The 70,620-nt window shown below is 47.7% G+C and overlaps 4 protein-coding genes across 6 annotated transcripts; 3 read left to right on the forward strand and 1 right to left on the reverse strand.

Moving 5' to 3' along the window:
* The first annotated feature begins 2,885 nt into the window (after positions 1–2,885).
* On the forward strand, positions 2,886–17,731 carry LOC144129251 (serine hydrolase-like protein). Of its 2 annotated transcripts, XM_077663264.1 has the most exons (4): positions 2,886–3,008; positions 8,574–8,628; positions 9,998–10,162; positions 13,613–17,731. In XM_077663264.1, exons 3-4 carry the CDS (start codon positions 10,000–10,002, stop codon positions 14,353–14,355), a joined length of 906 nt encoding a protein of 301 aa, XP_077519390.1. In that variant the 5' UTR covers positions 2,886–3,008; positions 8,574–8,628; positions 9,998–9,999; the 3' UTR covers positions 14,356–17,731. The 2 variants fall into 2 exon arrangements, with proteins under 2 accessions (XP_077519390.1, XP_077519389.1); XM_077663263.1 differs by lacking the exon at positions 8,574–8,628.
* Positions 2,916–8,029, forward strand: LOC144129252 (serine hydrolase-like protein). 2 transcript variants are annotated; one of them, XM_077663266.1, is made up of 2 exons: positions 2,916–3,026; positions 5,141–8,029. In XM_077663266.1, the coding sequence occupies exon 2, from the start codon at positions 5,243–5,245 to the stop codon at positions 6,143–6,145; it is 903 nt and encodes a 300-aa protein (XP_077519392.1). In that variant the 5' UTR covers positions 2,916–3,026; positions 5,141–5,242; the 3' UTR covers positions 6,146–8,029. The 2 variants fall into 2 exon arrangements, with proteins under 2 accessions (XP_077519392.1, XP_077519391.1); XM_077663265.1 differs by having other exon boundaries at positions 2,930–3,026; positions 5,137–8,029.
* Positions 17,732–19,871: 2,140 nt separating the features above from the next.
* Positions 19,872–29,569, reverse strand: LOC144127555 (uncharacterized). The gene is made up of 6 exons (XM_077660548.1): positions 29,393–29,569; positions 25,351–25,451; positions 23,354–23,413; positions 23,213–23,287; positions 21,987–22,040; positions 19,872–19,998 (listed from the first exon to the last, which is right to left on the reverse strand). The coding sequence occupies exons 1-6, from the start codon at positions 29,493–29,495 to the stop codon at positions 19,915–19,917; spliced, it is 477 nt and encodes a 158-aa protein (XP_077516674.1). The 5' UTR covers positions 29,496–29,569; the 3' UTR covers positions 19,872–19,914.
* Positions 29,570–49,931: 20,362 nt separating this feature from the next.
* Positions 49,932–51,081, forward strand: LOC144127556 (histone H3.1). Its single transcript, XM_077660549.1, has 2 exons — positions 49,932–50,095; positions 50,680–51,081. The coding sequence occupies exons 1-2, from the start codon at positions 49,963–49,965 to the stop codon at positions 50,955–50,957; spliced, it is 411 nt and encodes a 136-aa protein (XP_077516675.1). The 5' UTR covers positions 49,932–49,962; the 3' UTR covers positions 50,958–51,081.
* Positions 51,082–70,620: the final 19,539 nt, after the last annotated feature.

Genomic DNA, 70,620 nt, shown 5'->3' on the forward strand with positions numbered 1-70,620 from the left:
TCTGGCGGGAAAAAAACGACGTTGCACACATCATTGTGCACGTGCCATTGCAGGTAACGTAAATGCTATCGCATTTTCGTCTTTAAGAATGTGCTTAAGAAGAAAGAAAAAAGAAAGAAAGAAAGAAGGAAAGAAAGAAAGAAAGAGAGAAATAAATAAATAAATAAATAAATAAATAAATAAATAAATAAATAAATAAATAAATAAATAAATAAATAAATAAAGCCCCCCCAGTACTACCTCGCAGAGGTGCTACATCTACACCAGGTGCTTATAATAGCTTACTACTTAAAAAAAAATATTGCTTTTGCGATACTGCCGTACAAATATGGCTTATGTATTTAGTTTATTTGGGTCTAACGTACCAACGCGAACCAGGCTATGATGGACGTCATAGTGAAGGGCTCCGGAAATTTCAATCGTACAACACACGGAATAGAAAATGGTGATGGTAGTGTTTTTTTAATTAAAATAATAGTAAAAAGGAAGGGAAAGATTTTTGCTAGCCCCGGCATCTGCCGTCGATACCGAAGCAACTGAGCTGGGGCAGAGGAAATAAAGGATAGCAGGCAGAATGGAGAAATGAAATGAAAGAGGTGAGGGGACCGGAAGAGAGGATAGGGGAGAAGTAATATATACAAATTATTTCCACAATAAGAAATGTGTCCAGGTTGTGCGCGATTAGTTCATGTTGGAGGGATTAGAACACCCGCACCGGAATTGAAAATGAAAATTGGTTTTGGGGGAAAGGAAATGGCGCAGCATCTGTCTTACGTCTCGGTGGACACCTGAACCGCGCCATAAGGGAGGGGTAAAGGAGGGAGTGAGAGAAGAAAGGAAGAAAGAGGCGCCGTAGTGGAGGGTTCCGGGTAAATTTCGACCACCTGGGGATATTTAAGATGCACTGACATCGCACAGCACACGTGCGCCTTCGCACAGCACACGGGCGCCATTTGCGTTCCGCCTGCATCGAAATGCGGATGCCGCGGTCGGGTTCGAACCCGGGAACTCCGGATCAGTAGCCGAGGGTCCCAGCCACCGCTGCGGGTACGCATGGCCAAGCGCGAAATATTTTGCGAAAGCGGGTTTTTGCAGGTGGATACCCCAGCCACGTAGCTCAAGGCACGATTGCGGTGTCCACTGAACCAGGGAGCCAGTCATGCGCCTTTCGTTTCCAGAAAATCAACGATCTAAACCTTCTGCTTGTTTTGAATATAGCAAAGGCGCACAGCTGTCTGAATTTATAGGGGGACGCGAACGCCTACTCCAGCGCGATTGAGGTGTCCACTGACCTAGTGACCCAGTTACACTTGTCCCCGATTCTGGCTTCCTCAGAGGCTTCACGCAGACGAACACCGTTGAAACGCAAAGAGCGCAGCTAGAAGTGCTTGTGCATTAAAATATCTATTGACTTTAACGTTTTGTTGTGCAAAAAATTTTTTCGCTGTGACTAAAAAGTGGGAGCGAGCTGCTGAGAAACGACGTTTTAGCACAAACACGCGCACAGACACCCGCCTAGAGAAAGAGCGAAGAATTCTGCTCGAACCATGTTATGCGTTTCTTTAGTATTAAAATTTTGACTTGAACTGTATGTTAATTTTTTTTCAGAGAAATACAGGAAATGGGCCGAGGACGAAAATCTACCAGGGTGACTGGAGAGCTGCCCGAGGCCCTGTTGAGCAAATTCGAAAAAAATAAATAAATAAAAGGCAGAGCAGCAATGGTTGTTCACGCTCATAGGCAAACGCATACACGAAACACGTCGTGACATTTTAGAGAACAGCGAAATTTCCACTCATCAGACAAAAAAAATAATAAAAAGAAAAGCAGTAAACCACAAATGACCGTCGAACAGTACGCAACACCCCGTGGCTTGTACCTTAAAGGGACACTGAGGAGAACTCTGTCATTTTTTTTTTGTTAGCAAAATCTGATACTTCGGCATTTCATGGCTTTGTTGCCGCTTGTCCGGGCGCGAAAGATGCATTTATTTCAAAGAAATTTGGATTCGAAGTTGAGAAAGTTTTTCCCGCCGCTCTGATTCAAACTCGAGAACTCTTATGACGACACGAAGAACTCTTATGACGTCACAGAACGGAGCGACGTGATACGTGACGTAAACGCAGACTCCGTGATTTCTGACGGCTAGCGGTGCGGTGCGCAACCTTCCTTTGCCAGCCTCAGATATTCGTGGTTTCCATGAGGTAATGAAAATTCCTCCAAGGTGGCGCCTCTTGTCCTAGGAAGTCATCACGCTTGTACTTGCGAGATTGGCCTGTGGCGGCGACCACCTGTATTTTGGTTCTTGCTATTTTCTACATTACAATAGCTTTGTTTTCAGTAAGAGTGGCGTTTTTGTGATCAGGAGCTGCTATTCTATCGATACAAGCCAACTTCAATTTCTCCTCAGTGTCCCTTTAAGAAATTCAGTGCTCAAGCTCCCCTGGGCAAGGAAAAGAACGCCGGAGCTGCATGAAATAAATAAATTAAAGTCCTTCATGGGCACTGTGAAAATTACTAGGTTGATTTAGGTGATATAGCATGTATGGTAAAGTGAACATAATGCTATGGTTGCCATATATACTGTCCTCCTTCGAGGAACGTGCATTCTTTTTTGCTTCTGGCGAAGAAGCGTTTTTCTTCAAGCAAAGCAAGCTTCTTAAAAACATATATGTCAATGCATTACCAATTAAGGGTTGCGCACACATAGCTGTAGTGTTGGAAACTCGTTTGCGTTACTTTGAGAGCAGGTAAAGTACGGAACCAACGCCTTTCTTCACTTGATTTCAAAATGACGCGCGGAAAATACGATGAAGACTTTCGTGCGCTAATTTGTCAGCAGATGCCGCCACCACCGCAGTGAAGCAGAAGCACAATTCAGTCTGCCTACCCTGGGCCGGAAAACCCGAAGGACGGGAGCGTGAGTTGTGAAGGCCGAAGGAAGCTACTAAATTAGTGGTCTTGTTTTCCGACCGTGCGGATTAGCGAAGAAGAGCTGAATAAAAACGGTAAGCTGAATAACCTCGGTAAGCATCAATACAACGTACTGTTGAGCTAGTATTTTGCTGTCGCCTACGCTCTGCATGGAGCTCATCGAGCGTGTGCAATGAATGGAACTGTGACCGTAATGGACCGCTGACTTGTCGCTTCACAACGCGCTACTGTGCGTCCCTATAGGCTGGTGAATTTAGCTTTACAAAAATATTTCAGAGCTAGGCAATGTGTGCGGTTTTTAGCGCAATTCAGGAGCCACTTGACGGCACGTAGTAATCAAATTCTCAAAACTGCGCTACGTAGACTTGCTTTCGGGCAGCTCCTGCCATCTAGTGTCGACATCTTAAAAGCATTATGAAACCTTTTCTGTGTTGCTCGTAGGCGGCGCTGCGGACTTTCATTTTTAGATCCATCTAGAAGGGTTTTGCGCACTTGCGTGTGCTTTTGATCGTTGATTTTAACTGCGAGTTTCAGTGGTAAGCGAAGAACAGCATTGTAATGACGTGGTGAACGGTGATTGAGTGCAGACGGTGTATTCATGCGACGTTCTTTTCGGTGCGGGAGTCGCTGGAAGTAGCGTATTTGTGTGTGTAAATCGTGTCTGACAGCGTCCCAAAACACGTCTGACAAGGGTCTCATATCGTTTAACTGGGGTCCCAAACACGCATCCCTGTAGGCCCAAAGATTTCAGTATTTATACTTGAAGTACAGTGCCAGCAATATCCTTGTTTCATTCCCATCGGTGTCGTGTGTCTATAACGTGTCATGGTTTGACACCGGTCGGTTGCTCACCGCATCTTGCTTGTCGCCCGTGGTTACACATACCTTGTGCGATCATCGATGGGTAGCACTCCCTCCTTTCTCACTGTCGCTGTGTCCGAAGTGGCAAAAGAACGGTAGCTGTCATGAATCTCATGGCTGGCATGAGGGGTGTGCTGCCCCGTGGTTGAGAGGGCTGGTCTTCTAAAAGCCACTTCCTCGCCTCCCCGGACTTTGCGAACTACAATGCCGCTTTGTTTATAGGATGTACTGAGTGCTGGAGACGAGACAGGCAAATAAAGCCGAAAACTGAACTGCTGGCTTTCGAAGTGTCGCCATGTCATTGCGTCGGTAGCGCGGGTTCAGACGTTTTGGCGTTTGAAGACAAAAGTTTGTCAGTGTGGCCCGCGAGGCGAGATAAGATTGTAATCCGTGGCCTTGAAGAAGAAAACTTCATTAACCTCGTCCCAAGTCCGCGGCAGGGGTTGTATATAAAGCGCGTTGCGGACAGAAGGGTTTAATTATAGGCATCCATCGTGCCCAAACGACAGCTTTTCTTCTCTTTTGTTGGAGTTGTGGGGGCACGGGCAAAAGAAGCGATTGCCGTGTACTAGTCCATTTTTTTCTGAAATGGGTCTAGTTGTATATAGTGGTCAGCAACAGCAATTTGTTTTCTTAGCTGTTAGAGTTACAATGATGTGGGTGAAGAAACGATTGGCGTGCGAAAGGCAAATGTCATATCTAGCCGCGTTTCCTTTCAATTAACATTTGTACTCTCGAACCGCGTACTTCACGTCACGCTTACTAAAAGTGTGGCTTTAAAACTGGCTGAACTGAAAGTCAGTGAAGTTTCACCGTGCAGGAATAGGTACATCAATTCGAATAATTTACAAGAAAGTTACTGCATTGTTACGCGCGACCTTATTGGGCGGTTTCAAAACTTTACGGTATGCTTGTGATAGGTGCATGCTTGATTTAAACAGTATTTGCCGCGAATTCCCGCGAAGAATGCAGATTTTACTTCGTGATTACCGATCCCTTTCCTGCCAGCCAAGGCTGTGTTTTGGTAGGCGATTATTAGAAACAGCTCTGAGGGATGCACCGTTTACGGTTTTGCTTCTAGACCCTTGAAGATTTTTGCGATGATTATTGAGCGGATAAGCGGAGGTGGGGGGGGGGGGGGGGATATTTTCTAGTTCATCAACTCGGGGATCTTATGGAAGCAACGCATTCTTAAGTACACGCCATCAAATGTCCGACAACCTCCTGTCTTGCTTCGCTGCCAGAATTACTTCTTAAATTAGGCTTTTAGTACAGCACGCGCACGATAGAAAATTTTGCTACGTATCAATAAGGCCACAGAATGCGTTGCTTGCATTGCAGGTAGACTGCACAAGATCCCCGGCGTTGGAGCTGATGTCTTCGTGAATGCCTGATAAACAGTGAAAAAGAAAGGTAGCGAGGAAAGAAAAGAGTTCAAGCTGTGATCATGGATCCAGTCGAGCTGCGTATAGAAGTACCGTTCGGTTCGTTGGCCGCCAAGGTTTGGGGTCCTGCCGACGGCAAACGTGTCCTGGCTTTGCACGGATGGCTAGACAGTGCTGCCACCTTCGACACACTGTGCCCTCTCCTGGACTCTTCGCTGAGGATCGTTGCTCTGGACTTCGCTGGCCACGGTGATTCGTCGCACAGGCCTCCGGGCTGCCATTATAACTCGCTCGAATACGTCATCGACGTTCGCCGGGCTGTGGACCACCTCTGTTGGGACAAATTCTGCATCGTGGGACACAGCATGGGGGGCACAGTGGCACTGATGTTTGCCGGCCTATTTCCGGATCGCGTCTTGTCCGTGGTCACTCTGGATGTCGTCGTGCCAACGGTGATTGTTGACTCGTACCTCCCCCCGGTACTGACGCACGGTGTGAACAAGTTTCTGAAGCTGGAAGCCCTGACGAAGAACCCTGCACCCGTGTACGGCATGGACGACCTGATGGAACGACTGGAAGGCGCCAATCCGGGACAGTTGAGCGAGAAGTCCAAGAAAGTGCTCCTCAGCCGTGGAACCCGGCCAGTGGAGTGTGGATTTGTGCTCAAGAGGGACATAAGAGCCAAGACGAACAGAACGTTCATCCTCCCGCTGGAAACACAAAAGGAGATTGTGTCGCGGTACAAGGGAGACATGCTCATCTTCCGTGCCACTGACGGCATTTTTATTCAACAGTTGAAGGATTTAGAGGCGGGTTTTATGAAATCGTACAAGAAGCACTGCAAGAGATTTGAATACGTAGAGTTGCAAGGTGGCCACTACGTTCACCTGAACCAACCCGAGCTTCTGGCGCCGGCGATAAATCGCTTCCTTTGCCTTTCTGTTGTCGGCAAGGCTCACCTGTAGACCGCTTGTTGCGTTGCTGTTATTATGGGAACATTTTCATTACGTCTGTGGCCATTGGCCGAAGCTAAAATGGATGTATAAGGTTGTGGTCTTATCTCTTATCTTTCTGACCGGCCGTCATACGCAGCTGTTCGCCGTTACGCAGGTTATCGGATACATTTATAAGTGTAGAGTTTTGTGTTTTTTAGTAGTTTGCTTTTCTGTGTAAAAATTAGCGTATCTGCTACCCGTTCGCTTAGGCTAATGCTTTCAGCCCGGGCCTTGCTCCGCATTTTCATTGTTTCAGCAAAGTCACACAGGTTTCTCTTTGTAACTTATGCGCCTCTCCTCAGCAAATGTCACGCATACCCAACCAGGCTCGTTAAGAAATTTTGTTTGGGTAAAGAGGCCGCAAGCACGACCCGGGCTTAGTTTCATGTACTTAAATGTCTTGCAAGGCCGGCCAGTATGCTGTTTTTGCCACAGTCCGATAACTAGGCACGATCAGACACGTTCTAACGAGGTGAAATGTGGACGCAATGCACAAAGAGCGCAGTTTAGTCACAAGCACCTGCGCATCACTTAGAAAATTAAATGTCCTTAGAAAATTAAGAAAAGGGATTCGCGAAGACTCTACCTTCTTGTTTGTTTGTACCTTAAGCGCGAGAAAGCATCGTTCTCGCCCTGGTTAGCCAGTGATTATCTTTTGTATTACAGTACTTGGAAGTTGCATCTCTGTGTTCGTCTCGCAGTTGAAACAACTTGTGATGGCGTCGCTTGTACCGAATCTCCGGCTTCAGGACCTCGCGTTTACCTTATTGTACTTACTGCGGCATGCTTTTACTTAGTGCACCCTGACAGGATAGTTATTTAATCTACACAAACTTCACAGAATGTGAACATAGCACTTTGCTGTGATCTAAACGCACTGACACGAGATTTTCTGGTGCGAATAAGCGTATTTTTATAGCCTAACTGCTGAAGCGGCCGCATGTGAGCCCACTCAACGTTTTAAATATCAAGGTTCCGAGTCACTGAATACGTGTCGCAGCGGCGTGTCCATTTTTATTATCATTATTCTGCTCCCACACAGATGTTAGCCGCAGGGGAGTGTGTATCACTGTCAAAATACTGTACGAGGAAACTCCTGTGTGTACACCTCTGTTGCTTACAGCGAGCTCATTTCTTTATAAACATGTGAACTTTGAAAACCATACTTAGCTGCTGAAGTGTGTGTATCTCCTGCGCTGGAACGACTTGTGGTTAGCGTTAGATCCAGCCACTCCTGCGTAGAACTGCCCCAAGTTTTTCAGCTGTAATGTTTTATCTACTGGCAGACAGTCTCAACCACTTTTACAGTGCGTGTGACGTGTGGCTGCTGAAGGGGTTTCTGTTAGATTAAGTGCTGCTGAACAGGGTTCGGTTTTTTTTTTCTTTTTTCTGCGCCGGACATCCAGTACATTAGAGAAAGAACAGAGTAGATGCCTGTACCAACTTTTTGTTACTGATACTCAGTCGCAGTCGCGCTCTGTATTACTTAGAACATGTCCGGAGTGAATCTACTTGTTGCGTTTAAGAGCAAATGAAAGCGCTGGGGTGTATGTACAGCGCCAGGCATGTGGATACAGGGGTATGAACCCTATTATTTTTATTGGCAGCTGACTGCATTACTATACAGCCGCGCAGGACTCGCACTGCTTTGCAAAATGAGCGATTGTGATAAGACTTGCATGCCGCACTGGGTGTGCTAGCACCGCCTCATTTTTGTTAAGCTCTTTCATTTATATCCACCGAAGGAGTACAAAAAACGTACCGCAGACATTATTGACTCGAACAAGGTGCCTTTCTGTAAAGCCACTACCTGTAAGGAGGACCAATAAATGAATGCTGTCGATTCACATCGTGCATGTGTTTTCATTACTTGCTTGGTTCCCGCGTGGTTCATCTGTGACTACTCACTAGATGACTAGTCCATGCAGGCTTTTAAACACCTCCGTTTCCGTTGCAAGTATCGACGGTGAACCCACGTGGTATTTAAGGACTTCACCGGGCCAATTCTGGGTCACCGGGCCTATTCTGGGCACGCATAAAGGTTACACAAATGGAACGGAGTTTGTTTCTGAATTTTCAGGGTATTCGCTCTTTTTTTTCTGCTACTTCTGATATTTTGCATAAAAAGCGCTGAAGCTGTGTAATCAAACAGAACCAAGGAAACCTCGATGTTGCGATAGCTAAAACTCATTTTGGACTGCCGATTTCTCTCAGATCGCCTTTTTACGATTGGTGTGCACACATTTGCATATGGGCTAAACTGAATGCTCTGTTCCATTAGAAACGTATTTTGATGTGCAGCAGGTTTTCCGCTTGCAATCGCGAAATGATCAATTGCCTTGTCTCCTTTTACGCGGTCACTCTATATTTCTTATATGCGCACTTTTTGCGGCTGCAGCAACTAGGTCGCGTACAAGCAGCACCAGCGTCAACTGGAAAGACAGAAGAAAAAAGTAAGCTGACGTGAACGCAGACAAGCCACAAGTGGAGCGGCATAACTGCCTGTCCAATTGCTTTTTTATTTTTTGTTCGGGTGGCAGTCTTTCATTGTAGCTGTCGGCATTTGGTATTTACTGTTGCCTTTTGTGTCGGTGCATGCTCTCAATGCACCGGATGCTACCCAACGCGGGTGTCTACTGCACAGGGGACGAATGCTGTCTCAAAGGGATAATTTGCAATACGCATGAGAAACATGGCTTGTTTTCCATTTATTTTTCGAAAAATTTAAACCCTGGTGAGAGAACGAGAGAAACAATTTTATTGCCTAGGATTTATAGATCGTGGGCGACTGTACCTCAGTGCGACCCCCATACAGGGGTGACCTCCAAGGCCCCGCTAACATGTGCTTCATGTGTTGTCTTCTCCTGCTTCAGCAGCTGTGCTGGAAGGTTTATTTTGTGTCAGGTACTAATCGGCGTACACAAGCAGAGCACTGTCTAAAGTTGCTAAGTTAAAGGAATGCCACGTACAGTGAAGACAGCAGAGTAATGCGTATCACGTTTCCCAAATTAACTACTTTTTTTGTGGCGTCTGCTCTTACAAAAATTTCTTTAGACATCCTATAGATTGTCCACAGACTTATGTCTATAAAGTCTATAGACTGTCTATAGACAAACCTTAGAGAACAGTTTATAGGCAATGCAAATCCCATAGACAGTCTATAGACAATCTATAGATTTTTGGTCACACACTTTTACTAGACCTTTTTCTATAGAGAGTCTGTAGACTATGAATCTACAAAAATAAATATCTAGAGGAAGGCAATAGACTCTATAAGAAGTCTTTAGACTGTCTATAGACCATTTTTACCAGGGTGCCGACACAGACGTTGCGGCAATCTCACTGAATTCGTTCTAGCAGGGAGTTCTTTAATCACAGCAGTTGTGGTCAGCTTTACCACTCCAGCAGAGCATGTCCAGAGCTGTTCGAAAGCGGTTGATGAGCCAGAGCTCTTAGGTGGCGCTGCATACGCCTGCCGCAGGTCACATTTGGGAGCGGTCTTAGGCAGCTGCTATGAAAGAAGGGCTTTCTGGTGGGCTAGCTGCCGTGGTTTGACAAAGGAATTGAACCGCGATGATCCGCAGCGGATCCGGCAGACGGATCCGCTGCAGACGGATGCGCTGCAGACGGATCCTAAAACTTCGAGCTGGCGCGGCGGTATAACATAAATACGAGCGTGGCGAGACAAAGGCGCTTACAAAGCCGCATTCGGTTCGGTGAGCTGTGTTATGACAGCGCCGTAGATTGCGGCTTATCTTGCAGCTGGAAACGGGTACCGTGTTCACGCTTGCTTCACGGCCTCATGCATTTGTGCGCGCACAGGCATGCCTACCGAGTGCAAAGAATCCCAGTTCACTGTCCCGTACGGCAGCCTGGCCGCCAAGCTGTGGGGCGACGCGGCACGGGCCACCACCCGCATCCTGGCACTGCACGGGTGGCGAAACAATGCCGGCACCTTCGACACCCTCATCCCACTGCTCGCACCAGGTTTACGGTTTTTTTTCTTTTTGTTATCCCGTGTTATTGGTGTTTCGGCTTTGCTAGTTAGCACGATATGTATACCAGTCCGCATTTAACTTCTCCTGACAACTCCCTCGATTGCTTTCAGCGTGAGGCGGCGGTTTCTATGGGTGGGGTTTCTGGCATTTCATTCCTCTGTGAAAAAAATGGGGAGACAGAGTACAAGCGGCGACTTTCATTGGTATCCATGCTGGTATCTATATATAGGCAGGGAGATACGAGTGCGAAGCGGCGGTGCCTACAAATGTGGTGTTCTTGCTCGCTCGCGAGTTAATCACGCATGTTTAGAAGCCGTCGCCTCAACCTCGTGTCTGCTAAGCCACTTCAAGCAAGCTTTGGGTCGCGGTATAAACATGGTAAAAGGCGGCATTATCCGCCGCTGTTTTTGAGAATCGTTTTAATCTCGGCTGCCGCGGCTGCACTTCGATAGAGGCGAACCGCAAAAACGCCCATATTGTGAAGATTTCTGTGCGATTATCTAAATTAGTAAATGGTCTAAAATAATCCGAAGCGCGTGGTTTGTAATCGGCTGCCCTGATTTGGAACGCAGAAACCAGTTCATCAATCAGGAACCAAGCGTCCTCGTGTACGCATATTGCAGACCGTTGCACCGATTATTTAGGAGCTCTAATACCGCCTTCGTACTGGCACGCTGACTGCGACGAGCTTCCTGACGTGGTATAATTTATGCGCAGTGAACACGAGGCTTTTTCACGTGAATGACGTATGCACACGCCTGCAGGGCTCGAACTGCGTGCTTTTAGGCAGGTGCGCAAACTTTATCCTCGAGTTCTAGCTTAAACGCTGAAATTGAATGAAGTTCCCTATCCTGCCATGATTCCTCGTGATTTTGCTTGGTGGTAATAAGATCCACTAGCCCACGCAATATACGGCTTTGGTGCAGTATACAAAACGGGCCGAATTACTTTCGATCCTCCAGCAGCAAGAAGAATGACATGACGTTAGCGTAAATGACGGGCTCATTGCAATTTTTCTTTACCTTCGACATCGGAAATAGTATGGTTGATCTCAGCATCTCCGGAAAGTCCAATCAAAGCTGCAGTCTCCGTCAGCAAATTAGGAAAGTGAGGAATTCATTGTGGTCCTGGTGTTAAGATTTCGAGTACTGCGCTAAGTGTTGGTTAGCGCTAAGCGTTGCGCTAAGCGTTCCAAAGCTAAAGTTCTGTGTACTCCTTTTACGAATATGTATTGGCTAGAAGGTCTGCTTGCCAGCTGAGAAAAGGAGTGGGCGAATCTACACTCTACATTTTTTCTCAAGCGTTTAGAGATGCTTAATACCGAAAGTGGACACGTGCACTGTTACCAGGAAGAGTAAATGGACTACGGAAGCGGGTCAGATTTTATTTCTTGGAACCTGGCATTGCATTAATAATTCATCTTTTCGGCCGATGTTGAGCATGGTGGGCAACACTTGTTGCTCTCGTCGTTTTCTCAATTTATACATTTTTAGTTGGGGGTTTAATGGGCCGAAGCAACAAAAGGTACATGAGTTATGGCGTAGGAGCGGACTGCGCATTAATATGGACCACCTGGTGTTGTTTCATCGTGTGCTGGCTTCGTACAGCACAAGGACGTTTCGCCACCGTCTAATTATGACCGCCGTGGCCGGGATCGAACCCGCGACCTTGGGTCTGCAGCTAAACGCTTCAAGCCACTGAGCCACCGCGGTGTGTTGCTCGTCATTTTCTGACTGCAGTGTTATGTTTTCCTCTACCAGTACGTTGAAGTGGCTTTCGTAGTTAGCTTATTTTTTCGTGCTGATGGCACAAGGTGAAGTGGGGTATGCTCTATCTTTGTTTGGATGCTAAGACATGCGCTTGCTTTTTAACATTTGCCGTTAATATTCAGGTAAATTAATTCTAGAATAAATGAACAGTCTGAAATAGGCTGCTGCGACGTCGACAGGCTACGGCCAGTTCCTCTATGGCGACCAAGCCTGGTTTGCCGTATAAGGCGCTCTTCGTCGTTTGCTTTGCAGTGCCGAAATATTCGCAAGGAGGTATTTTATTCTTTCTGGAGAGGAACACTTCTTCAGATTGGCCTTAAGGAAAATCAAAACTATCTATTGAGCAGGGAAGCCCAGGTGGAGGCATGCTTTCTGAAAAAAAAAGATGTTATTTGTACTCGTAAAGTATTCATACCGACTTGGCAGCGTTTGAAGCGAGAGGTGCACGGTGACCTTAATGTCGGTTGTTTTGATGAGAACTTCGGAAGCTACAGCCTCAAGGATGCGGTGCAATTTGCGACCATGCCACTAACGTTGATGCAGCCGTTGCGCAATCGGCCAACAAAAGCACATCATTTAGGACACGCCGGTGACATGAATTCCGTTTGTGGTGGCGGCTGTGGATACGCGATGCGGTGCTTCCTACCGAAGGAAAGCCCCCGGTTGTACGGACTTAGTTTCTGCTGTCCCAACCTTACTGATATAAGAGCCGCACATGCTATGCAGGCTACTCATGAGCAAGTAGTTAATTATTCTGGGATTTTACGTGCGAAAGCTGCACCAGGGTCTATGGAGCACACCATCTGTTGGAGTGCTAGCGATTAATTTTTACCGTATTGGGTACTTTAACGCGCTCCTAAATTTCGGTGCGCCGGTGTTTTTATATTTCGCCTAGACCACAATGTGGCCTACGGGGTCGAGTTCGAACTCGCGACCTCGCATGCCTAGCAGCATAATAACATAGCCACCAAACCTCCTCAACTTGGTATTCATGTCAACATTCCAACTTCTTCAGGAGACTTCTCTGTGCTGGAAGCGGTTACGTCGAGTGCGGCCATTCCGCCTTTAAAGACAGCGGGGATTGTCACTGTTTTGGCTATAGCCAAGTACTATTTAGTGCTCTTTAGTGCTGTCGTGCTAGTTGGTGTAACATAATTATTGTAGCAGTGCGAAACAACACGTGGGCCAGGACGAGCACGACACACGAGAGCTCCGTCAATCAGGAGCTTTTTAGAGGTTAAAAATCTTGGTATTGCAGCATTGGGCGTTGCTTGTAATGGTAAACGGAGACACAGAATTAGTTGTCCGCACTCCAAATGTCCTGCAGCTGCACCAAGACTAAACGAGAGCATCGAATTTCATCAGGATATTAGGGTCTGTGCCGAGGTATAGCAAAGGCCTACACTTATACGAAATAAATTCGCTAAACTTTCTTTATGATGAGACTCTGTCGAACATCGCCGTACCTTCGAAAAATCCTATATACAGTCTATAGACAATCTATAGATTTATGGCCATGCACCTTTAGTAGACTTTCGTTTATAGACAGTATATAGACTATGAATAGACGAAAAGAAAAATCTATAGGAAGGCAATAGAGTTTATAAGAGGTCTATAGACTATTTTTGTAGGGGCCCTGACGCCTACTTTTATTCGCCTCTGTTCTCCAGAGATGTACGTCGTCGCGTTGGACCTGAGCGGCCACGGGATGTCGTCGCACAAGCCGGCCGGCTGCAGCTACAGCTACCACGAGTACGTCATGGACGTGTGCCGCGTCGTGCAGCAGCTCAAGTGGGACCGCTTCTGCCTCATGGGCCACAGCTTCGGCTGCACCGTGGGCATGATGTACGCCAGCTTCTTTCCGGACCGCGTCCAGTGCGTCGTGGCGCTCGATCTGTACGCGCCGCTGCACGTGCCTCGCGAGCGCCTGAGCCAGGACACCGGCAAGCTGATGAGCAGCTTCATACACCTGGAAGCGAAGCTGAGCCAGCCGCCGTCCTACACCGAGGAAGAGCTGCTCAAGAGGCTGGACGAGGCCACGCAGCGCACGCTGAACACGGACACCATGCGCATCCTCATGGCTAGGGACATCGTCCCAGATGACGCGGACAGTGGCAAGCTGAGACTGCGCACGGACCAGAGGACCAAGGTGATCAGCACGGTCCTGCTGGATGCGGACTCTCAGTACACGCTCATGGAGAAGCTCCGCTGCGACCTGCTCATGATAACGGCGGCCGAGATTGACGAGCGCATCATGCGCCATAGCATGGACCGCTTCTTCGCCCTGTACAAGCGCTGCTGTCCGCGCTTCAAGCACGTCGAGGTCGAGGGAAACCACTACGTCCACCTGAACCATCCCGAGAGAGTGGCGCCGCTCATTAACGAGTTTTTAGCCGGAATAGCGTCGCACTAAGACGTTGAAGCGATGCAGAAACATTCCTTTTCGGAGTCGAGAGTCGCATTCTGACACTGATGCAAGCAGCTAATGGGGACTCTGTAGGACTGAAACTGTTCACACTGGGTATATTTGCTAAGGGGGAAAACGCCGGGCTTACGTGAGGATGCCTTTGACTAGTCTTGACGACTCGATTTGTTTCCAGAATTGTGCCACAGTGCTTTTGCTCGGCCCTTACGTTGTGCGTGTCACACAATGTGAGAGCCGTTGTTTCTAAGCAGTTGTGCGACTGGAATGGTGCAGGTTGTCAAAATCATCCTCCATCAGCTCCTTCGGTCGCTCTCGTCAGGTTCACACGAGATTCTGAAGATTCAAGGTAATATCCCAGGTGTTCAGCTTACGTAGGTCCACCGGCCTTCACTCACACGCTAGAAATTAGCAGTGCCTGCTTATTCGTTACGAAGGGTATCAAAAATTAAACGAAGATTAAAATTTTTCTTTCCCCAATTTTGCTGCCTATCTGCTTTTGCAAACTTTGAGAAGGCAAGTGCAAACAAAATGGCGCTAAAAGGTATCGCGAGCAAAGTAGTTAAAAACTTGGAAAGGTGCGCCGCTCTGTTAGCGGCTATCTCACTAGATACACTCGAGCTTTTGTCATTTGTCAAGTCATATGCAGATAGCGCCGCGGTGGCTCAGTGGTTATGGCGTTCGGCTGCTGACCCGAAAGACGCGGGTTCGATCCCGGCCGCGGCGGTCGAATTTCGATAAACACGAAATTCTAGAGGCCCCTCTACTGTACTATGTCAGTGCCCATTAAAGAAGCCCAGCTGGTCGAAATTTTCGGAGCCCTTCACTATGGCGTCCTTCATAGCCTGAGTCGCTTTGGGACGTTAAACACCCATAAACCATCAGTTGAAGATAGCGTTTTTTTTGCCACACTTGGGCAGCATTAGGAAACAAGCGTAGCAAGCTTATCTCCAAGGTCTCTAAAAGAGAAGCTATGGTGTATACGGTTTATATAAAAGGTTTACAGATCACCGCACGCTTGACTGGATCTGTCGCTGGGCAGCGGACTAGTTTTTCGGTGCTTAAGTGTTTAAAGGAAAGGACGACCCTTGATGAACAGCGCATAGCAGAGGCGAGCATGCTACAAAAGCAGGGCTACGTGCGCCAGTGATAGCTGCTGTCATGCGTTCGGTAGCTTGAATGGTTCGGACGGAAACGCACATTAAAGTTTTTGTTTTTTAATGAAATGATTTTTTATAAACTGCAAAGAAATTTTACATGCGTATTTCATTGCAAGCTAATGTATCCTCATATATCCACTGATAATCTGTAAAGCTATGAATGTTTTTAGCTCTTGATCCCTATTTTTACGCACGGGATTTTGTGCACTTGTTTTTCGCTGCTGCTAGCGTATGCTGTTTTATTGCTCATTATCCAGCGAGCCTAGTTTATTATGGACTCGCTATACTGCCTCTAATCGGAGGAACAAGCACGGGTGTCAAGTTTATTTTTTGTTTGCACACGCACAGCCCAAACATATCCTCAGGGCGTTATTTAGAATTCCGTGATGTCTTACTTGGGGTCATGCTGTAACAGCTTTTCATGGAGTGCTGTGGCAAGCGACTGTCTTTCAGGGAAGGTTTCTTTTTTCAGCAAAGTAGCTGTTATGCCGTAGTGTACAGTGTCCTAGATCTAACACAAGAGCACTTTAACATCGTGCTGCGGAAAACATAGCTACTGCCTGTCCTTTATAGCAACCATGTATGTTCAAACACACTATGTCTATGCGTGCACTGTTTGTAAATTGCTATTGCTGAATTGTAGCAGCTGCAAGGCGGCACTTTTTAATACGTTTATTTTGTCGACAACCTTCTATCAAGAATGTCCTTTGAACGACTGTGAAATCCCGGCCACAATTTTCAGACTTATGGTTTCATAACATTCCTCAAGTGAGCTGCTAAAATGTGTGTGTGTGTGAGAAAAGGCAGCTGCATGTGTGGTCTGATTACGCACGATGCATTTGTGCATCGGGAAACAGAGACAGCGAAACGATTTGCAGCCGAAAATCTCCCTTTTCTCTTTCTGCCATTGAGATGCGACTGCAAATACTCTTCAAGTTTATTTCTTGCCTGTTGTAAGAGGGCCTCCGATGCTCGATTTTAGCGCCGAAGAGTAGGTAGCTTCTTTGTATAAAATCTATACGTGCAGGGTGAGACACAGGGTAATAAAGGTTTATTCGCGGGGCTTATCGTAAAAGATGCTTCACACTGATAGCTGTTTATGAAAGTTTTTCAAGGGTAATCGCCGTCGTTGTCGTAAGTCGGGTAACGGAAAACTGCCATGTTATTCATCTTCCGATCAGCGAGAACTTGTTCAAGGAGGTTGGGGAATTGCTCGCTATGTGGTCATTTATTCTTATATGATGGATGGCCTAGCTTCTCAAAGGAGGAAGCCAAATCTTAGGAGATTTTTTCTTCATTTTTGAGCACATTCGCATTTATTTCGGACGTTCAGTAGATACATTTTTCTTTATATTTTTTTTTCTGTCACGTTTCCCACCACAGGAACAGGTTTAATTTGTTTGCGCAGAGAAGAAGTGCGGGCGTCAGGAAACCTGACTGTATTCTCTGAGCCTTCTGTAGCCCTGTAACGTCATTATTCGGCCTTCGTGCTAGTGGCGGATTTACGGGTCACTGTTTGTGGGGACGGTTCCATCGCAAGGGCGTATTTCTTGGACTGCTTTCGTCGAAAAAAAAAAAAAGGCGTTCAGCGTGTGTTTCCTATGCAAAATTTGTCTCTTGGAAGGGCGGGGGGAGGATGCATAAATCCGCTCCTGCTTGATGCCCCGGTTCAAGAAATGGAGGAGGTAGGGTTTGTGAAGGGGGAAGGCGCCATGACCATACGCCTCCTTGATTTTTTTTTTTCGAGAACAACGGCACGAAAAACGCGGACGAGAAGAGAGGGAAGTCGTCCTGTGATTCCTCTCCTTTCGTCTACGTCTTTCGCGCTGTTGCCCTTAAAATGTGTCACCGACTCGCCTGCTTAGCTATAGCCTCCCGTGAACATAGGGTCGAACTGCCCACAGTGTGTAGCGAATTGTGTAGTCGAAGAGGAACGAGTTGTGAAAAAGCTAGAAAATTAGAGAATGCTCAGTGTTTTGTATTGAAGGTTTGCAAGTGTTGCGCCAAGGTTTGAAAAGGTGTGATTATTTTCGTACGCACATGATGTGAATGCAATGCAAGCGCAAACTTGTTTGTCACGAGCCGGTTCTTGTGTTGAGAAGTGCGTGAGCTTCTAAGAGTGATATTTTGCGCCCTGTTGCCGCGGAACTTGTTATTTGTATGTTGCGGTTGAAGAGTGTTCGTTTAATAAACTGTTTTGCAACACCGCTTTTGCCTCATGCTGCTTACAAACACACAACTGTCGTCAGCACAGTTGATAAAACAGCTGACACATATAAAATAGATCGGATAATTTACATGTATAACTGTTGTCAAAAGTTAAAGACCGAGTAGTGTGCATTTATGCCATGCTGTGTGACTATATGACTGCTTATTCATCGGCAGCGTCCCAGATCTTTTGTGCATGGAACAGACAGACAATAAACTTCATTGAGTGGGAGGGGCGCCCTTACAAAAATTTCTTTAGACGGTCTATGGACTGCCCATACACTTCTGTCTATAGTCTATAGACTGTCTATGGACAAATGCTTGAGAATAGTCTATAGGCAATACAAATCCTATTGAAAGTATATAGAGTCTATAAGAAGTCTACAGACTGTCTACGCAGCAGGCCAACCCGCCGAATGGCGAAGAGCTATGCCCCTCGGTGACACAGTCAGCCCGTTGGGCAAGCCGAGTCTGAAGGCCCGCTTCCAAAGAATGCTTGTCATCCCCACCTCCGCCTTCCGCCTACATGAGCCCCACTACGGCTTAGAAGCAGCTCCCCCTGGGTTCTAAACTTGTGACAAAGGTTGTACCGCACAGCTGCTCTGTATGCAGCAGCATGTTACGGGGTGAAAAGCGACTATTTTGACGTGACAGTAAAACTGTGTACCTAAATGGGACCACTGTTCCTATAAAGACCTTTAAAATGGTGGTCAGGATTAGCACACGAACGAAAACGGTACATTGGTCAGCATTCCACATTTTGTATTGACTTAAGCCAAGGGATGACTATCACCTTCAGTATGGTCAGCAGCAGAGTTAAGGCCGCTGTCGGACAATGACCACTTTCAATGACCTGGAATCCAACTTTTTGTTCATTAGCCCCGGCGTTTTCCCCTTAATTACGTAACTTCATCACTCTATGTCGTTCCCTGATCTGCCAAAATACGCTTCTCTTTCTTTGGTACCGGCTCTAATAACCCCCTCAGCTTCTCTACGCATCATAAAACTAGACCGGACTCATCTGTTTCTATTATTTCGGGTAGCATGAACTCGTGTTTCTTTAGTAATCTAAACTGTTAATATTCTCTGTCCAACGTAAATGGCATCTCCCTTCTCGTCAACCGCCTCGCTGGCTTCAGCTTCCTTTCAAGATTTTCATGTAAGCCTCCAAAAGTCGTCTTACAGGCGCGTTTACTGTCACAAAGCATTGATTATATACGTACATTTTTACAGCCGCAGTGGTGGGTAAGTAACAATGGCATCCACATACTGAGCACAAGATCGTGGGTTCGATCTTGGCCGCGGCGGCCGGATTGCAGTGAAAGTTGTGTGGCAACAGCTGCCATGCAGCGACATTTCGGTGCACACAGTAGAATCCTAGGCGGTCGAAATTCACGTGGAGCTGTCCACTATACAATAGCCCCTGTCTAATAGCTTTACAGTATGGCACGTAAAGGCTCGGTAACAAATTAACCTTGAAGTATCTGTGCCGCCGGCACATCGAAGCAGGGAATGCAATCAGCCAACCTTTAATTGACGCGGAACCTTCGTTTTTCTCGCAACCTGATTGTTACCTGTTCTGGGCGCTTATTTCATGAAAATGTGTCATATTATACTGTATATCTATACAGACGTGAACATTAAGACAGGGAACAAACGTTTTGCATAAAATTGCGAGTTTTTGTTGTCATTACTGCAATAAATTTCTGAATCACTTTTGAATACTATACGGCAAGAGTAAAACTGGTTAGAAAACAGAGTAAACTGTGCTGGTCACGAGCAATCATGGAGTAATCATTAAATGAATGCCCAAACTCTGTTCCCTCTCATATTGCTCACGACTGTACTTACATCCTCAAAGCGCGGTTCAGCTTCTTTTCCACCAAGAAGTTATCGCGCTTTCCCATTTTCACAGCGTAACACCTTGGATATCTGAACATGGTATTCAACGTGGTGTAGTATCAACATAGTATTCTTATCCTCGGCGCCTTTCCCGAAGGCATGAAAACGCGCATGGGGATATTCTGCCAAGAAGCATTTTATTTTACGCACTAGTGGTGTCTCCTGAATGAGAATAAGCCAGTGCTTGCAAAAATGACTGTGTTGTCGGCCATCGTAACGCTTCGTCCACACAGGTAATTTTATTTTCATTATGGCGTTCTTCTTGAGGTTGGGATGAGCTTTACGATACCACGAAGTCTGAAAACCATGCCAACATTCCAAGGAGGTAAACTTCCTCTTCCGGCATGTTCTTCGGCTGACATTGCTACGAGAGAGCAAGAAAAAGTTAAATTTGCACGAGCACTAGCATAATGATAGTGGCGACTCTAGCTGTAACGAGATCACTTTTATGTCGATGAGCGCGATGCTTGAGCCGCTTGAGATAAACCTGGATTGAGTTTTTTCCTGTATGGATCTGCACTAAACCCTGGCCGATCCCCCACCATGGGTATGTGCCATCGTATTTGAGGCAACAACGACGATGACGACGACGACGACGACGACGACGACGACGACGACGACAACAACAACAACAACAACAACAACAACAACAACAACAACAACAACAACAACAACAACAACAACAACAACAACAACAACAACAACAACAACAACAACAACAACAATCAAGGAGGAGAAATCGCGTATACGTAAAATACGAGTGGTAACATTTGCTGCTGCGTCGCCGGGAATGGATTAGAGTGCAGACGCAGTAAAACTGCCTCAATGCTTCCAGCGTATCTCGCATAATAATGTTGGTAACAATTTTAGTTGTAACCATGGAGGTAGCAACGCATGCGAGTTGCAGATTATGGCAGCACGTACCGCAAGGCTCCTGTTATTTCAATTTTTTTTATAAATTTCGTTTCTGCGTGTCGATTGCATTTGGAAGAAATTTGTGCTGTCCCAGAAATATAACTGAAGCAACGCAAGTTAGAAGGACTGTAAATGAGAATACTAAGGGGAGAGGGATAGAAAGATTACAGCGTTCCAACACTAAGAAAACGTCATTTTTACTGAAAGCAGGCCTTCGATGAGCAAGAAGATTACATAAAACTGAATGACCAAAGCGGCGCCTCTCAATAATCGAATAGCTGTACCAGGTCACTTGAAATCGCCGGCAACGGTTGGCTCATCGCTCTCGCAATCGACACTTGCGACGGGAAGCACCGTGAATGAAAAAGAAAAAGAAAAAGGCGGGGGGGGGGGGGGGGGGTGAGCTTGTTAGATACGAGAATGATAAACGTATGGACACCGTGTTGACAGCTTCCCCGGCCGGACCTTGTCGTTGAACCCGGGTGAGTTCGGGCACCAACACGATCACGCGCACACATGCTTCATGCCGATGGACGAACTGAGGGCCCCACCCACAATCCTCTCCGGTCTCCTTTTACACAATAAACGCTTATTCTCTCCCTCACAACTGCTTAATAATGTCAACTGGTGCTACGCTATGCGTCGCCATATATAGAGGCGGGCAGTCGCTGTCACGTGTCTAATGGCGGAATCTGCAGGCTCTGCTGCTAAACAGAAAGGAATGTTTCCAGGTCGAAAAACTTAAGTTATGCGCAAGAGTAGACAGTCGGGCTATACTTGGTTCGAGTTCACCTTGAGAAACAGCGCAAATGACGGGACACAAGAACGACGACAGGATGAGCGCTGTCCTGCCGTCATTCTTGTGTCCCGTTCTTTACGCTGTTTCTCAAGCTGAAATTAAATTATGTTTTAAAATGTTCCGGCGTTTCTGAGCGCTCCAGCCGGGCATGCGCTTATTTGGGCAAGGAACTTTCGACTCCCGCCAACAAAATGTGGTCGATATAACGCAGTAGCTCTTCAAAGTCAGGAATGATACATGCTGCATCTGAGTAGATTGAACTTGTATATTTAACTTTTAAAGACCTGGCTATTAAACTTGAAAATTATAAATTTGCGCACAACTATGGCCATCGTGTAGTGGGACGCTGGCGCTCTTTTATAAATGAAAAAAAAATACAGCTTTCACAAAGCTCGCGAAAAGCTAGGCTTGCGCCAGTCGATCTACATTAATGACTGTAACGTCATGAAGACCAATCGAGCAGCAGATACTGGTCTCACTGGTTTACGGCCGGTGACAAGGGCTTCAAAAGCCAAATAATTGGTACAAACATTTTCGGCGCCCTCTGCGACATGTTTAGCACTCTGGAGCTGAGAAAACGCACACCTCGTCATTGTCGAGGCATGAACCATCTTCTAACGCATAGACTACATGCTTACCTGCACTCGGTCGATTAACGTGCTGATTTTCACAGGGTAATTTTTTGCCAAAGTCTGTGGGGGAGGAAGCAATAGAAAAACACAGATCACTCCCTCTGAACTCACAAGACATTCATACTGCGTTGCATTTTATGCTATACGTAGTTTAGTTATTAAATTGAGAATACTATTGTGATGGCGACCCCCAATCACACTCTAAAAGAGCACGCCGAATTTAGCAGTTTATTCATTATTTCTATACAGGAGAAAGGAGAAACAAAGCAAGAGCAAAACGCGTAGACAAGCAATGGTTCTTGGCCTTTTCGGGCTATTTCCCTATTGTTAACAGGTAAGGACGTTGCCATAGATAGTACGCGCTAAATATTAGTGTGTTGTATCTGAATAATTCCGGGATCCGGTATTAAGAAGGCTCGATTATTGCTAGCGGGTGTTAAATGAGATGTCATAGTGCTTAGTGATGTAATGGTCAACTGTCTAGCAAGAAACAGCAGTTCACGATTGGTAGCGAGGTGCTGGAAGTGATAAGAGAATACGTCTACTTATTGCAGGTAGTGACAGCATATCCGGATCGTGAGAGGGAAATAACTGGAAGAATGAGGTGGAGCGCATACGGCAGGTTCTCTCAAATCATGAATGGCAGTTTACCAATATTCCTCACGAGAAAAGTATACAACACTTGCATCTTACCGGTATTCACCAATGGGCAGAAACGTGGAGGCTAACGAAAAGGGTTCAGCTTAAGTTAAGGACAACGCAGTGAGCCATGGAAAGAAAAATGATAGGTGTAACGAGGGCGGAGTAGGTGAGGGAACAGACGCGGGTTGTTAATGACATCCTAGTCGAAATCAAGAGGAAGAAATGGGCTTGGGCAGGGCATTCAATGCGAAGGCAAGATAGCCAATGGTACTTAAGAGTAACGGACTGGATTCCAAGAGAAGGCAAACGTAGCAGGGGGCGGCAGAAAGTCAAGTAGGCATATGAGATTAAGACGCTTGCAGGCATAGGGTGGGCGCAGCTGACAAAGGACAGGGTTAATTGGAGAGAGATGGGTGAGGCCTTTGCCCTGCAGTCGGTGTAGTCAGGCTGATGATGATGATTGCTTGAGCAAGCCTTTCTTTAAAAGAAGTAAAAAAAAATCTTTACTCAAGAGCGACGATATTTGCAGTGCTACAATCTTACTACCGTAACGACGTACTTGCAATGAGAAGCAATGTGCCAGCGCTTACCGTTGACGTGGTTTCCATGGCCAGAACGACTTTCTTCAGGCAGCCGGGGAACACCGAATAAAAGGGTTGCGTTTCCTGCATGAGGTTAGAGTTAGATGCGATTTCTTGCAGTCGGCAAGATGCGCGGCCATCCGCTCTTACATTTAGGTCGTCCACGTAAGCGTAGCATATGCGAATGACCGAGCACAGCCGTCTTGACTCCTGCAAAACTGTGTTCTCAGGAACGGTACCATGCTTCGGTAGCCAGTGATGCCACATAGGACTGGTGCCACGGATTGGCACCACTACGTGACAATATAATACTGTGCTATATCTGCTGCACATGACCTGATGAGAAGCACTAGAGACAAAGGCACCTTTAAGGCTCATCCCTTCGCAACAGAGGGAGCATTTCCAAATAGAACGCCCATGTCGTGCTATTTTCTGATGCTGCCATGCAATCGTTTTGACCCGCAGACATATAAACGTATATCAGTCAGGTAGGAGCGTAATAATAGCGATACTAAATTTTAGAATGCGTGATTCCCCTCGGCGTCGCAGCACAATTTATGGCACTTCCGGTCCTTGAAACCGAAACTGCGCCCACAAACGCCAATCGGAGGCGCTCGCGTCACGTGACCTTCTCTTTCCCACCCTGACGGCTGCTTGCTGTTCGAGTCCTCCAGACTGCCCCCCCTTCCTGGAAGTCCTCTAGTTGTACATGCACCGGTGAGCATCGGCCCGCTACCGAATACATTTAATTACCGTGGCCCTCCTCCTCCGGAAACTCGGCTTCGTGCCTGCTCTATATATGTCTAGGAATGAAGCAAACTAGTTTGTTATTGTTTGTGATATCAAGTTTAAAAATCAGGGAGGGGACATTTCAACCACATGAGAAGCGCTATGGAGCCCCTGTGCTTAGTTGTCAAAGGGAAGCTCTGGGAGCTCTATTTCCGGAGTGGCGTATTTACAAAAGAAATGATGTTTAACCTTGCGAACTTTTTGTCACATCTTACTTCTCATTGAACAAACGTTCCGATTAAGGGAAGGAGGCGAAGGGAATAGTACTCCATAAACTTGGTGATAAACTAGGACACCCCGTATTCACCAATCTGTTTCGAGACGTTAAATTACGATTATTACGATTCAGTGGGTCGTAAAACAAAAATTTCTGACCTCCTTTAGTACGCTGTCAGGGAGAAAAATTTTCTGCACTTGCGACAGAGCCAGTTTTTTTTCCGATACCTAAGTAGGGGAGACGGCAGTTCAGACTATGCGACAAAGGCGGAGCAATTCCCAACATATAAGGCTAACCCGGCCTGACCTTAACGCCACCACAGGCACCATGAAATACAACAAAAATGCAGTCGTTGCGTTAAAAAAATTTCGTGCTCAAGGAAGATTTTTATTCTGAATAGTACAAGGATTCATTTCTATTCCTGCCAAATTTTCCTTCTTGTCGTGAGAACAGTTTAATGTCCAGTGTTTCTTTTTTTCTACATCTGTTTAAACACAACACTTTCGTGTTGGAACAGCGCGAAGACAGGACACAGAAAAAACACAAGTGCCGAGAAAACACATGCGCTTGTGCTGTTTTTTTCTGTCGTCTTGTCTTTGCGCTATTACCAACATGATGGTTAACCAACAAGCTCAACTCACGACTCTTATGAACATCACATTCGTCATTGTTGATCATACAGGTATACAATGAGAGCCATATTATAGGGAATCGGCCCCAGAGTGGTTGGACGTAGCTGGACAACCATAAACTGCAGCTGTGGCAACACCACCTTTCGTAGTTGCTAAATAAAATACTCACGTCCTTAGCCTGTACCCTATAGAAGCGCTTATGACAAAAATTATTCATACTGAAATGCATTTCCCAAGCCAGTACGCACGAATTTTTTCTTTGGGCTAAAAACTTCGTACAGGAAGCCTGAAATCCATGTATAGTGATGCACCCTTTCATTTAGGTTGTCAAACAAAGAGAGGAGGGAACACACCTCATAGAAGATGAGATATGCTACGTTGAATTTTCTTAGCACTTTTCCCTGGGTATTGGAGTCGTGTTTCGTCCCGAAAATATTAAAATGTGCTTACGTGGAACATTAAACCGAAAATGTGAAACAATTCGAGCCAAAATGCCAGGATTTGGTCACCTTGACGATAGTTGGGTCAATTCCAAGAAACTTGAGATGTTCCTTGCACGAAGAAAACAGTTCCGCCGCAAATCTTGCTGATCTCCCTAGCTGAATTGGGTCTCGCAAAGGAAGAAAAAAACAATAAATAATACTCTTGCAGTTTTCTGCTATTCTTATATACTTCTCTGGAGATAAAAACAGGTTACCGCTGAAGATCTGAGAGCCCGGACGACACGAGGATTCAAATCTCTTCGCTTCTTCAACCTTGCAGCACGGAACTTTGGATGCCCTGAAGTAATGTCAACTGTTGCTTTGAATGCGATTACTGGATACAAGCGTTGGCTGCGAGTAGCAGAGCTCTGCCGCACCTACAATACGAAAGCTTGTGCAATCGACAGTGCACTTCTCTGCTGATGTGGTACTCACTGACTTTTGAATAGACACGAAAGAACACGCCTTCCATTTTCACCTACATTCTTACCCTGAGCTTACCTCTGCATGAAAACTAGCGTAGTAAATTTGTAGTAAATTTCAACTCAAGCAACTTTTTAAACGAAAGAAACAAGGAGGGAAATGCACATTTGGATTACTTCACTTCGTTTACTGTCATTCAGTGATTTCCATAGTGAAAGCTTCTTCCACGTTATTGGCTAGCCGTGTGATCTTAAACGGACACAGGAGAAATTGAAGTTGGCTTGTATCGATAGAATAGCAGCTCCTGATCACAAAATCGCCACTCTTACTGAAAACAAAGCTCTTGTAATGTAGAAAATAGCAAGAACCAAAATACAGGTGTCGCCGCCATAGGCAATCTCGCAAGTACAAGCGTGATGACTTCCTAGGACAAGAGGCGCCACCTTGGAGGAATTTTCCTTACTTCATGGTAGCCACGAATCTCTGAGGCTGGCAAAGGAAGGTTGCGCACCGCACCGCTAGCCGTCAGAAATCACGGAGTCTGCGTTTACGTCACGTATCACGTCACTCCGTTCTGTGACGTCATAAGAGTTCTCCGTGTCGTCATAAGAGTTCTCGAGTTTGAATCAGAGCGGCGGGAAAAACTTTCTCAACTTCGAATCCAAATTTCTTTGAAATAAATGCATATTTCGCGCCCAGACAAGCGGCAACAAAGCCATGAAATGCCGAAGTATCAGATTTTGCTAAGAAAAAAAAAATGATAGAGTTCTCCTCAGTGTCCCTTTAAATGTTTATCGACAGTCTTGAGCTAACAGTACAGGGCGTCCCAGCTAACTTTAGCCAGGGTTTAAATGTACGCCGAGACATTCTAAGACGGCGCGACCAAATGCGTGCTGCCGGATATTATATGGAGCAACTCGCGCTATTTTTTGTATTGTGCTTAACTGCATAATTAGTCGACATTAATTAACCAAATTCGCAAACAACTAAGATAGGCGAAAAATTTGAATGAGAAAGCTGTAGAACGGTCCTCAAAACGTCTGACAGAAGAGTTTTTAACTTTCCATTTATTACGTATCAGCTTTTTCTCGCTCACTGCAGGTGCCCCAGAAATACAAAAAATACCACGTGACACGCCCGCTTGCGCGCCGCGATTGAAGTGCTCTCAAACCTGCTCTCAAGATGCATTCTACTACTAGTCACCTACTAGCCCGCCTCTCTCTATTGCACTCTCAAACGTTCTGTGTAGGAACGAAGAGATAATTTAGCCCGCTGTGCTGGCTGTGCGATATAGGCCAGCGGTATGCTTCCCTCGTGGCGCTTGATAGCGACAAGCAGACACAGTTCTTATCGCCTGCGCTCGCGTAAACCGCACAGCTAGCGCCTGTGTCACAGCCCTGTCACCTTTCAAACAGCAGCACACCCGGCTAAACGAGCTTTTGGTATGCTGGGCGAAACGTTTGAGAGCATGCAATCGTGGCGCGCAAGCAGACATGTTACGTGGTATTTTCTGGTATTTCGCGGACATCTTCAGTGAGCGAAAAAAAGCTAATACGTAATTGGTGGAAAGTTAGAAACTGTTCAATGGGACGTTTCGCGGACAGTTCTACAACTTTCCCGTTGGACTTTTTCACCTATCTTCGTTCCTTGCGAAGTTGGTTAATTAATCTCGACTAGTTATTCACTCAAGTCCAATACAAAAATAGTGTGAGTTTCTCTATACAATAGCCAGCAATATATACATTTGGTCCCGTCGTCTTAGAGTGCCGCGGCATATTTTTGAACCCCCGCTAAAGTTCAATCAATCAATCAATCAATCAATCAATCAATCATGTTTATTTAACATCATGACGATGTTGGGTGCGCCGACAAAAAGCCATTGGGAAGGCTTGACGAGGCCGACGCACCCCACAAGGCCATTGCAGTGGTACACAACATGGTAGCACTTCCAGGGATAAAAAAAAAAGAAAACGAACAAAAGTAACATATTTGACATTAGCTGTACATCAATTCGGACTCCTTATTTAGTTGATGTGGGAGAGTGTAGCTCAACATTTGATAACCATAATTTGTTCGCATCCTAGGCACATACCATTTGGGTGTCGTACGTGTAGTGTACTTTTGCTCATTGCATTGTAATCCTCCGCAGCATCTAATAAGGTATGTTGAAGCTACTTAAATAGCAGCCTGGCGTTTGTCCGTATCTCTGTGCTTACGCTCAGTAGTATTGGCTTTAAAAAACAAAAACTAAAAAGCCTTCGGATACTGTGTTTGTGTTCGTGCGTATATATTAACCTTGAACGCTAAAACTCAATACGAGAAAGTTACAAACAGCAAAATACATCGAGCAGTAATTTTTTTGAAAGGCATGCGCAGCACTGGATATTCGGGCCGCTTGAAGACTGCGGTTTTTTTTTCGACCTGGCATAAAATCAGTAATGCTGACATGTTTTGCAGAGCTAAGAATATGAAAACGGGTAGCATTAGCAACAAATTCAGTAGCATGATGGTCTAAACTAACTTGTTGTACCCATTTGAGCACAGTTTAATAAAATTATCTGATATTTCAAGAGCATCAGTGCGAGAGATAGCTGTTGGCTTGTTCATTGCAGCGTTAATTTCTGTTAAATAACTAACACAGGTAAGGGCAACATCTCGGCAGACAATTTCCATGATCAATAAACAGACTTTGCTGACAGCTTCCATCTTGTGTAACCCACAGGTATCCGTGTCACTGTGTAGTAGTAGTAGAAAACATTTATTCCAAAAAGGTAGGATAGAGAGACGAAATAAGGACTCCACTCAAAATCTGTCACTGTGTAGGGCGTTCTACCCCCATTTCGCTCAGCGACTATGCCATTATTACCTTAGTCCAGTGGCCTCAGTCCTGTGACAGCTAGTGGCCTGCACTGCAGCAACAAGGCCTTGTGTTGGATTTTCGCAAACAATGGGAACATGTAGATGAGGGCGGATTCGGTCGTGGACGTTAGACAACGCCCGTCTTGTCTGCATTACACTATGCAGCCCTTTGTAGGTATTTGTATCGCCGTATATTTGTCATTAAACAAGCTGTCTGTCCTATTTGCATTCTTCAGGGAGGCACTTTTTTATTTTTTACCAGAGACTGCCTTGATTGAAAGATTGTGACTGTGTTTCCCGTCCCTTCTCTATTCTCTTTTTAATTCCCTAATTCCCTTCCCCAGTGCAGGGTAGCCAAGCGGAAATCTTTCTGGTTAACATCCCTGCCTTTCCCCCCATCGTTTTATCTAGTTATCTATCTGTTCGTTCATTTACCGAACTTGTCTACCAGAAGACCGCAATACCCTCACAATTTTTTTTTACAGTGTATAGACTGTCCATATACTTCTGTCTATAAAGTCCATAGAATCTCTATAGACAAACCTTCGAGAACAGTCTATAGACAATCTGTAAATTTGTGGCCATACACTTTTAGTAGACTTTTGTCTATAGGCTATGAATAGACAAAAAGAAATATCTATAGAAAGGCAGTAGAGTCTCTGGGAAGTCTATAGACTGTCTATTGGCCATTTTTATATAGCTAGGAGGAAATAATTGCTGTCGCACGCCATATATGAAGTGACCGAACATGTCTTACGAAAGCGTACTACGCAAGCCAGGTACTCACTCAGTTTCTTGCCGCACCAGTTCATTCCCTGAGCTGCTCTTGCGCACTCACTTTCGTGCAGGCAGAACAGAGCGAGAAATAATGTCGTGGTTAATGCAGGCATCTCGAGAACGAAAGTGCGGACACACGCGCTGTGCGCCGCACTCGTTCTTCCAGGAGCAAAACGGAAAATGCCATGCACGACGCCCTAAAGAACCAGGCCGCGCCCTGCGCCGTCCTTTACAGTCTGCAGAGACGTGGCCGACGTCACGCTGTTTGCACGTGCTCCAGGTGACGCCGCACTTAGGCGCGTTAATACTTCACGCAGAGACAGGTCGCTTGGGGAGCAGTCATTATTTAAGTGGGCATTAATATATACCTAAAGAGAAAAAAGAAATGTAAAAAAGCCTCGTACAGGCTACTCTTCGCGCAGTTCTTGTGGAGAGGTCCCGCTGAGTATACACCTGTATTTAGTTCTTGTGTTCTTTTTTTAAACGAAATTTATTGCCCCAGGGCATCAATGATGGGTGAAAGTGTGATGAATGATGTAGTAGAGATTAAATGAATGGAAAAAGGTTAGCTGATTTGATGAAGTCCAGTAGAGAACGATGGTATGGTCCCTGCGTCCAGGCAATATATGAAGCAGGGTTGCTTGGTGAAAGACCTGCTCCATCAGGCGCCGGATCCTTGTAGGCTTGAGAACTGGGCAGTCCCACAGTAAGTGATGAATGTCGGCTTCAATGTCCTCGTGTTTGCATATCGGACACCCTAGCCGAGGAAAGAAATCTCGGTACTGAGGCCACTTCCGAGTAACGGCAGGTGTGAGGGCAACCCCGACCCGGATCCTCCTAAGCGCAACCTCCTCTGCACGGGTAAGAAAGCGGGGGAGGGTTACCGCACACAGAGGGATGAGAGCACGTGTGCGGCGCCGGAGGAGTTCCTTTCTTGATGAAAGGAGGGTAAAATAGTCCAAATGAAGGAGCCGAGGCGGTGATGAGTTTGTATTCGCAAGGCGGGTCGATAAATCTGCCTGGCTTTGATAGGTCAGCAGATCTCGTGGGACCCACTCAATATTTACTGGCTGCGGGATGCGTGCCGCGAGCCGGTGGATGTCCTGACATATCGTTGGACAGCGGCTAACACGTCGTAGCAACCGGACAGCTTGAAGGGCATCAGTGCGAATTACTACGCGGGGCGCAGGGAGCATAGTTATGTCGGCCACTGAGCAGAGTGCTTCTTGAACTGCAACGAGCTCAGCACAAAAGGACGAAGGGGGTTCCGTAAGCTGAAACCAAGAGGTTTGATTCAGGGCAGGTCTGCACGGGCAGTAGATAGCTGTTGTTGCTTTGCAGTCTTCTATGCTCGCGTCTACGTAGACAACAATGGATCCTTCAGGCAGGCAAGCATCTTGTTCTTCAATTTTCTGGCGAAGCAACGATGCCGAATTAGCAGATGTTAGCCGGCAATTATCTGTTGGCTTGTTGTCGCTGAGCTGTACAAACTTCCATGGGGGAATAACTGGCGTTGGCGGCTGAAGAATGGAGTGTGACGTTGCATAAGTCCTCAGTGCATGCGTGGAGTGCGTAGACTGGCCTTAAGGCTGCGCGTATAACGGCGCTGCTGCACCAGCTCATCAATGGTATTTAGCTGGGCATTATATTGTAAAGCTATGACCGGTGTGATGTGTGGAAGGCCTCGTAATGGTCCTCATAGCCTCTTGGTTCACGGCTTCAAGGCGATCCCATAGGGCGCTTGTAAGATGTTGAAACTGGTCTTGACAAACCATACGTGGCTGCAGAACTGCTCTCACCACTTGCCGTGCAACGAACGAGCCTGCGCCACCAGTTTTAGGAGCAATTCTTCAAATCAAATCCAAAGTCTGAATAGCTTGCCTTTTTGCCTGAGAAAGCCATGCAGTCGCTGGTCCTGATTGGTGATTCATTAAGCCAAGGATTTTTACACTCGCACTTTCCTGTAGTGGGGTGCCTGATAGAGAAAGACGGATTGGACTTGGAGTTTACGGCGTCCCCAGCGGTTGGGGACTGACGTGTATTATGTTTTATGAGCGGATAGCTGAAGTCCGATGGATGATGCGTAATTACAGGTAACATCCAAGGCAGATTGAAGGGCGGCCTCCTGAGTACGGAGATCTTGGTGAGTACCCCACACCGTGATGTCGTCAGCGTACTGAAGAAATTTTGTTTCATGTTTTTTTTGTTCTTTATCCTATAGGTACAAGTCAACGTTGTCGCGCCTGATTGATCTCCATCATTCAGATCAAGGATGTTCATGCACAATTATTCCCGCTGGCCTTCCCTTTACGTTTTATTCCTCTAATCACAGACGTATTCTTAGGCGATAACGTATAATACTGGCCTCGGAAGCAAAAGCGCTGAAACAAGAACGGGCTCAAAAGCAATGCGTTGTGTCTAAGAATAATCGCTCGAGCAGCGTAATTTATGCAGCGTTTGAGTTGGTCGACACATAAACGGGACAACACAGGCGCGATTGTCCCGTTTATGTGCCGCGCTAAAAAAGGAATTTTCCTTGGAGGAAGCACAATTTCTGCATCATGTCCAGCTAATCTCGGGCAAGCATTTTGAAAATTGGAAAATTGTGAGACACTGTTATGAAAATATTGAATGTAATGGTCCATTATTCTGATATGTAGCAAAATCTTTCTTTTAAAGTGTTGCCAATGATTCCATCGAACAGTTAAGACTGCCATAGAAAACCAATGGGGAAAGCTTTTGACTATAGGAAAAACGTGAATCGAGAAAAAAATACAACGCTGCCGTCGGGTGATCTGCGGATATATTGACAGTTACATCGAAATCTTACTGTATGAAAAAATTGCGTTCATAAAAGTTTTCCGGCTCAAAAATGCTTTTGTCCAGAATCGCTGAGTATGATCCGCCTCGCGCATCCATATAAAACCCTCGAGTCGTACCGAAAGGCACGCAACCAAATATTTTAAGGTAATTAGCATGGTCGACGACGATTACAATCATGGTCGAATGCATAGCTGGCTCCTTAAGCTTGCCATGCTCTTTCCTGGATATGACGATTTTATCGGAGATTAATGGCGCCAGGGCAGCGTGTATAAAGAGCGCCACAGCTAATGTTTTTGATCGGCAGCATATGTGGTAAATGACCTGTTTTCTTAGGCATTCAGTCCCTGAGAAGCCGAACTCCAGGTTAAGGGAAAGTTGTTTGCACCTGTTAGAAAACCGTTGACCTTCCGGGGGCACTGTATCATGATCGGACAGCGCACTTGCCGCATATGTGGGCGAGAATAGTTTTAATAATTAGAGCCCCACGTTGAAAAAAGTTTGGGAGACGCTTAGGCTGCGCCTTAAGAGTGGAACGCGAGAGCGTTCCCTCTTGGTCGAGCACCCGCTGATTTAGATGGCACATCAGCATTTAGGGAAGACGCGTACTCAGAAGATACGCGCCCATCTGCGGGGCCAGCGCCGTGCATGGCGAAGGGGGCTTCAGAGGGTTCCTACAGGATGGCGCTACGACTGCACGCTAAGCTCGGAGGAATTCTACTGGAAACGCATGGTACTCGCTTAATTCCGACATCTGTAATTTACATGCTCTTAATTACTCATGTATGCCTCAGTACAGACCTCGAAGATACGTTTCTAAGAAACCCGTGCATTCACTATACGCGCCTTTATTCATTTTCAAACGTCGAGACGTCGTGGCGGACTACGCCCCACAAAACATCTTTTCGGCACTATTTCCGTGCAATAAACAAAAAAACAAAGAGGCGTCGTAGTGGTGTGGTAGCGTCCCCGTCTCGAAGGCCACAAAGACCATGGTTCGATTCCCGGCTTGGACGCCGGTTTTTTTTATTCATTGAGTGTGCGTGCCCTCTGATTTCTACGCAGCACCCGAGTATATTTCGGCGCTTGCGCAGTAGAGCGCTGTGTAGTAGTAGTAAGTGGTTAATGTAAAACAAAAACAAAAAGGGAAGGTAAAAGATTTTTGCTAACCCCGGCATCTGCCATCACTATGGCTGCGGCACGTGAGCTGGGGTAGCGGAAATAAAGGATAGCAGGCAGTTGGAAGAAGTGAAATAAAAGAGGTGAGGGGACAGTAAGAAAGGATAGAGGGAGAGTTGATAAATACACAATTTACATAACAATACATTTGTACCAGTTGCATGCGTTCAGAGTCAATAAAGAAAATAAAAACACACGCGCACAACACTTTGCACACAACAGCTGGGGTGGGGCGCCCAGGTGTTAATCGTCCGAGGTAGCACACGCGGAGCGTTCGGTCACTGCGCGACACTACCTGGCGCAAAACAGACGGGACGTCAAGCCCGTCTGTTAGAGGAATGCACAGAAGCTCACCAAGGCTCGCTCACGGGTGCGCGCACTGCCCTGCGGCCACAATAGCGTCTTGACCGAGTCTGGAGGTATGCCCAGCGCCCTGTAGGCCGCGAGCATATCACGACGGGCGTCGGCAAACGCGGCACAGCGAAGGAGCAGGTGCTTCAGTGTTTCCACTGCCCCGAATCCATCACACACATCACTCGCCACGGTTCCGTGACGCACCCGTCGTTCCCCGGGCCACACGCAGCCAATGCGCGCGCAGAGCATCATAGCGCGTTGCGACCGCGTAAGTGCTCGACAGCCGGTGATGCTGTATATGCGCTCACCTCCTGCGATGCGTGGGTCGGTGTGCTGCTTTCGGAGATGATCCTGCATGACCGCACGCACGTCCCCCAGCGCAAGGGGCAGATCGCTTGGAGGTAGTTGGTGTGCGGCGGTCGCGAGTTCGTCAGCTTCTTCGTTGCCGGCGATGCCGCAGTGACCGGGCACCCACTGTGCACGCACAGCGCATCCTTTCTTCGCAAGGCGCTCGATGCGTGAGCGAATGTCGAGCACTAATGGGGTACCGCAGCCGTCGCACTGCAGGTGCGTGAGGCCAGTGCTGGAGTCGCATAGCAGATCAGAGCACTCCTGGGTGGCGGAGGGACGATGGAGAGCAGCTGGTCCAATCCCAGCCGGATCCCCATCAACTCCGCCGTGGTGGAGGAGCTCAGGAAGGTGGCGTTGTCTAACTATGCAGACGCAGGGCGGGGATGGTAGCCGCTGCTGCAAGAGAGCGGCTGTCACAGGCCACTGAGCCATCAGTGTACACGAGGAGATGGTCTTGAGCTCGTGTATGTCGGCTCTGGCCAGCTGCTGCACAGCAGAGAGGGGTGTGCTCCGCTTTCCCGCGATGGAGGCATTTCAGTGAGGCGCTCGTATTCTAGCAGCGCCGCGCCCATTCGAGAGCGCGGGTGCGTGAGTATGCGCTGTAGTAGCGAGCCGCCATACGGTGCGCAATGGAGCCGGTCGTTGTGATGCAGTGCCCTGCGCGCTGCTTGGAGCTGAAGCGGCCACGCTCCTGCCTCGGCCAGTGTTGCGGCGCACTGCGAGTTTTCGGGCAGGCCGAGGCACACGCGCAGGGACTTGCGATGCTGGAGCTCCAGTGTCTTCCAGCACGGTTTGCGCGCCGAGACGAGCGGCAACGCGTAGACTGCCGGCCGCCCCAATACTGCGATGTTGCATAGTCGCAGCGCGGCTTGCTGGAAATGCCCTGGCCTCGAGCGGTGAGCTTGTGCACGGCGGCGATGATCCTCTTTATCTGCAAGCAGGCATTGGTCGCAGCGGGGCGGAAGGAAAGGCGCCGGTTGATGTCCAGGCCAAGGTACTGCACCGATTTACGCCACAGCATCGGAGTCCCGTACAGTGACAGTGGCACAAGGTGGCGCGCGAGCGCAAAACGCAGGCCATGACCACCGATTTGTCGGCGCTCAGCGACAGACCGAGGCCGTGCAAGCAGGCGTCGATTGCTGTCAGCGCTCCATGAAGACACTCCTGCACGCGGAGGGCCTCGCCCGGTGGCCTCCGGCACCACAGAGCAATGTCGTCAGCGTATATGGGCATGTACACATGGTGTCGGCTGCTCGTTGGGAGGCAGGCCGACACTACCGACATGGCCACATTAAACAGGAGGAGGAGGAGGAGGAGGAAGAACAGGAAAGGCGAGAGCTTAACCGTTAGAATAATCGGTGATAAGAAGTGGTGATAAGACAGAGCGCTGCGGCACGCCCAGTTCCACCGCACAAGGCTCGGAGAACTTGCTCCCTACTCGTACGCGCGCGGTGCGCCCGCTCAGGAAGCCGCGAACATATCGCAAAAGGCGCCCGCAATTGGTGCGTGGTGGACGTTGTCAAAAGCTCCCGAGACGTCCAGTAACAGCATTAGCGCGACCTGTCCTGCCGCCCTGGTGTGCTGTGTAGACTGTCGAGTCGGGGGCTCTGCCGGTCCGTCGTGCCCTTCGCTCTGCACGATCTCTTCTGGCGCAGTTCGAGCAGTTTGTTGTCAGATGTGGGCGGCTCCGCCCTTACCTCTGCTCTTCGGTTGGCTGCGAGGGCGCTCCGAACCAAGCTCGTGAAAAAGGGGGCGCCTGAGGCCGCCGCCTTGACTACCGCCTTCCTGAATGCACTCCAGTTGACTATCGAGTACGTGCGTGTGGCGCGCGCCTCCGCCGCAGTGGGTTCAATCAGGATGGAGTAGTGATCCCAGCACCAGAGAGATGGTGATCGGCGCCACGTCGCCTCGATGCCTCGGGATGCGAAGGCAACGTCGATGCAGGAGCCCGGTGTTCCGCGTCGTCGAAAGGTGGGCTCGCCGGCGTTCAAGGGGTGAGTCCCAGCTGCGCTGCTGCGTCGTGCAGGTCGTCTCCTAGCGCCGAGAGGCGTGCACTGCCCCACTCACTGTGATGACCATTAAAATCACCACAGATGATTTGACGCGGGTCACAGCGCGAAGACACTGCACGAAAACACAGCGCGTTCCACGCGACAGCCGGGCGCACATAAACGCAGGCCACCGACGAGTCAACACCACCGACGCGCATTGTCACCACCACACACTCCTGGGCGTCGGCTGTCGCCGCCGCTGCTGAGCCGACGAGAGTATTCTGAACATCCCGCCGCACATGCACCGCACATCGCGATTTCCCAGGCCGATTGGAGCGGTCAACACAGGGCACTGCAGCATAGGTCACATCCTCACATGTAGTTGACGAATGATGCCCAACGTAGCGAGGCAGCCGCCATTGGAGCTCGGCGTCGTGGACCCGCACATATGTCTCCTGCAGCGCGATAATTTCCGGCGTGCTTTCCGCGATTCTCACGCGTAGCTCGGAGTACCGCGCTGGAAGGGAGCGGACATTCCAGTGGAGTTTTGCGGGGATCCGTGGTGGAGCCCGGCGACTAACCATAGTGTTGGGCTTCCTGTTGAAGAGAGCCTGCAACTTCTAAGCAGTCCCGGCGACCTTCTGAGCCCTATGGAAGCAGGGTGCTGAGAGCCCGCAGCGCGAACTTCAGCTTCGCGATCTCAAGATCGCGTGCATCCGGAGCCTGGCCCGGGATTTTTGCGGCGGGTGCGGGCGGTGCCTGACGGCATGTGCGCGGGCCCAGTCTCTGCCTACGGCGCTGTTGGAGTTGCTGGCTGCGCTGGCTCTGTCCACGCGCATAAGACAAAGCGCCAGGCGGTGTAGTGCGGTGCTGCTGGGTGGCCGGAGGCGCCGTTTCCGCGTTCACCACGGCCCGGACAGCGCGCCGAGACAGTGGCATCTGCGATGTGGCGAGCAGGGTAGTCACACGTCTCTCGCGCTGCCAGTGAGGGCACGCGGGCTCCGTGGCCACGTGTCGACCGCCGCAGTTGCGGCAGCGTGGCTTGCGGAACGGACCGGCGCCCTGATTGTGGGGGTCCCCGCAGCTGATGCAGCGGGGTGGAGCCCGGCAGGACGCAGTGGTGTGGCCCAATCCGCCGCAATTTTCGGCACTGCAATGGTCGTGGTCTGCAGGCACGCAGAGCCAGGCGCCGCCTGTAGATGGAGATGTATGCCGGTGGCACCGGCGCCGCAAATCTGATAGTCACGGTGCGACCAGAAAGTGACGCCCATACGACCGTCACGGTTGTGTCGGTTGCAGCGAGCAGCTCGTCCACCGTCCAGCGCTCATCCACCCCGAACACGAGGCCGAAGCAATGCTTGTGGGGGGCGGGCTCCCTCGCGATCACTGCTACCCAGCGAATCACGGAGATGTCGAGCAGCTCGCTCAGGGTAGCCGCGCTCCCCGCGTCCTCCGCAAGACCGCGCCACCGCAAGACAGTGGCGATGCTGTGCACTTTCTGGAATGCAGAAGCCTTTGTGCCAGGCGGGGAGGGGATATGGCTCCGGAAGGCCAGCGGCTCCGTGTATCGCGCTTTGTTGCGGCGCCACGTGGCTGGATGTTGCAGCCATGGCCGCAATCGGTGGTTCGCTCCGAGGGAGAAGGCGACCGACGGCGCTTGCAATGAGTCGATTCATCCATGGCCTCGCTCTCCATGTCCGAGGCCGGGGCTGGATTGCCGGAATCAGCCCCCTGGGCCCCGTGGGTGGTGGTAAAAAGGCCCGCCGTCGCTGCCGTGGCCGCAGGGTGGAGGGCAGTAGGAGGGCCCCACGTGGTGGCTGCTGCTGGTTCGAGACATGGAGGTGGAGGGCCTGTGCCGATGCAATTGCCAGTGCCGGGGTCAAATTCGCGTGCTGGATCTCTTGCTTGGCGCGTTCCAGTGCCACCAGCAGCTTAGTAAGAGTTTCAGCATCACAGGGCCGGGCATTGAAGCTGACGGAACGCGGTACTGCCCCGTCCTCAACGAGATTAGTGTCCGAGCAACATGCGCGAGGTTCCGGGGCCTCATGATGAAGCCCCTCGGCGCGGCGAAGCCTTGGCGTAGCGAAGGAGCGGAGAGCTTCGAGAAACACGTCTACTCTCTTCTAGCACCCCGACCAACCTCAGGTGGCTGGGCCAGGCACGGCGAAATCGGCTTTACATGGTGTAGTGCAGCTATCGCTTTGAAATCTTTCGGTCCGTACGACCGTCTGAAACCTCGGTGAAAAGGAAAAATCCTCCTCGTAACTATCACAGGAGGTGGGGGAAAGCGAAAGTAGTAGAGAGAAGACAAAGAGAGGGTGGAAGGAGATGGGTGGCGGGTCTAAGTGGAGAGGAGGAAATACCCCTTTCCACCTTCAGGGAAGAGAATAGAGGGAAAGTGGGGGATGAAAGACGAAGAGAGGGCGGGAGCAACTGACGGCAGGTGACGGGTGGTGGTTGGGGGAAAGTGTAGAGGGGGTATGGCGTGTCACACGGTGATTGACGGTTTGGGACACGCCACCCGATCGAACGGTCTGAACCCGTGAGCGGCGATGACTGCTCTGTCCGATGGGAAATGCTAACGCATACTCTGCACCATCAATCGCACTGATCAGCACTGATCATCTAACCTTTTTTTTTTGGTAGCGAAAGCTACACTGGCCACGAACTTTTGATTTCGCTGTGGCGGTGCTCCGAGGAGGCACAGAAACAGACCTTGAGCCGTTGCCTAGCAACCACCGCGGCTGGGTGGACGCCGCTAAAGCTTTAGACGCCGCGCGCTCGCCGCGCCATCTGGCATGACGTCACACCGCGCGCGTCGCGCTTTGCGCATGCGCAGACAGGATCCAGCGTACACCCGTGCGCGTAGGCGCTCCGCCGGTACGCGCGGGATGTGTCCATCGAGTTGGGGCTTAACCGCTTAACCGCTAACCAACGTATTCAGTGGCGGCATCTATGGGAGCCACTGAAACCCCGCACACTCACTGAATAATAATAAAAAAACTGTGTCAAGGTAGGCAATCGAACCAGAGCCTTTGGATTTTGAGGCGGAGACGCTACCACTCCGCCACGACAGCTCAAGGATCGGATATTAATGAAGGCGCATCTGGCGGATGCACGGGTTTCATATATTAACTCTTCCGAACCAGATGTCGCCGCGCTTTCGCTACGCGTATCCTGGCCTAACAGAGCTACGCCATCATCAATTTTTTTTCTTCTTGTCAAATCTGCGGCAAGAACTTGATAAAACTGCACAAACTCACGAATTTTGCCGTTTTATTTACTTCTGTAGCTTCTCATGCGCAGGCCGTCGTAACGGTTGTCGCACACAACAAGAAAGGGGGGAAATTCTGTTGAATGAGTGCAATAAAGAGTTGATGTCAGCGCCCGTCCTGCGTTAAGTGCTTCTTCATCTCGTCCCCGTTCCGTTGCGCTGTGTTAATCTGTTTCGTAGGAAGTATGAACCAACTAGCCCACACCAGAATTCTTATTGCATGCAGACCCTGGAAAAGTAGTCCCTTATCGATTCTGTGCGTACAACGCTTCGTCCTTCAGGGCCGCTTTGCAAGGAAAAGAATAGACTGGAGAAAAATAGAGAGAACAGAAAGCACAGGGAGAGAAGAATGCGGAAAGTGGCGTATAGTGCACATCACAATAAGGAATTATTAAACTCGATCAGGCATGCTGTGAAAGGTAGCTACACTCCTCTAAAACAGCGCCAGCTGGATGTTTTAAGCTTTTGCCCCCTTCAGTTCAATTATATTTTCAAGGAACATAACTGAAGCTTTTCAAGAAGGATCGTTTACAGAAAGAACCCTGAAGATATGTATCTGGATATGAATATGTCCGGAATATGTGACTTTCTTTGCATATGCACAGAAAGTATGCTGTGTATGATCATTTGGATTTGTTTTTACGTTTAATTTATAAGCAATTTTATGGAAGTTTTGTTATCCTGAATTTCCATATAGCATCCTCTTTGCCGATTGTGTCCTTTTTATTTGTATGTTTCTGATCCCTATTCTTCCGTGTATGAAGATAAAAAAATTAATATTGGTTATGGGAAAGGAAAGGAAGAACAGAAAGTGTTTCACTTTCTTAGCTGTGCCGTGAAGAAAGAGATGAAGGAAGGAGCGAGAGAAGGAAGAGAGAAAGAGGCACCATTGTTGAGAGCTCTACAATACCTTTGGTCACTAGGGATTATTTAATGCGCACGAGCATCGCACACCACACGGGCGCCTTTTGCATTACGACTTATAGAGAACTGTAATCTGCCTTGCTGTCGACAGAAGGAGGCAAATTAGGGTGCCTTGGTCAAAGTGTTTACGCCCATTCAGCCCCCTTCTTCCTCTTTTGAAAACGAATGAAAGTGATGACAATGACAATGATGATGATCTACTTAGAAGCGTCCATAAATACTACGCCAAAGGCGGCTAAGCCACAGGAGAACGCTGTAAAGGCAGGCGCCCCTTCGTGAAGGTGCTCTGTTCTTTAACATTTTATAGCCTAGCAAATTAACTGTACGCAAACAACATTTCTAGGCGCTTTACAAGTGCCTTTTCCTGAAGATTCAGGAAAAATGATTCCCCGATTCTCTTATAGTAGACCTTTACTCAACTTCATTGCTCTCATGACGCAAAGACGTGTTAAAGCATAGCTGACAAATGGAACATTAACCACATAGTTTGATGTCTTTTCCTTTTTTTTTTGGTAAAGTGCTCATGTTTTGAGTGCCACACTATGCCACATTACTCGCAACGGAGCGCAAGGAGCTCTGGAGGCTGCCCCCAGAGATGTCAGACAAGTAAACTACGCCCGAGATTTTGTTCTCAGACACAGGCAGCCGCTAGCAGCCCTGAGCTGTCTTCGCCTGTCGATCAGAGCGTCACTGGCGGAGTTTGCACAGAATGTCACTGAGAGAGTCTGTCGTGACACTTATGACAACCCGCTAATTGCGTCTGTCAACATGGCCTTGGGTCCACCAAAAACCCACGCCGAAATTCTGGCTTGGATCTCTTTACTTAGTTTCGCCAACCATGCGGTCAGCAAGCACGCCTTCGCATCTAGATCAAGCCGAAACGTTCTGAGCCTCCAGGAACGCCTAGAAAGCAGGCAGGCACCGCCCGCGCCCTGAAACTTTGTTTCTTGTAATGTCCTCGCAGCCAGGAGGCAAATATAAGCGGTCTACATCTACGGCCTGCGGTGATCTACGATCACAAAGTAGTGCGAAGTTATAGCGGAGCGCACACAAAGCCTCAGCTCTAATGCGTGCCCGTCTGTTTGTCCACAACCGGCCCCGTGTGAAATTATTTATGCGCACCTATCTTGCCAACGCTGCCGCATGCGGCAGCGTTGGCAAGACGCCGGAGCCTGCAAAGCCAGAGGAGTACGGGTTCCGAAAGAGCCGCTGCATTTGATATGCAGCGCTAAGACGCCTCCGAGGCGCAGCTACTGCTGCTGAGTATTGGCCGGGGCAGACGCCGATCCGAATCGCGCATCTCATTCAGGCCACTCGCCTAAGCGTCGCGGAGATTTCGGAGTTAAACGCGTGCCAGCTAAGTGCGGCCCCTGCTGCCTGCGTCGATGCTTCGTCAGAATGGAGCGTCTGCAGCGGCGCGCTTTTGCAGCTGCAGTGGTGATTAACTTCTTTCCCCATCACCCAATGTATGCCCGGCAGCCAGTAAGGTTCAACTCGCACGCGGAAGCATCGATAGGCTCTTGCGTTGCTCTTGTAGCAGCAGCGCGCTCCTGGGGAACTAAGGCATATCAATAGTCGTGAAGCAATATCCAGCAGCATAAAAAGGCACTGGATCTGGCCGTTCAAGCGTATGCGGAAAATTATACCTGTGGCATCATGCTACCGCTACCGCGGAGAAGATCCCTCGAGTCAATCGAGGATCTACCTTTTCACAATCGATGGGAAACCGTGCTTACCTGCTGGTGTTGAATCATTGGCAAGAGACACTTGTTTATGAGTAAAGCGTAGGGTGTGATTCGAATCATACTGTCGTTGACCTCTAGAAATGACGCATACCTACAGCGGTGGATTGTCCAGGGTTCGGTGCAGACCTAAACCAGAGATGAAGTTCCTGCTCTCAGTCAAGTTGAAGGATCACAGGGTAGATGATTGGGCTCGAAGCTGGAAAAGTTTGGAAAGTGATGAGGAGGTTGTAAAGCGTGATTAAGGAGAACTGAAACAAAAAAAAACTAATTTTGAGTGAATTTTGATGTTACCAAAGGAAACGCCCTGTCGGAATGGTATAAGTATGGAGATTCTCGATTCGATTGTTCTTTTTTTAATTTTTTGGTGTGGAATTAACGTGTCACCACGGATGGGAATTTTTTTATTACAATGGGTGTGAGGAGCGTACGCATGTTACGGATGACCCTGGCTGAGTGACTCTGGCGTGCAATATTTACCTGACGGCGCCACCGAAGCGACATTTATATAATATGCTTTCATTGCCAGGACTTTCCGTATATGAAAGGTTTAGAATTTTCGGTTTAAACCAAAAACTATGCCCAATTAAATTTTACAAATTCTTTTTTAACCGAAAACAGTCAGTATCCATGACATGTACACTAAGACTAGCTGGCTATTGAGTATGAAAAACAATTAACAAAGCACAGAAGACGGGCGTGATGAGTCGTTGGTACCGACTGGTGAAGTAGCACAGTCGTCCGTTTTGAGGCAGTGCTCCCTGTAGGTTAATTACACGGCTATGTAGACTGGCAGGCTTAACTTTCTCCCCAAATGTCGCCCGCTAGCGTAGTGCTGTCCACTTTCATCTCCCGCCAAGGGAAGTCAACCTGGTTAAGCAGGTTTCTTCCCCGCATGTGAGGACACTGACATTGACATGTGAGGATACTGACGATTAACGACATTTACGTCACTGTTGTCAACACGCAGATCACGTGATGCCCCGTTCTCTCGCTCAGCCTAGCGCAACAGTCCTATGATGGCATGAAAACTCACGTTTTGTCAATATACTTCCATTTTAGTTTTCGTCTGACAGTTCCATTATTTGGCTCCGTGACTTTTTTAATAGCGACAGCATTTCCTTCAAGAAATGCAGCTCTAAATACGACTGTTTGTGCGTTAATAATTGTAAATCGAATGATCGGGCTTACAAAAAGGGGAAGATAAATTTTAAGTCTCTTCTGAGCTCGTAGGAAACCACATTATATCGCTTGAAAAAAAACTAATTCTCCGTCGAAAGTAATACCTGCCCCCCCCCCCCCCCCAAAAAAAAAAAATCTACGGTGTTCGGAAATAAGCATCTGGAAAAAAAACATCTGCCGAATTCTCAAAAATTAAAACAAAAAATTCCAACCCACTACATATAAGCTAATCTCTCCTGAGTACAATCAGTGATTGCGAAGGCCTTGCACATCCTTGTTAAGAACCACATATTCATTGGGTACGAGTGAAGAGAAGGTGGTATGCAACTGCCTGCCACGAAAAATATTTGGATGGAGGCGCTGCGGTCTACGTTTTATGACGCAACAGTGATGCTTTCGAAATTCGCATTGATGTGTCTCTCATGATATGGTTTCGTGCAATAAAAAAAACAAAGAAAAAGTAACTACTGGTTTGGCGGTGTTGTGTATACAGTGATGCACTGGCCTTATGCAAAAATGAGCGTAGCACTTGGGCATTGGATTGTTGTGCTATTAACGTTATTTTCTTCCCCCCTCGCTTCATTGTTCCCTTTGCTGTCGTGTTCACCTAGGATTTAAAAAAAACAGACAACATTCGTTGAACACGTACCCTCTGTGTCCTTGGGCACAAGTCACACCTACACTCGGAGCTGCTGTGTGTTCGTCCGTTGCTCTGTTGTTTGTTTTTGTTCTTTGAGCAGGCGATGTGAACACTGAATGTTATTTGTTGAATGCATTCTGTTTCCTTGAGTAAGTGTCGCAACGTAAGAACGAAAAAAAAAGATTGCAAACTGAGCAGAAGAGTGACTATGACGCTGTTTTATGCCGAAAAGTCTTTACTACTGAAATGGAAATTTTGTTGGTAACGAATGACCTTCTTCAAATCAATGCAGAGAGAAAAAGCGGCAGATGAGGATCAGGTAACTGCGGGCGTATTGAAGGATTACATCGATTTTGTGCTAAAAAAGCGTGCAACTTCGTATCCTCGATGGCTCGTTACCTGAAATATACCAAAAGCAAGGAAGATTGCTACACAGTGTGCGACCAAAATGTGGTCATGTCAAAGGCTTGAAAAATACTATATCGATTAGCTCACATGTCCATTGGTTAAAAATATTTACTTATTCTGTTACAGACATCATAAAGAATAGAAGGGGTTGTAGCACATTTGGCAAGCGTGCTCAAGTTAAGAAGAGCAGTTTGCAGGAATCCCTAAAAAGCTTACAACAGCTGCCGTCATTTCAGTACTTACCCATATTGCTGAAACATACAAGGCAATGAAGAGGCTTGGAAATAAAACCGAGGACAGTGCAACGTGTTAAGCGGAATAAGAATAAAGTGATAGAGACAAGGTTATTATATTAAAATGGAGCAACGTGGATTAGAAAAGAAACTGGAGCTGGTAATGTGATATCACAGTGGAAATCAACTTGAAAAAAAATGCAGCAGGGCAGGACATATGATGGAGTGGGCCGATCGTCTGTTAAGGTAACGGAGTGGATTGCAAGTCAAGTAAAGCGCTGCCGGGGGCGACGGTAAGTCAAGTGAAGAGATGAGATGAGATTAGAGTGTTCATTGGGATTGTACGGCCGCGGCTGCCACGGGGCAGGCCTGATTAGAGAGCGCAAAAAGAGGCCTTTTGCCCTGCGGTAGGCTTAAACTGGCAGATGATGATGATGGCAAAGAATGGCAGACTGAAGCCAGAGCTGTCCTCATGAAGTCAGACATGAAGGCATGGAGTCAGTGGCGATGAAAGAAAAAAATAAGCACTTAGGCTATCGCCTGAGATAAGTGTTCGCATCAGCTGAGACACCCGCCGAAATTTGCCAGTTTTAGAACGGGTAGTTTGAAAACTGCCGAAGAAAGGGACCTGTCGCCGCCCTGTATTTTTGCTGCGTGCGCTTACTGACCGCTTCAGCTGTGTTTCGGCGAGTGTCCAGTTCGCAGGCCATCGCTTCTCAAAAAGCGCAGTGAGACAACTGCACCAGACTTCAATTCTTAATAAAATCAAATAGCTCAGCCTTCCACGCTTGTGGTGGCATTTTTTTGCAGGCGCAAAAGAAGCTTTCATTGCTGTGGCGTCTTGTCTCTGTTTAATATTACCTATTTAGTTAGTATTTTTTTTACATTGTGATATAAGAGGGAAATTGTGTCAGCGACAATAAAATTCACATGAATATTCAGTGGTGTAATCCTCCATTTTCTGTTTTATTCAACAATTTCAGCTTTCCACAGCAGTGCAGGTTGTGGCGACGCTTGCAATTGTTTTATCGCTCTTTTCTGCTCTGTAGCAGCTTCAGTGAAAGCAGCCTCTTTATCATCAGGAAGTAATAATCGATCAACCTAAGCAAGCTTCAATTTGTTTCCATCGTCCCCCCAAAGGACACAGCACTTTCCCTTCTCAAGCGTCAAAGCCAGAATTTCGCCCGCTCGCTGGAGGCAACCACAACTTCCCGCACAGGGTTTAAAAGCACGCTTTCTTTAAAATAAGCCACAAAAATGGTCAGTTATTAACATCCCGATTTTTTTTCTAGTCACCATTGTTTGCTATTTGTCGCACAGCTGCTTCGCACCGCAGAATAAAGTGAAAATTTCTTCACGAGGGAACGGGGGTGGCATTATCGCCTGCAGCCGTTTGTTGATCGGTATACTTGTTTCTTTCACTGCGATTTGGAAGAGAGCAGTCAACTGGTCACATGGTCTTTCCGAGCCCGCGCGATGTAAAATTAAGCGAAGGCAGTGATCAAGAACTGTGATGATGGCGATGAATTTTTATGGCGCAAGGGCATCTGAGGCCAAAGAGCACCATGGCACAAGGTATTTTCGATTTCTCAAGGTGGGGTCAAAGACCCATTTCCCTAGAATTTCACCCTATATAAGCCAAGCACCAGACCAGGGGAAAGCTTGTACCCATTGTACCACCGGTGGGTACCCGGCGGCACTGGAGATCAAACCCCGCACCTCCCGCATGCGAGGCGGATGCTCAAACCACTGGGCCACCGATGCGGTCATTGATGAAGAACTGCCAGTACAGATTAAACAAAGGGTTGCCGCTAACAGCCGACGTCAGTAAGGTCATTAATCATTCTTTGCGTTCAATACAAGACTGTTAATATGTCACAAAATGCAGGACGCAGAATTAGGACAACTGCTTCATCATGTGCTCTTGTGCCGAAATCCTGCCTGGCCGTCAGTGTCACAAAGTGACAGAGTGGCCAGAAAAGTGAGCCTTCTGACAGTTCTTTTCTCGGGCGCAGCTGCAGTAGCAGTGCGTTTGGCACGGACCTTCTGTGCATAAAGGGAAACTGATATGCTAAAAAAAGAAACAGCACATACGTGACATGCACGGATGTCAAAAATTAGCCGGATATGGCCTACATGTGTTTCTGGCACAAATCTTAGATGATACCGGGCTGAACGAAGCTTCCGTGGTCGCAGAAACCTCACCTTTGTCCCCGTTATTGCCTGCCCAAGAACAATGCATAGGCACACATCATTACACTCGTAATAATGCTTGAAACATCTCCACGGCATGTCATCTCAGATAGAAGAGCGTGTTGAATTCTGAGATATGTAGAGCTTTTCAGAGGAACGGCCATTGAGACACGGATAGTTTTCGGGAGGGATTCACTTGCAGGTTTACAGAATGACGTCACGCATGGCCACTTTTTCTTCTGTTTGAGTCATCATCTGAGTTGCCCCTCGCAGACAGCTCGACTGGCTTCCTTCGCTTTTCTTTGTGTCTGTTGAAAAGAGACTAAAGTAAACCGGAAAAAAAAATACAAAGGAGGGAAAAGCGCTCTAGAAGAGCGTGCACAGGCTTCTGTACGTGCACAACAGTTAGTGTGTTTTTGCCGTGGTTATCTCCAGCCGGTGACTGTGAGACCCGGAACAACAAAAACAGCAGCAAAATGCTCTCTTGGGTTTATCGAAATGCACAGTGGACAAGGCGAGTGCTTGTTCACGTCGATGGAGTCGCTTTGCTGCTGTGATAAGACCCCGAATTGCTGCACGTTCGGTGCTTGCGTGGCGTAGATAAGATGCCAGAGATGCCGAGCAAGATCGCCTTTTCCGTATTCCGTGATCATGCTCTGCGCAACTTAATTCTCGTCCTCATAACGTTCTTACTTTTGATTCTAGCTCGGGTAGATGGAATAACTGATAATAGGAGACATTAAGTATACTGTACCTACGCCTGATGAGTAAGACACCCCCCGACATGAAACATGAGAATTAAATTTGAACATTTCGCGTAGCGTACAAACTTACAGCCTCGAACAAGTTTTACGCGATATGGGTGAAAGGAAAAAATATTCTTCTCTGTAAAGCAAACCGGTTCACTGAAACGCTTGGAAGCGGGACGGGACATGCAGGCCTAACGTGCGGCAACTAATACTGGCTGATTCGGAAGCGAGGCAACGCAGCAACATCTTTTTTCGCGAATTTGGCCGCGCGCCATAAAATATAATCCGGGACTGTACAGGCGCCCAAATCTTTAGCTGGCGTGCGCGAGCGGCTACTTTACCGTGCGTCAGCACCATATGACGGGGCGAGGCTGGAAACAGCCTGAGGCTAAGCGCATGCCGACAAAGCTGGGCCCATCGTCTGCTAGGCTGTTCCTTCTTAAGGACGTCACCCCCCATTATCGCACTTGAGACGAGTAGGCAGCGTGAGCAGGCGAATGGTTTTTCCGCATTTTATGTCTCGAAGATCAGCGTCGTAGCAACCAAGCAAGGAAATAAAACATAAAGATAGACCGAACACGCTCAATCACGAGAAAAACCAAAGAACATGGATCGTACCTTTGTTACTTCCTGACGTAAATGTTTTTTTCATGTCTAGAAAAAAAAAAAGGTGGGGGGGGGGGGGGGTAGTTATCAACACACTGCGTTATTTATGCTTCCGAGCGGAGGTGAAGCCATAGAGAAAGAAATTGTGAAGCTATAAGATCGCTGTGAAACTTCAGTGATGCTGCTCTGCATGACGTCTTCACGGCAGTTTGCGACAGTTATCAAAATGCTCCCCGTACTCCTCAAGGGGAAAGACAAACAAAATGGGATGTCATCGCAAAGGGAAGCTGCTAAAAACTCGGCCTGTTGGGGGAGGAGTGAATCCACGTCCAGGGAGAAGACGAAGAAGGAACTCCCAGCGAAACGGAAAACGGAATTTTTCAATTCGACTGAGCGAGTTCCACTCGGCCAGATGTAGTTATCGCGTCACTCCAGGTTTAACCATAGCTAAACCACAGCAATTTTTTTCCTACTACAGGAGGCCGCGCTGGCGACGCAGAGTTAAAGTAAGAAAATACAAAAGGAGGAAAATACAACAGTACGTGTAAGCCACTGCCTGGAATGCGAACCTTCTGATTTGAGCAACCCTCCGCGAGGTGGGAACACGAAATAAGTGGCACCAACCAGCTCTTTAATCAGCCTTTCACTGTCTAGACGGCATAAAAAAAGCGTCGCAGCTTTCAAACGTCTCAATGTCGCATCCTAGTTATGCACATGTGATCTACTGTCCACCCGTTTTTTGCGAACAGATATTGTGGCAGGGCGTGTGTCCTTGTCATCGGAACAGCGTTGCAGACGACGCTCTCCCTTCTTGCGCGTGCGAGAACTCTCGCCGTGCTGCATGCTTATCGCCGTTATAAGGCGCTGACCAGCAGTTTGGTTGACGCTCGCGCTATATTATTAAAAATCAGGACGGCTGTACGTGATTAGAACTAGAAAGTCACAGTAGGGAGTTACGGAGCAGTAAGCACATGCATAAACATGACTACAAAATCATTGCTCTATTGCTCCTTTATAATATGGTAGTGTGCTAAAATGGCTCAATACCGCTTGAGCAGATGCTAGCATGAGCCTTTCTTGTACATATGCTGGGCACGCCACTAAAACATGCTCTACTGTCAGTCACGCCACATGTGGTACAGTCCTAGGAGTCCGCTTGTCGAATTAAGTGCAAGTACTTGCGTGTGAACGCGACGTTTAAACGTAGCCTATGTATTAAGCATCCAATAGGGCGCGGTATTCCGCGAGGAACAGAAAAGGCCATCGCCGGTTCTAGCCGTTTAAGGCGGATGTGGCGGGTGTCTGGCAGGGCCCAGTACCTAGCCGTCGCACTCCTCATAGATCCCGGAAGGAGACAAATGACGTCCGGTCTAGAGAACGGCACAGTTGTGCGCAGGCCACTGCTGAAGCGCTCCTTGCTTCAGCGTCGACGGTATCATTTCCATCGAGTCCGCAGTGTCCAGGGATCCACTGGAACACTACCCGGTGGCCTTTTTCCTGAGCAGATGACAGGAATCTAGCGATATCAAGATCCAGAGCCTGGTAGGCGGTGTGGCGTAGTAACCATCCCAAAATTTGTAGCGCAGGTTTAGAGCCTGTGAAAATGCACCACTCCTGAGGCGGTTCTCCGCAGATGTGGCGAATCGCTTCCCGAAGGCCCGCAAGCTCTGTAGCGGTTGAAGTAGAATTGTGGGTTAAAACGGGACAAGGATAAAGTCCTGTTTCATTCGCGAAAAGCTACGTTTATTATCGCCGACTTTATCATATCACTTAGCTTCTGCTGCGGGTAATCAAAAGATGCATGCTCACGTGACACCAGCAGCCCGATTTCGCCCCTGCGCATGCTCGCGCATACCCTATAAAACTGGCGACACGAGGCCCAGCCTCGGCAGTTCATCTTCAGATTCCGCTTCCGCAAGACACGATACAGCATCATGGCCCGCACCAAGCAGACCGCCCGCAAGTCGACCGGTGGGAAGGCCCCCCGCAAGCAGCTGGCTACAAAGGCGGCGCGCAAGATTGCACCGGCAACGGGCGGAATCAAGAAGCCTCACCGATACAGGCCTGGTAAGTCTCTTCTTGATTCTGAGATGCGCAGCCCACAGTGAATTCACTTTGAGGTGAATAAAATGTAAAGAAATGACCGTTTCGTTACGAGTAGAGGTTACCTGCAGATGTGCTGTGGCGTCTTTTAATCGCTAGTAATTTCCAGCCGTTTAAAGGCGGTGCGAGTTTTTCTAGCGAGGCCCTTTATTCATTCCCCCCCCCCCCCACACACACACACATACACACATTGGTTGGTATTGCTTATTTTACTGCCGTAATTTGCCCTAATCGCTGTTTGCTTTCTTTCGGGGCCATTAATTGTTTGGCCGCGGTGAGGAACCGCTGTGCTTCGCGTGATTACAATCTCTGGGCACATCGTTGCTGCTCGTTACTGCGATAAACTTTAACGCGGCTCCTTTTCCTGTGGTCGGCGGCGCTGCCTCACCACCATGCCTTAACACATCCCAGAATTCATTCTGCGGGTATCAAGGATTCCTTCCAAGTGGTCCGTGTTAAGAATGGTAGGCGGGTTGACGCTGTCCAACCTGCCATCTGTTCTACTGTTTGCCTAGTTTATCAATGTTCCCGCCTTTTTTCTTGCACAGGCACCGTCGCTCTCAGGGAAATCCGGCGCTACCAAAAGTCGACGGAAATGCTGATTCGCAAGTTGCCTTTCCAGCGCCTCGTCCGCGAGATCGCCCAGGACATGAAGACGGACCTTCGGTTCCAGAGCTCGGCTGTGATGGCCATCCAGGAGGCCTGCGAGGCGTACCTCGTCGGCCTTTTCGAGGACTCCAACCTGTGCGCCATCCACGCCAAGCGCGTCACGATAATGCCCAAGGACATCCAGCTCGCCCGACGCATTCGCGGTGAACGAGCGTAGCGTCGTTGTTGAACGTAGAGTGCATGTTCCTTGTAAATAGCTCAGCTCCTCATTGTCATCACGCCGCGCCCACCAGGCGCTTTTATTCTTATCATGCTCAATAAATTTGTCTCCCCGGTTTTTAGCCCCCTTGCCTCTCTCAAATTTGACTATTTCTTAACTTCTTTCACACTTTGTGTCTGTGTTCGATACCTCCCACTGCAGCGTCACCTCGCGATGCCGCTGGCTATAACCAGCCGCAAGTGTCTTTCCGGTTACCCCTCTACACAGTGTCGGGGCGCAATAGCGGTCTCGTAGTGCAAGTTTCCAGCGCTGTCTCCATTGGGAAGCGCGTATTCGTTTCTGCAAGTACTTCGCGCTTGCATTTCGTGCGTTCTGCACGCCTAAATACATCAGATGGCTTGTAATCAGCGTTACGATAGTCATCGGACAAGATAGTTGAGCGGGAGTCTAATTATTGGTTTCCTTAGAAGCCAAGGCACTTGGTTGAAGTCGAAATTCTGATTTCAGTCCAAAGCTTGTGCCTCACCGAAAAATTAGTCGAAACAGATGAGTGACTATAAGCGCAGCTCGTGTAATGATCGACCGGTAGTTTTTGTACGCTCATTGTTACAACCTTTTGTTTTATATTACACAATGGTCTTTCAATGCTGTTACATTATTATTGTGTTCATTGTTTTGTTTGCGCGATAGCCCCCTCCCTCTACTTCATGCTCACAACCCTTTAGAGAGAATAAAGATTGGCAAAAGAAAGCGAAACAGTGGCTGCGTAGAAGTCACCGAGAGGACAGTACACAGTAAGCTGCGTCAGTCCTGGTAGATCAGCGTTCCTTGTCGCTACCAAGGCCACGTCCAATCTTTACACTTTGCTCAACACGCTGGAAGACCGGAGCGGCAGCGTCACAAGTGTTTGCCCGAGCTCGCACAACACACGAAGCGTGTTCTCCGGCAGGCTATGACACAAGACCTCAGCCCTGTTCACAGGCTGAGAACCGGGGTGTCTACCCGGAGTTGTCGACACGGCGAGAAGACATGTGTCCGCGTGCGTGGATGACCCAGCTCTCCACTCGGCTGGGATATCTCGCTCAAGGACAGTTCGTGCCATGGAGGAATCGGCTCCTCGGAGCAAGCTGGAGCCGCGCTCTAATACGAGGTGAAAAAGAAAGGAAATAATACAAGCGCGCAGGCTTGTTTGCTATCACACCTCACGTCAGTTGCGCAAAGAGCATCCGCGTTGTTTGAAGTGAATCAAGAGCGGACACTTGACGGACGACCGGGCCGGGCTGGGCGTCGCGAACAGGGCGCAGCGACGCGACGACCGCCGCTGGTGCACGAGCACGTATGCGGTCTCGTATATGCGAAGCGTCCACTCCGTCCCGCGCACGCTCGAGGAGGGGCCCGGAGGTCGTTTGCATTTTTTAAATCGAGGGCTCATGCATTCCCCCCAACAACTGCGCGCGCGCGCCAGTGCCCTGCTGTCATGCGGGTTCGTATACGTGTGACGTTGGGATGTTCTTTCGCAGTTTATTTCATTTTCGGCGTTTTTATTTTTCGTGAAGGGGGCGTGGCCCGCTGTGTGTAATTACTGCAGACACCGCGGAATAAAACTGTCCCACGATTTCAGTCGGGAAATGTACTCTTTCATTGTTTTTTTTCTCTCAGAAAGTGTGGCCAGCCTTCGGTATATCTTTCTCAAACCGACGGATGTTTTAAATTTAAAAAAGAAAGTTATCGAGGAGAAATCGAAACGAAGAATCGGGTATGGGCGTGAGCTAGCTGTTATACGCATATATTTCTCTACATCGCTGGCGACCCCGACATGCGATTAATGTCGGAGCCGCCCAGCTATTGTGCTTACCGCTTGGAGCTTAAAAATGTGAATAGGGGGCTGATCACGCGCGCACGAAATTTTACTTGACAGCACCGTTTCTCATCTCCGACCAAGATTTCGCTTGGGCAAGTCGGAATGCTTGCAATCGCACCAGCGATCAGCGGTCCTCACGTCAAGCCCGCTCGGACATATAGACGCAACCAAAATGGATGGGTCTAGTTTGCGAAGCAATCTGACATTCGCTTTCCCGGATAATTTGGGGCGCTTTCAACTAACGAGGGAAGGTAGGCATGACACAAAGCTAGGGCCGTTCATGCATTTATACTAGTGTGCGTAGCTTAAACACAAAGAAGGTTGCTGTCGCCCTGAAGCAATTTCGCGTACGTCGCGACACTTCGTTAGTGGCAGCAGCACAATATTTGGCCTGTCCTGCCCCCTAAAAGAACAGTAGTGGACAATATTGTAAACCTAATGGCAGGTGTGCCGACCTTGGCTACCGCGCATGTGCAAAAGGAACCCGGCTAGTCAGGCATGTGTGTACTTAATGCTGCCGTAAACAGGCTTGTATAGTGCATAGCAGCATGTGCTGCAGGCAAGATAAGTGAAAAATGTTGGCTCAGCTACAGAGTTATGGTATGCATGGCTAACGAGTGCAAAGAAGATGAAGACGCTGAGAAGACGACAACACGGCACAAGCACTCACTCGCAACTGAACGTTTATTCGAAAAAAAAAACATCAATATGTACACAAAGATGCGAAAATACAAAGAAGAAAAAGGCAGAGGTTCAATGACGCCGCACCAGGAATCTAAATCAGGAAAGAATTACACACGAATCAACAAGAGATATAAAGCAATGCAGTGAACATCGGCACGAAAGACGAAATACACGAGACAAAATCATGTGCCATCAAGGAAACCTATTTCGTAGCTTATTAGGGTGACTGAAGGGGTGCTAATGCACGTGTCGATCGATTTTGCGATGCAATAAGCTTCCTTTAGCTCGCGTGTAAGTTGATTATAGCGTGTAAAAATAACAGTGCTGTTCTCAAATTTTGGCGCACGTCGCTTACGTTTTCCTAGCTGGCCACATTCCCGGCAGAGGTCAGACATGTTAGAGCGGTCTTGGTTAAAGGGATTATTATGCTCCTTAAGGCGTATGTTTAAGCAGCGGTCAAAATGGCTGATGTGAGCATGGCCGAAAGTCGTCGAAATTTTGTAGACCACATTTTTACAGCATTCAAGATATTTGTTAACGTGTGCCCCGCCGCGGTGGCTCAGTGGTTAGGGCGCTCGACTACTGATCCGGAGTTCCCGGGTTCGAACCCGACCGCGGCGGCTGCGTTTTTATGGAGGAAAAACGCTAAGGCGCCCGTGTGCTGTGCGATGTCAGTGCACGTTAAAGATCCCCAGGTGGTCGAAATTATGCCGGAGCCCTCCACTACGGCACCTATTTCTCTTTCTTCTTTCACTCCCTCCTTTATCCCTTCCCTTACGGCGCGGTTCAGGTGTCCAACGATATATGAGACAGATACTGCGCCATTTCCTTTCCCCCCAAAAAACCAATTATTATTATTATTATTATTGTTAACGTGCAACCGGTATGGTCGTCGTACTAGTGCAAATTAAATATCTCTGCACCTTGGCTCGAGCGCTAGCGTTGTCAGTGCTACCCAAGAGCTTCTTTAATATTTCGCTTCCTTTCCGGCACACAGCACGCTCGAGGACTCTAGACAAGGCTGAACATGGTTGTACCTCTCTGTACCTAAGCATTAAGCCAAGGTGAAATGCCAACGCCCTTTAAAGGATAATGATTTTTCAAGAATTTTTTTTCATAACGAGCTGTTAATTGGGCGCATTTTCTGATTCTGAGGCGCTGGCGTTCATGTAACACGAAGGAGTACGAGTAGAAAAGAGGAGAGGAGGAAAGCAGGTGCAACTGCACAGGCTGACTGACCAGAATTCCGCGACGCACCCCTGACGTCCTGGCAACGCATCCAACTGACTGTCATGCCTGTGCTCGTTACGCAAGACGCCCGCTTTGTACTGATGGATCGACTGTGCGCGGCGATAAGTGAGCCCCTTAAGACTGTGCCACCCGCACTTTCCCCAACCCATACCCGTGCTCTACGCTTCAAATCAGAGTTACCTAACACTCCGACTCGAATAAACGTTTCGTACCACCTAAGCTGTGACGGAAATTCCCATTAACAGAGGGGTAAATTTTCTGCGATTTTTCCGGAATGTCCCCCTATAATTTTAGGTGTAATGACTTATCAAAGCCATTATCAAGAACTTGAAACTTATAAGTGCAATAATAATGAAAAAGAAAGAACTACGGAATAAAAGGAGAGCACCAACAGTGGGAGAAGAAAAGCAGTGTTATTTTTATAACCCTTATTTCTACCATTTAGCACGCAGGCTAGAATCCTTTTTCTGGAATTATTGCTTGAATCTGGGGTCTTGAGCCGGCGTACAAAGTGGCAGTTGAATTTTAAACAACGCACTCATGCAATTTTAACCCAATTCATGTACAAATGAACAGTGGTTGCCTAATGTGAAGCTTTATTAGCGTAAGAAAAATCCAAATATCGTAGATTCAAATCTAGCAGCAAAAAGGTCTCCGAGTCAAGATTAATGAGATCAAATCCACCGAGAGGAGCAAAAAAAAGGCGTGAAGGTTAATCAGGGATATTGTGCGTTTGGCTACCGCACATTTCCGGAGGGGATAATTACAGCCAGAGAGAAGAGAGCAGAAAAATCAAGAAATCGAATAAAGGGGCGGCCTATAAAAACAAGCAAACAAAACTATGCAGAGCCTGTCTCCAGGCGGTCACTCGTGGCTGAGTCCTTCAAATAGCGTGGTGCTTTAGAGGCTTTCTAGGCCGATGAGAGGTTTACGTTGTTTGAGCAGCGCGGAGTAACACGAGGACGAAGACAAGTACGGCAGACGAACGCTGAACTTCAACCTTATTTAAGAAAAACGCCCCAACCATTGCATGAATACTTACGAAAACCGACCATCAGAGTTACAGAAAATCTATGGTCATGTGGCCGAGGAGATGCGACATGCAAATGCGAAAAAAAAAACGAGATAAAAGGACAAATAATTCTGCCAGAATTTTATACTAGTACGGACAACACGCCAATCACGCCCATAAATAAGAAAAAAACGACGAAAAAGGGTTAAAGGTGAAATTCTGATCATAGCACATGGTACGGGCATGCCAGAAGAATACAGGTATTCCAAGATTCAATTACCCAACAACTGAGGGCTGGGAGGCGGCGCTGACCAGCTCACATTTGGACAACCAGCTTTCGTTGGTGAACCGGGCAAGAGCGGCGGCAAAAGCCAATGGGCTCCTGGAACGACGGCCCATACAACTAACTGCGATTTCTTCCATGAATTAAACGTTTTCGCACTTAAAACGCAGGAAGGGAGGAAGGAAAACGTTTATTGAGCTCTAAAGAGTAGGTGAGCAATTTTGCGGAGTCAGGTGTGTCGTCCGTCTTCTTAGCAATGGTCGTCTGCCCCTAGTCCAGGGCTCCGCTGGATGCCGCTGCCAGCTGTGCTCGCTGGATCAGCCCAAGTTGGACGTCCTGACGGTCGCTGGAGAGCATTCCTTCCCATTGCTCCGCACTCGGGTTTAGTATTTTTGGTGCCACCTCTTATTTTCTGGCAGGCCCACGTTATGTGATAGAGCGTGGGTGTTTCATGGCACCATGGGCATTTGTCTGTGTATTGTGTGGGTTGTATTTTGTTGAGTGTATTTAAATTCGGGTATGAGCCCATCCGTAGCAGCCTCCAGGTGACGGCGTCTTCCCTGGAGAGAGATTTATGTGGTGGGGGGTACCGTTTCCTGCAGCCCTTGTAGTGGTTTAAGATTGCCGAGTAATCTCTAGGGACAGGCTCGGCTTCCTCGAGGTCGCTTGTGGAGGGAGCTCGGTATAAAGTGTACCCTCGAGCTACCCTGTCGACCGCTTGGTTGCCTTCCACTCCCGCGTGTCCTGGCGTCCGTACTATCGTATGTTTTATTGGTTCTTCTTCTGTGCTTTGTTTAGGCCGGTCCCCAGAGCGGAGTATGCGGAGCGCTCTGTGACCTATTCTGCCTAACATGAAGTTTCAGCATGCCGTTTGAGAGTCGGTTAGTATTGTTAAGGATCGCTTAGTCCGGTAGCCCTCCGCTGCCGCTTGAACGACGGCCACTTCTTCAGCCTCGACTACCGTGCAGTCCCGTAGCGACGCGCTGGTGATTTCCCGCATGTCCGAGTTCATCACAGCCGCTACCGCGTTGGGGTTGTTTCGTCCCGTCCTTCTGGGGTATGTGGCTGCGTCCACATACACCGTTGTTGTCTGGCGGGCTAGTGATTTTTTGATGTACTCGGCTCTCGCCTTTCTGCGTTCTTCGTGTAGGTTGGGGTCCATGTTCTTGGGGATGGGGGTCACTCTAATTGTGCCCCGTATGCCGTCCGGGATAGCCGCGGTTCGCTGGATTTCTTGTATTTGTTCGTTGCATTCAAACTTCTGCAGAAGCTCCCTGCCAGACGGAGTCTGCTGTAGTCTCTGCAACTGGGCGACGTGTTGTGCCTCTCTCAGTTCTTCAAAGTTGTTATGAGGTCCTAGTGCTAAAAGCTTCTCTGTGGATGTGCATTGCGGTAGATGGAGTGATGTTTTGTATGCTTTGCGTATAATCGCATCAATCTGTTGAATTTCGCTTTTGATTTGGTTGTAGTATGGGAGACTGTAGGCGGCTCGGCTGATCACCAGGCTCCTGACCAGCTTTAGCGTGTCTTCTCGCATGCCCGAGCGTTTATGGGAGACGCGCGTGATCATGCGGGCAACTTGTAGAGGGGAAGCTTTGAGTAGAGCAAGTGCATGTGTACACCGTTGGTTTGATTGTATCCACATGCCCAAGATTCTTATGAGTGTTTTCTCTGGTATGGGTTTTCCTTCTAGGTAGACGTTGAGCCTAAGCTCGTCGCTGTTCGGGACTGTGCGGTTTTGTTTCCCTCTCCAGACTCTGAGCAGTTCTGATTTTTCGGTGGAGCATGCTAGCCCTCTCGCGTTTACGTAGTTCTCTACGCAGGTCGCGGCCTCCTGTAATCTTTCTTCTTTTTCTTTTAGTGAGCCCGTATTTGTCCAGATGGTGATGTCGTCGGCATACATGGCATGGTGTATTCCTTCGACTTCCTTAAGTTGTTTTGTGAGGAGGCTCCGTGTCCAAGCAAAGGTCAACAGGTAACACGGCTAGAAGGTTCGAGTAAGATTTATTACAACAGTACACGAGAACAAGGCCTTATCACTCACGGGGTTGCAGTCATGTGTATATTGTAGATTAATGAGTACACCGCACGTGTAAAGAATCTTTCGATGTCCCATTAAGCGTGACAAGTGTCCACGCAGCAGCCAGACGACCACAGGTGAAGAGCCAGCTGTGGCACTGCAGGCAGCGCTCTCTCTCTCCATGTAAGCGTCAAGCGGGCCGGGATTGCGGAATTGTAGCGTATACATACGCCGCCGGTGCCGACCAGTGCTCGCGACCCCCCAATCGGCGATGGCGCCCCTAGCGGCCGCTGTTGTCCCCAAACCAAACTTCGGCGGGAGCTTCACGACCGTTAGGCGTATTTAATTGAAGAAATCTGCTATGACGCGCAGACACTAGCGAGCCATCTGTGTAGAGACAGAGGCTCACCGTCCTTAGTCGTTTCAGCAGTGTCGCTTATTGATTGATTGACTGAGTGATTGATCGATCGATTGATTGATTGATTGATTGATTGATTGATTGATTGATTGATTGATTGATTCAGAGCAGAGTAGCAGGCCAGATATTTATTTTTCAGGCCAACCTCTCTGCCCTTCCAATAATAAAGCCTCTCTCTCTGATTGATTGATTGGTGGATGGATGGATGAAATTTAAGAGTGCCCCATGTCAAGCAGGGTGATGAAGCTGCCCACCATGCTTTTGTCCCCTTATATTTCTGCAATCAATCCGTCAACATTAAACGTTCTGTCTCCGAATTCGACATGTGTTTTCAATACAATTTTAAATGCCGAACTTTTAATCTTATGCTACCGTCCTGATTTTGAGCCATCAATCTTCCAATCGCTCTTTGATAACTTTTACCCCACATTCATTCACTATTTGCCTTTGTAATCTCTGAATAATAAGGCCTTCAGGGAGAGTAACTATAAGCATGCGTCGACATCCGGATGGATACTGCAAGATGGTCAACTGTTTGTACAGATTTATCTCACAGGGAGCATGTGTCATCTTCCGAGTTAAATTTCTTTTTTGTTGCTTCGCGTTCTATGACACCCTGATCTACCTTAAACGATTAGCGAAAGGCATCTAGTTATCAGGGCGCTCGGCTACTGATCCGGAGTTCCCGGGTTCGAACCCTACCGCGGCGGCTGCGCTAAGATGGAGGCGAAACGCTAAGGTGCTGTGCGATGTCAGTCCTCAGATCCCCAGGTGGTTGAAATTATTCCGGAGCACTCCACTACGGCACCTCTTCCTTCCTTTCTTCTTTCACCCCCTCCTTTATCCCTTCCCTTACCGCGCGGTTCAGGTATCCGCCAATATGTGAGACAGATACTGCACCATTTCTTTTCCCCAAAAACCAAATTTCATTTTTCATTTTCTTTCATTTTTTACATTTTTTTCATTTCTATATACGTCTACCAATTCAACAGTCTGCTACTTTTCCACTCAATTAATCCAGTTAGGCTTCTTACTTGCCGTTTAAACCAATTTATTTCTCCATCCTAGTTTCCTGCATACTTACTGCTTAATTTCCTAGCCCTTTTCTGCAACTGTGAGCCAAAAATATTTCTGTGCATGTACTTAAATACCAGCTACCTACCTGTTGTCTCCAGTTTCCTCAGGCGTTCTTCATACAATATTTTACTGTGATCCTCCCATGCTTCGAACGATCCTCAGCCCAAGTCTCCCTGCACTGCCTCATTTGTTGTTTTGCCGTAGGCCTCTGGTGTTAATCCTCCAACAGCTCTGCGATTCATTTGTAGTCTCCAGTGAACTTGTGCCCCTAGCCACAAAACCGCATTCCGAGAGGTAAGCCCTGGCACTATTATTTCTTTCTAAATACCTATCAGGATCTCATACCTCTTGTACCCCTAAAATGCCCTTTGCTTCTTAATCACGGCCTGTTCGTGTTTTTCCATGCATTTCTGTCCTTCGTTTACCATTACCGTGAAATATCCGTATTCTGCCAGTCTGGGCATCTCATGGCCCTGTATTGTAAGCACCTGATCAATGGAACGGTTTAAAATCATTGTACCTGACTTAGTTGCGCCAGTAGTGAAGCCTAGAGCGTTTTCTTTGTCCCCACAAGACTTAAGAACAGTCTGTAAAACTTGCAGGTCATAAGCTAATAGTACAATATCGTCCTCATACATTAAACTGGGGAGCCGCTTCTCTGTGATCGTACCGTCTAATCAGTACTATAGATTACAACATACCCGTCGCGGTGGCTCAGTGGTTAGTGTGTTCGGCTACTGAGCCGAAGTATCTGGGTTCGAACCTGACCGCAGAGGTTGCGTTTCAATGGGGGCTGCCATATTTATGCAACAACTCGCAAATTTTAGGATAACTTCGGTTAAGCTTGGCCTGCAGGTTCACTGTGGATTCCGGAAGATGTTCGCTTGAGTTTGTCGAGAATGAAAGCTAAAAACATTTTACGCTTAAAAAGTATTCCCAAATTTTGTCGTAAGCTAACTGTCGTTTGTATGGCAGCGACATGAGGTGCATCGTGTTCGGAGGTCACTACATTGTGGAGATGCATGTGGTGTGGAGACAAATATTGTTACGATGCAGAAAAAATAAATAAAACTCAATGTACAGGTATTCGCTTTCGCCACTAGGTATAGCGGGCGATGCAGACACATTCAGCTTAACAAAGAAATGAAAAACTTCTATAACTGTGAAATACTGCTGCTTATTTTCCTCTTTAAGTTAATAATCCTCAGTGGTCAAGGCCTGGTAAGAGGCCGCTAATGCATTCAAGTCCGCACTGATGCATTTAAGACTTGGGAAAATATTCTTGAGATACTTAAAAGACTGATTGCAAACCAATGTTCGCCTCGCTCGACAAGCCTCAACACGTTTTAGGATAACAACTTTGATTCTGTTTAAATTGGTTTCGTAGTAAGTTCCAACCAGATCGACTGCACTTATCTAAACATTACAACATTCATCGACCACACTTATTTGCCTAACTTGCGCTGTATGATGTTGGTTTTATTAGCATAGTAGCTAAGCATCACCAAGGAGCGCCAAGGGCATCATCTGCAGATGTTATCGACAAATAATTGTACCAATTATTGGCATTTCAAAAACCTTGCTGATGTTTTCTCGACGACAGTGCACGCACTGGTTTATCACGATATGCTACTGCTGTTTTGTTCTGCCAAAGGCGTTCATAACGCGCTACTGCGAACCACAAACTTTAATTGGCACATCTAGATCCACCATGTCCCTGGCTAAGCCGCTACACAGGCGGTGTCTCGTCTCACTGTAATCTGATACGCCCATAGTTTTCTTCTTCTTTTGTCCTGGTACCCACAGCCTCGTTATCTACATATGGCAACAGGCGGAGGAAGGGGACACTGAAATTGTCATTAAACCAAGAGGCACGCGGCCAGAAGGAAAATACACTGGTATCCCACTCTCATTGAGTCGCGCAAGCAGCCAACCGCTGTCGCAAGAAACAAAGCCACGCGTCTTGGCAATAAAACTGCACGTGAGGAAGCATAAATAAAGGCAAAAAGGAACTGCAAATGCACTGGAGGGGACAAGGGTGGCAAGAAGGGGGGCATACCAACCGCTTATTGGATACTTGCCTCGGCACGGAGCAAATTGCCGCCCAATGGAATCACGCCGCATATATCCATTTCCTGCCGTTCTTGTTTCTCCCGTTCTTCGTCTCTCGCTATACTTTTTTTTTCCTCGTTCCTTCGCTCGCTCCGCGCAACGACGGCGACAAAACGCGAGATGTGAGCAAGGCTAGCCAGAATTCATCCGCACTGCGCCGCCACTTCAACATTCCCGTTGTTCGAAGCGAACACTTTGGCAGCAGCGGCAGGACCGCAGAAAAGCAACAGGCCCTGTAATGCACAGCGGGGCGGCGATATGCCGCCCGCAAACCCGACAAGCCGCTCCGCGGTCGGCCGAAAGTGACCGCGCAAAAAGGAAAAAAAGGAGAAAGAAAGAAAGAAAGAAAACACCCGCACGCGGCACCGCTTTCGGTGTAACTCTTGATTCCTTCGAGTAGGGGAGAGACGTGGAAGGGCGTGATAAAACTGCGCCGAGCGCGTTTCCTTCGAATAACGCCCCGACACAAAGGGCCCAATGGCCCGTGCGATGAAATTGCTCAGTGCTTGGCGAGCCTTTTTTTTTTCTTCCCTTCACTCTTTCCATCTTTCTTTCGCCCGCCTCCCTCCGTCCTTCGAACGGGCAGCCTCGAAATGACCCAGCACAGAGCGACGGCTGCTTGGCAGCTGCGGCATAGCATAGGCAGAAGCGAGGCTTTGTTTTCATCTTGTTTTTCTCTTTTCTCAGACTAAGGACCGGTATGGGTCGGGCGGATACCGGACTACGGTGAGGTTGCGACAATATCGCGGGAATGACAGAAGGGGGGGCACGGCGGCAAGTAAGCGACTTTTTGCCAGCATAGCTTGGCGACGGGAGAGCTACCAGCGTGTGCGGAGAATTGATTGCAGATAGGCTAATGCGCCACTCATATATCGGTACCTCTCCACCCGGCCATTTCAGATCGCTCTCCATATTAGCTCTACTATATACGTGCTTGGCAGCCTATCCGGCTCGAGAGTCCGTTTTTGTGGGACCGAATAAAACATTCCTCGCTTCGAGGCAATTAACTGCCCAAGACGGCGAGAGGGGAGCGTTGATGTTTGCTTAATAGCATCTTCTAAACAATGAAGAACGCGAGCTATTATGGGTTATTTTGAAGCAGTAATGCTAAGCCGTGTCGAAGCAACATTGCAGAGTAAAGATACTGAAGCCGTATGATAATAATAATAATTGGTTTTTGGGGGAAAGGAAATGGCGCAGTATCTGTCTCATATATCGTTGGACACCTGAACCGCGCCGTAAGGGAAGGGATAAAGGGGGGAGTGAAAGAAGAAAAGAAGAAGAGGTGCCGTAGTGGAGGGCTCCGGAATAATTTCGACCACCTGGGGATCTTTAACGTGCACTGACATCGCACAGCACACGGGCGCCTTAGCGTTTTTCCTCCATAAAAACGCAGCCGCCGCGGTCGGGTTCGAACCCGGGAATGGCGAGTCGGGAATTTTGTTAGGCCCCGCCGCGGTGGCTCAGTGGTTAGGGCGCTCGACTACTGATCCGGAGTTCCTGGGTTCCAACCCGACCGCGGCGGCTGCGTTTTTATGGAGGAAAAACGCTAAGGCGCCCGTGTGCTGTGCGATGTCAGTGCACGTTAAAGATCCCCAGGTGGTCGAAATTATTCCTGAGCCCTCCACTACGGCACCTCTCTCTTCCTTTCTTCTTTTACTCCCCCTTTATCCCTTCGCTTACGGCGCGGTTCAGGCGTCCAACGATATATGAGACAGATACTGCGCCATTTCCTTTCCCCCCCAAAAACCAATTATATATTATATATTTTGTTAGAATGAAATTTTTGCCGGTAAGGTTTCGTGTTTAGGGCATTGAGAGATTTCAGGGTCACATGGATTTTTGATAGCATGTATGTGTCTAGAAGTGAATAAATTCGTGTGCTGTTTAGATGGCTTATGATTGTGTTCAACCCTGCCCTCCGAAAGATTAGCTGTTTTGTTGTTCTCAAATAACGCTTCCGGATGACGCTCATTTATTAAATCTCTTTCGGTTGAAAAATGCGTTTCCTCTTGGCGTTCACTACTTTCTCACGGCTCTTTTCTTTTCGAGAGTTTGTAACACGTTTGTGGCGACCATGTTTACTAGGAGAAAATTGCAGCAGCATTTCCTTCGCTCGGAGAACGGAAAGAAAGACAGTTATGAATATGAAACATTCTTGTGTCAATTGCGAATTTTTGCCCTTACAGAGAGAAAAAAGTTAATTGCTTATCCTGAGTCAGGTACAGCTGAAAAATCGGTTGTCTCTTCCGGAAAAACCGATAGAATGCACAGAAACATAGCACGTCTCCCTAACTTCCCTATTGTGATAATATTTTGCCTGTGCAAAGACCAACTTTTCATCATCGGATCGTTACTTCTACACACCAAGGTGAATAAACTTTACTATGCGGGCATATTTCACATTTCTGTGCACCTCCTGCTCGCAAGTGAGATAAATATATTTTGCAATGTAACCTCTTCTGAGGCATATACAGGTTCTAGTTAGCAAAACGTTACTTTCACGGTATCGTGCCAGTTTCATGCCCAGCAAAGATTTTTCCGCTTCTAAGATTTTTCCGTGTTGGAAAATTTTGGAAACGTCTAATCTTTCGAACGTCGAAATTTTCTTGGCGCCAGGGTACCTCTCAACGACGGACAATGAGGCGGCGAACACAGCTGCTCGAGCTCTCCTCCTCCGAGCATCTGGCACGCAGCCTCTCTCTCTCTGACCTAGTTAACAACCCCTCACCCTTACTAAGCTATGCAGAAATTACGGAGTACTATAAGATTATAAGAGGGAAATATCCTCTTCCTCACAAAACCCGTAGCAAACTTGAAGAGCACATAATCAGGCGACTACAAACTAATACTCTGCCCAATCCCTACTTGACGAGTAAATGGTATTCAGCCACCTACGATCCGTGCTGCCCCTTCTGTGGAGCAGTTGGCAGACTCTTTCATACAGTTTGGAAACGTCAAGAAAACCCAGACTCGGGCAGCAATCCCAATCCGACATATGAGCGCTGGGAGACAGTTCTTCGTAGCCACAGTCCCCTAGATCAGAAATCAGTAGTTAAGAGGGGCCGGATTAGGATGGCGACTAATAGGTTCTCCTACTGAACCCACCCGATTTTTATGCTCTTAATAAATGTATTTCCTCCTCCTCCTCCTCCTCCTCCTCCTCCTCCTCCTCCTCCTCCTCCTCCTCCTCTGCTCACTTGTATACGCTACCACATGGTGCGCTGTACCTGGCATTATCCCTTTCCAAATAAATATAAATGCATTGTAGGATGACATGCTAGTCTATATGGGGTAAAAATCATATTTGGTCTACACCACTGCGCTCATCTAATGCAAACACCCTTTAGCATTCAAATCACTGTGTGATAATGAAGCTTGAATCCAAAACGTTTCCTTCGCAACATCAACCCTACGCAATACGCGCAAAGTGTTTCAGAAGGATAAACAATAATAAAAACAAACAGAACACCTCCGGAATGGCAGTAGAAGGGAGTCAGTGCTGTGAAATCATTTCAAGCAATTGCGCGTGCCCTTTTTTATACTTTCGTTTTAATCTAGTACGCATCCTTCTTTGCTCATTGCCAAAAATGTTAGCGTAGTCTTCGGTCAGTCCTGTGGGTGCAAGCTTGGGCGTCAGCATAAGCGTCTGGAGTAAAAGCTTTGTGGCAGAACATGCGCATGCGTAAGTGAAAATGTATTTGAACTTTGCAGGTGTTTGACTAGTGGCTAGTGCAGGCTAGGCGGTATTTCTCGCCATCCTCGGCCGTCTAGAGAACTGGTGATGTATTAAAAAAAAAGGTTTTTTTTTCTATAGTGCATGATGTAGCAGTAAACGGTAGTGAATACGCAGCAATATAAACATTTTCTCTATATGTAAAGAACAGCATGAACACAAGCAAGAGCTAGTGATATTTTTATAGTATATATGTATTTTTGAACTGACGGTAATAATTCAAAGGCCGAAGAATTGCGTTATTTAACACGTAAAACACGCAAATAAGCCGCCGCAACCACTCAGTGTTGACTGAAAAACGACTGTTTTCATCAAAGGCTGGCAGGCATGTCCATAGCTTCCCTCAAGTTGCATTACATGACTGTCTCTTACTTAGCGGCTTCTAGCTGAGCATATCTCTTGCTCTAAATTTGAATGGAATGGAGTTGATCTTTCGCATTCATAGGTGGTAGGATTAGGAAAAGGCAGCCGTCTCAAGCCATTCGCACTGAAAATAAGAAGCCATCAATTTTCTCACTCTTAGCAAAACAGTTGCAGCGATGTGGGCCTTGTGTTGCCTGCATTCTTAGTCCCCGGAGGCGAGCTATTCATTAGACAGGCAGAACTGAGCTTTCCGTATCAAGATTTCCGGTGGTTGAAGTTTTCTTCCTCGTAGCCTCGAATGCGGCCATGCTTCTTAAACAGCTCACTGCAGTTATCACTTTTTAATCTAAACTTCTGAATCTACACTCTGCCGAGTGATCCGGCGACGGAGGGTCACACATGAAACTGGTAATATTGCAATCATAATCCTTATACACACGATATAGTAACTAAAGTCAACCGGCACAGCTGTCATCTATTAAGCCGCAATCTTCGGAAGTGAACTTAAACTTCGCTGAGGAAGTAGAAATTCACGAAACTTATATCGGGAGCAGGCGTCACAACAAATCAAACTAAGAACATGACGAAGATGCATAAGATTTCCTACACAACAGTGAAAACAGCATGCTGTGCTTCCCGAACAAACCACTCACCGCGCTTTTACTCCGTAAGTCTTCGGCCTGTGACTTTCCCCCCATCAGCTTCTTTGTATCCTCCCGTGGTTGATGACTTTCCGGAGTGGCGTAAAAGTCGAGCCATTGTGCCCACTTTACCCGCCCCGACAGTTCTGCAAGCCGGAACAATCGTTTTCCGCTTTCGCTGCATAAGAAACGCGCAACGCCCCTTCTTTTCTCTCCCTCTCCCTTCCCTCTCGCGTAGGCACGGGATGGTAGAGAACACATTCCAGCTTTTGGTGCAGGCATCCCGCGCCTACTATGCGCTGGCAGCACGTGCACAACAGAGCCCGCACCAACAACGCACCTCGCAGAGGGCGCTCGCGGCTGAAAAACATACAACTTGAGGGGAAGTTGAAGAGCCGCGTTGCTGATTTTTTTTGGGACCATTCTGAGCTGGCGCGTGTTCTATTTGCACGCGCGAATCTGAGAATTATGGGGGCGGGTCCAAGAGGGCGCTCAGAAGAGGCCAGGAAGCGGGCCGGCCGTTGGAGGCGGGCGACCTCGTGTGATGGATGAGGCGAGAAGTCACACAGTGACTGGCACATGGGTGAGCACTCTCTTTACGCGTGTCACGTCCTGGTGCTGCGTTTACAGAACGGGGTTAGGCGAAAGAAAGCGGGGAAGAGAAAAAAAAGTGACTAGTGGGGTGCGCACCATGAATCTCTAACTCCGGCCCGCATAATCTTCGCGATAAACGCGATTCGTTTTTCTGTTTCGGTCTTTTATGCAGTGAACGCGCTTAAGAACGCGATGGGCGCCAGTTATACTGGAGCAAGGAAAAACGGAGAGGCATGTTTATGACGCCTAAACTAACGTATTCACTCGTGCTTCTTTTTTTTTTTTGGGGGGGGGGGGGGGGGGAGTAGTCGTATTGGTTGTTTTATTTCGTTTCATGAAAGGGTGGTGTCGACGTTAAGAGCGCGTCTAAATTTGGAGTTTTGGTACGCTTGGAGTTTATGGCCTCTCTTCACGTTATGAGCTGCAGCAGAGGTAGGGGAGGCTCTGCTTATCCTGTGTCTGTTGCGCGTACTGCTGCTACTGTGTGTCCTATTTTGTCGCGTTGTACTTCAGAGATCAGTACAATTTTCGACAAGTCTTGAGACGTTCGTGCTAAATTTTGAGTGTAACGAGCTATGTTACGCGATCAGCAATCCTCAGTATCGACCTCCTCCAAGAAGGAATTAAGTGAACTACGTAATACGCACATCGTGTTCTGATTCTCGCTTGGTGCAAGCACCTCTCACTCAAAGGAGCACGCAAAAATGCAAATGAAGAGATACAAAATGCACACTTGAGTTTCTTTCCAGCTCGATAGCTACCTGTTCTTAGAATCGATACCTATAGAAGTGTATTAAATTCACCGCTGGGTGTTTGGATGGCACAGACGACTTCTTGTCCGTGGTAGAAATAGTTTTGTGGTACAGGTGGTTTAACGTCCCAAAACGACTCAGGCTATGAAGGATGCTGTAGTTAAGTAAAAACGGAAATTTCGACCACGTAGAGTTCTTTAACGTGCCCTGACATCACACAGTACACGGGCTTCTAGAATTTCGCCTCCATCGAAATTCGAATGTCGGCCCCCGGGATCGAACCCGCGAAATTGGGGTCCGCAGCAAGCGCCATAACCACTGGGCCTTGGTCGAAATAGTGCGCAGCTAAGCTAAGACCGCACAGCAGAAGGAGGAAGATAGACAAAGCTATACATGGGAAATTATCGGAAAGGCCTTCAAAAAAATATCACCGATGATTGAAGATACCAACAGCAGACAGTAAGCACCCTGTTGTGAGTGAGTGCTTGTGTCTACCTCCTTGTCGCTTCTGTATAAGGTATGCGCTAGGCCCTACCAATAATGTCAAATAAACTGACCCAAACTGATGCTTTACGAAACTTCTTGTCCGTTTTTCGGAATCATTGCACAATTTTTCGGAATTATTACAAAATTCCTATCGTTTTAAAAGAGGCGTGATGTGATGCGATAGAATGTCACGAATGCCCCTTTAACACCGATTAAGAGGTAGGAATCTCTTCATCCATCTTTTCACCAAGGCAAATTTAGTCAATCTGAAACACCAGCTCCAGTTTCTTTCCTAGCCGCTGCAAGAGTGAGACCAAGCGGGCGACATAGCTTTGTCATAAAGGCGGTGCGTTGATGCGGTCCGTCGCTGCCAGTGATGCGGAGGCTCATGCTTTTCTTTAATCATGCCTTGATTTTTCCTTAATACAACTCTTAATTTCCCGACGCGAACCACATTGAGTTCAGCTAACATTTTCACCTAGTATCGAAAACTAGTTCAGATGTTTGTTCTGACTTAAATCAACTGGAAAGCCTTAATGAAACGAAAATGAATACTAAACAGATCAGATGCTACAACAAAGGGGGCTATGCGAGCATTAATTTTAAACTGCGTATCTTTTATCTGATAATTTTTCTCGCGTTCTGTCGAAGCTGACTGGGTGTATAATAAAAATACCTTCGCTAACCTCTTCAGTAAATTCACTGCAATTAAAAAAATAGAATACGTAGCTCGCTATCAATCAGGTGCTTCGCAGATTCAGTAATAAAGAGAAGCATCTTTATAGGCAAGTCATTAACAACGGTCTCCCAAACACGCGGGGCAAATACAAAGAATGTGACAACTCGTAAGCCCTCCAAAACATCCCTCAAATTAACCAGACGTTATTTTTTCGACAAGGACTTATCATGAATGGTATCAAATGACTCTAGCAGGTTCTGGAAAGTGATGCACGAATTTAAATTCAGATATAATTCTTACTGACAGCAACGGGGTTCCAGTTTCAGAGACCCAGAACACCCATCTCTTTAGTTTTAGAAGACGGCTAATTTGGGCTGGTGTATGCGTGTTGACGAAAGGATGAAACAGCGCCAGTCTCTCTCTCTCATTCTCTATTTTCCCGTCTTCTTAGCGCTGTTACATCCTTTCCGCAAGAACTTTATTAAATCACGAATTTTATTCCGTATTCACGAATGAGGACGTCTGCACCGACCATTTAAAACCCAGGCCAAGCCCATCTCATAGCTAATATTGGCTCCTTCTGTGCATTAAACTTTTTTTCAGTGCTTAGATATAGTTCCGCTGGTTAAAAAATCGCGCCGACTCACCGTAAGCTTTCTCAGCCAGCGCTATTAAATTTATAGCCATTTAAAGCTACACCACGATTTATTTTAATCACCGCCAGCATTATTTCCTAGCCTTGACCATCCTAACAAAGTTAAGCACATCGTGCGTCGTTCGTCTGCATTCGGTAGATCATTTATGTCCTGCACTATTATAGAGTGGACCAACTTACCAATGCACACAGCCACTGAACCTTCGCATCGGCTTTAAATGCTTTTTTTTCCTGCTAATTACTTAATCTTTCCTCGCTTTTACGCATATTGTTCGATAGTCCTACCTGTTTGTGAGCAACTTTACATTTTTGTTGAAACTATCTCTCTAACGATACACTGAGTTGTGTTTGTTCACTTAAACCTTAAATAATTTTTGGAATTACTCGTACATCCTTCTATTTTTTTTTTTAAATGACAACACGTGTAACAAGTTTGAATGCAAATTGTAAAATGCTTCTCCCGGCTGCACTGCTTGCTTTTTCATGCTGTAATTTCTCGCATGACGTGGCATTGAAAGGTCCCTTTTCTCTAATACAAGCTACGTTCCTGATTCAGTAACAGGTAATTGAAAATCTGCATCATCTGCGATGAAAAACAGCTAAGCAAGCAGCATATACTGCAATGATCCTTTCGGCGTATGGACCCTAAAAGAAATTACCGCCACTTCCACTTTAGAGCGGTCGTTTACTCAAAGGAAGCGAGATGGATCAGAACCAATGCTGAGCATGCTGCATGATTTGGCTCTTTGTCGCTTCGCAGGACTGACTGAGGATTAATTCTGACTAAATCAAGCAAGTGCTACATCCCTATACGTTATTAGAGAAAATGGATCCTTAACTGATGCGTCCTGCGTTGAATTGCGGCACCAACAAGCAAGCTGCGTAGCCTAGAGAAGGGCCTTACTTGTTCCATTTAGAGATGAAACGCGTGTTATTGTTAAATAATTGGAAGGGCGTACCTTCTTGGTCGCTTTCTTGTTTTTTGTTGAGCCTTAAATCACGTACTGCATTATAATTTTAATGTTGTCACACTCGT

This window comes from Amblyomma americanum, chromosome 4 (genome assembly GCF_052857255.1).
Source record: "Amblyomma americanum isolate KBUSLIRL-KWMA chromosome 4, ASM5285725v1, whole genome shotgun sequence".
Classification (NCBI taxonomy): domain Eukaryota; kingdom Metazoa; phylum Arthropoda; class Arachnida; order Ixodida; family Ixodidae; genus Amblyomma; species Amblyomma americanum.

Bases quoted from the DNA above. Each gene is read 5' to 3' on its own strand.
- LOC144129251 (XM_077663264.1), top strand. From the start codon at position 10,000: ATGCCTACCGAGTGCAAAGAATCCCAGTTCACTGTCCCGTACGGCAGC. The intron at 10,163-13,612 runs GTTTACGGTTTT...TCTGTTCTCCAG, and splicing joins CATCCCACTGCTCGCACCAG to AGATGTACGTCGTCGCGTTG.
- LOC144127555 (XM_077660548.1), bottom strand. From the start codon at position 29,495: ATGCCTGCATTAACCACGACATTATTTCTCGCTCTGTTCTGCCTGCAC. The intron at 23,414-25,350 runs GTGACCAAATCC...ACAGTTTTGCAG, and splicing joins TTGACCCAACTATCGTCAAG to GAGTCAAGACGGCTGTGCTC. The intron at 23,288-23,353 runs GTAAGAGCGGAT...AACCTCATGCAG, and splicing joins CTTACGTGGACGACCTAAAT to GAAACGCAACCCTTTTATTC.
- LOC144129252 (XM_077663266.1), top strand. From the start codon at position 5,243: ATGGATCCAGTCGAGCTGCGTATAGAAGTACCGTTCGGTTCGTTGGCC.
- LOC144127556 (XM_077660549.1), top strand. From the start codon at position 49,963: ATGGCCCGCACCAAGCAGACCGCCCGCAAGTCGACCGGTGGGAAGGCC. The intron at 50,096-50,679 runs GTAAGTCTCTTC...TTTCTTGCACAG, and splicing joins GCCTCACCGATACAGGCCTG to GCACCGTCGCTCTCAGGGAA.